Consider the following 65,066-nt stretch of genomic DNA (forward strand, 5'->3'; position numbering starts at 1 on the left):
ATACACTGTATATTTTGCCTACTGCAAAAGATTTCAATGGCGACGTGGGGGAGCGGACGACGAGATATGGAGGTGGCGATGATAAGAAGGGGGATTTTTTTAACTAGGGTTTAAATTATTATTTTTGCGGTTAGAGGATGATTAGGATTCGTGGGTTTGTAAAATTCGGTTTTGGGTTTTAGTTGGGGCTTCGGGTTTGGTTATGGGATTTGTTAATAGAAATAGGTTAATTTCAGTCCAATTATGATTAGAAGTCCCATCAATGAAGGTAATGGACCCCTTCATTTTTAAGGAGACCCAATAACGACGGTAGTAGGATCAAATCAACGAAGGGATTAGAAAACCGTTATCCCATATCATAATATTTCTCTATTATTTGTAATCACTCGATGAAGGGTTTAAAACCCGTCGTTATTATATGCACATTAATGACGGGCAACTGGTCCCTTTACTAATTTTGGTCGTTAAATAGAAGATTTCTTGTAGTGTGCATCTCCACAATTTTGAAATAAATGAGAGGAACTCTGGCCCTCCATATGTCGTGTCCCTCCATACAAATCAGCAGTAGACAAGGTAAGGTGTGTACGGTTGCCGCTCGAACTACAAAATAATCTATATATTAATAACTCTTTAAAATATTTTGGTAGCTTTAAACGAATTCAATTCAAATTCGATACCTGAAAATTTTTCAACCGGTCGACCTCCCTTCTGTAAAAATCTAACTGTCTTGTTGGGGTCTCATCATAGACTTTAGTGACATTTCATCTGCAAGTATGATATAAGGTAAGTTTTTGTTTAAAATTTTAAATTTTAAATTAAATTTAATGATTTTTACCTGCAACCTAGTGGAATCTGTCCATCTAACTCTCGGATCTCGCATAATCGTGGTCTCAAAACCAACCTCTCTCATGTCCAAACTTGTAATAATGTTAAACACCCCTTGAGCTCTTTATTTTGCATTAAAGCAACCTTTGACATTTCTCGATCGGTATGCTAAAACAGCACTACCCCATGATAATATGTCGCACATGTCAAAGTCCCCGAGAAGTAGTAACCACCTATCACATTTTCAAATGTGTTAGTCATATTTTATAAAAATAGTGAGCAAAAATCTCTCCTTATCAAATTCAATTGCATTTTCAAATGTGTTAGTCATATTTTATAAAAATAGTGAGCAAAAATCTCTCCTTATCAAATTCAATTGCATTATAACAATAATAAGTTGTCTTACCTCAAAATAGTGAGCAAAAATCTCTCCTTATCAAATTCAATTGCATTATAACAATAATAAGTTGTCTTACCTCAAATGCACTTTATGTTTACTTGAGTCGGGAAAAGAAGTGTCTTGATCATGTGCAAAATATATGCTCTAGTATGCTGTTGGATCATGACTTTTGATGCATCTTCTGGCAAAGGGTTTACAAAATTCTCCTTTAGCCACTTCAATCTAATATATCCTCTGGGCAAGGACTCTAGAGATAGTCCTAACAAATCGTCACATACACTTCTCCAAACATATCTATCAGTCCCAGTAACACAAGGGCCATCAATGCAGAGACCAATGATCACTGCTACGTTCTGAAGAGTAATAGTTGCCTCGCCTACACATAGATGGAAAGTGTTAGTCTTCGGCCTCCATCGATCCATCAACGCATTAAGCATGGCCCAATCGAGCTTCATCCATCGTAATTTTGAGCAAGTGAGAAAACCGGCTTGATGTACTAGAGCAATAATGCGAGGATCATCAAGTGGCCAGCGAGTATGTCCAACGCTATGATCAATCATAACCAGTTCTTGTCCTCTCTACAATAAAAATAAAAAAATAGTAGAATATAACAATGAATAATTAATATGTGTCTGTAAACTTATGAGAAAAAATAAAGAATTGTTACCGATGTAAACGATATGCTCTCTGAACGGTAGCATGACTGATCATAGAGGATTTCATCAGTAACTGGCTCGGGAAGCATCGTGTATATACCTGCACATATAATTGTTGACTTATTAGTTTCTGACAAATCAATAAGACTATAATAATAAAAAATAGAGATAGAAATAGAAAATATTTTACCAATTAATTGTATATAGTTATTTTTTCCATATCATATACCCTTGTAATTATTTGTCCTGGAGTAAGATCAAGTTCCCGCCTAACTTCGGGCATAATTAGCTTCATGATATAAGTAGAAGTTGCAGTCGTATGATCATTATTGACAGTTAGATTGTAACATGTATGAAGTCCGCAATAACTTGAGATTATAAATTGCCCATTATATTTTTTTCTAACAGCTGTATTAAGTTTCCATGGACACTTTGAATTTCTATCATCTGCAGCACTTGTATTCTCTCCTTGATCTTTCTCATTAAAGTAGCATTTTACATGGTAGCTAGTTGTATTGGTTTTAACCGGCTTGAATTTGACCGGTTCCTGATTGCCCATTCACGTATAACGAAAACTAAGCTTTCCTTATTCTCGAAAAGATCTCTTTTTTTTTAAATGAAGTTCTCGGGTCGATCGAAATTAGGACCAGTCTCAACAAACTCAGCTTGTGAGGCATTTATCCACTTGTCATTTTCAAACTCTTCTGGCATGACCCGGCATCTACATCCTCATCCTCTTCTATTATAGAACCAACCGATAAATTAACTAAAACATGACCTGACGTGTTGAGGAACATGTCACTTGACATTGCACCCGAGTTATTTTTTAAGTGCAAGGCACTTTGAGATAACAATATTTGATTTTCAAGTATACGGGAGAACTCTCCGTGAGCATATGAAATTTCGGCAATCCCAGACATTGGAATATTTTTGATGAACAACTCGATTGAGATTTGTTTTTCTACGAGTCCGGTCATGTCATTCAATTCTTCATCATTGGTGATCTCTAAGTAATTGTTCTAATTTTATTTATTGGACAATTACAGAAGATCTTAATGGCATTTTTAACATGATTAATTCTAGTAACTCTATATACTTGCTCCATCATTCTATTAAAATTGCAATTTCTAGATAACATGAACATTTTTCTAGAGCATCCACCGTATATAAGCATATTATTCATTCCAACACTCAGTTTTTCATTGAATAAGCAAATAATCGGTATTCCATTCGCCATTTTAACTGAAGAAATAAAATTCATCATATACAAATTAGATTTCTTTTCCATATTGATAATCATAATTAAAATATTTACTCTAGATATACAATATTAACTAAACAATATCGAGAAATTTATGAAAAAATAAGAAATTTATACCTTGATGAACTTTCGGACCCCGTCGGCGTCAGAGTGAATAGATGGCGTCAGAGAGAATAGACGGCATCGGCATCAGAGAGAATAGATGGCGTCGGCATCGGCGTCGAATTTGTGAGAGGAAGAGGTGAGTTGGGTTTGGGAGAAAGAGAGAGAGAGAGAGAGATCGGGTTTGGGAGAGAGGGAGATCAGGATTGATGGGTCGGGTTTGGGAGAGATGGAGATCGGGTTTGGGAGGGAGATCGGTTTGGAAGAGATGGAGTTCAGGTTTGGGAGAGAGGGAGAGAGGGAGAGATCAAGAGAGAGAGAGAGAGAGAGAGAGAGAGTATGAGAGAATGAACGGTTGTGCCCTAATTTGGGGCACAGCCGGGCTTTATATAGCCCGACAATTATACGGGACTACTAGTCCCGTAGAATTGTTGGGCAATCATTTGTTCTGCCCAGCAAACCCACGGGACTAGTAGTCCCGTGGGTTTGCTGGGCAGAACAAATTAGTCTATGCTTAACGTATGAGACTAGTAGTCCAGTATTTTTTCTGTGAGCACTAATCGGTGATTAGTTCACCTAAAACATACTAGACTAGTAGTCTCGTATGTTCTGAGCTTAGCGTTTTTTTTAAAAGCGACCTCTTTTTGGCCTGTTAACCAAAAAGATGTCGATTTTGCTAAATAATTAGCAAAATTGTCGATTTTTCTAATTAATAAGTAAAAATATCTTTTTTTTAAGAAAATTTCCCTTCCAAAAAGATTGCGATAAGGGTTGTTATAGTGATATACCTATATGAGGAGTCATGTATCAATCATGCATACAGTGTGAAAACACTCAATTGGAACCTGAACGCGCCCAAATCTCAATTAACGGTTTTAGCCTCTCAAAAGTTCTCCCAAAAGCTCATGTTCAGGTACCAATTGTGTCCAACATGACGACCGGCATATACTATGGTAAAGGATAAGGACAGGTCTACGGTGCTAAGTGAATCTAATGTACTTGTCAAATACTAAGTCATCTTACTTCTCATGAAGTACAGAGTAGGTAAAAGTATACGCCAAAAGACATTTCTTGGTTTTGCTTGACAACACGTTAGATGAGGGGTTAATGAGAGTTAATCCATGTCGAACACGCAAAATTTATAGTCTTTTACATGAAAAAAAAATCGAATTTTTAACTCTTCTTAGTTTGTCAAATGCAGAGAAGAATAACAAAATGGTTAAAATAATCCTTCCACACGTGGAGTTAAAGCCCTCAAATTTAAGGGTTCACTAATCTATATTTTTAGACATATTAATTAGAAAATAACTCACTTTTCGTACAGAGAGTATAAATTAATAATAATTTCATTTCAAATATGAAAGAAAAGCTAAGGGCAAACATAAATCTTATTGAACCGATTAACTACTTCAACAACCCTTTCCCGATTCTAAATGGGCTAATTAATTAGCCTTCTCCTTATTTCATCTTTCTTAAACCTTAAAATTAATTTTTTTTAAGGTAAGCTTCCTATCCTTTGAGTCGTGTTCGTTAGACGTCCGCTTAAGCTAGACCCGTACATTAAATATTCTGATGGATACTTAATATATTACTCATCCATCTTATTAAAAGGGTAGCATTAGGGACACACCCCCAACCACATCCCAAACCACACCTTCTCTCTCATATGTTACAGTACACCGGGCCCCACATGAGATTTTAAAATTTTAAAACCCTATGTGAGGCCCGGTGTACTGTAACATATGAGAGAATGGGTATGATTTGAGATGTGGATGGGGGTGTGCCCCTATCATTTTCCTATTAAAGTAAGCACCCGCAAAAAATAAAAGCACCGGGAAAAAGGAGAGGATAAATACAACAGCCCGTCAAACTCTTAAAAACCGACACCTACCCGCTTCAATATCATCATCATCAGATACCTCTAGATTTTTTTTTTTCCCCCAAATCTTGAATGCGAACTATGTGAGTCCACCACACCAATTAAAAACTTGTGGCCATAAATCGAATCCCATGAATTAAAAAAAAAGCGAAGGCAAAACACAACACTACACCAACTCGAACGCGTACAAAACACAAACCCAGAAACTCGGTCATACTTCTAGCTGAGATATCAAACATACATATATATATATATATATATATATATATAGAGAGAGAGAGAGAGAGAGTAGGTAGTGAAAATTTTCTTTTTTTTTTATTGTTTTTTTTAAGGGGAAATTTCAAGGTGTACGTACATAGATGATGAGGGTCTTGGTTTCGTATGTTTTGATGGTTTTTGCCCTTTTTTTTTTTTTTTTTGCTTTTTCTTGAATTGTTGCGGAATTAGAAGATTTTTGCCAATCTTTTTTGGTCTTTTAATTGGATGTTATGTGAGGGAGTTGGAATTGTTGTTTAATTTATTACTGAAATAAATGTTTAGACCTTTCATGGATCTAATTTGGGGAAGCTTTACAGAGACTAGGGAAGGGAGGGTCTTCTGTTGCAGAAGGGCGCAGGATGCAATTTTTAATTTCCTGGGGGGGTGTTAGCGTAAATTGGTACGGACAATTCTTTGCTGCCAAGTGCAAAGATAGTACTGGGAAGGAACCAATTCTTTTTTTTTTTTTTCCTTTTAACCTTGTGAAATAGAAACTGAGTTATTATCTTAATGCCAAAAAAAAAAAAAAAAATTGGCTGAAAACGAAGTCCCTGTCTTGTGGGTGTTAGCGTGATCTTTTTGGTGTTAGCGTAAATTTTAAAGAGAATTTTGTTGTTTGTATTTGGTTGTTTATGTAGATAAGTATATACTTGGTACTGCTGACTATTAAGAGGAGGTTGTTGAGTAGGCAAAACATAGAGGTCATAGTATCAAATTTTTAATGGCGTGTCCATTCAACATCATTTTCTTTCTTTTATTGTCAAGCCAACCCAAAGCAAATGTTGATGAATATCTGCGGCTAGTTGTGGTCTAGCAAAAGAACTTTTTTGTGCGTTACTAGTAGAAATGAGACATCTACATCCATGCCCTGTTTGGATGGAGGGTAGAGAGAGGGAGGGGAAGAGAAATGCGACTTTCATCTTGTTTGGGAGTTTTTTTAAGGATGGTAGAGAGGAGGAAGGAAGGGGAAAGGAGGGTAAAATTGCTTGGTTTTCTTTCCCCTCCGATTTGGACGGTAGAGGAGGGTAAAGGAGGGTAAATGAGTGTAATGACATTCTTACCCCATCAAAACAAATAAAATGACTGATGTGTTATTAGTATAAAGTCATTTATGTAAATTTACATATATTTACTTCCTTTCACCTTCATTTACCTTACTCAACTCCCAAACAACATATTACAATTCTCTTCTCTTCCCTTCCCTTCCCGTTGTTTACCTTTCCTTCCCTTCCCTTAGTAAACTCCCAAACACACCACCAGAGAAAACAAGATTTGTTTACCTTCTGCTCCAAAAGAAACTTTGTGTTGTCCACCTTCTAGTTATCTGGTCTGTATTCAAATAAAGTATTTTTGATGCGGCGCGCGCGTAAGCAAAAACTTCGGAATCCACCAACGGGTTTTTTGAATCCATGAATTTGAATTCACAGAGAAGATCTTAACCCCAAATCAGTGAATATTGATAAACAAGAAAAAAAAATGTTGATGGAAAATAATACCTCTAGGATTTCAGAGTGTTCTGCCTAAATAGAAGAGCCTACTAACTCCTAATAGGACAGCATTTGTCAAAATAGAAAGTATCAAAAACTAATTTAAAAGACTCTTCATGATTTAGATTTAGGAAACAAACTAATAAGTTCATATAAATATGGCCATTCGAGGTGGGTTTTTTTAAACCATTTGAAGGGGTCTGGTGAGTCTTATTTTTTTAGTTAGACTAGCTTTTAAAGTAGCTTTTCATATCTAATTTTCTGTGAATACCCAACGAACTAGTTTATAAGTTTCATTTATTAAAAGATTTGAATTCCCCACCTTTTGAAAAACAAGCTAATAAGTTCATGTATTTGAATAAACCAAATTTAACAAAGAATATAATTTTCTATAAAAAAATTTATCATAAAAACTAAAAGTCATTAACAAATGGCGCAGCCTTTCAAAAATAACAACTTAGGCTCCTCCCCAAAAACATATATTATATATCTCCAATATCCTTCCTGTTAGATAGCAGTATTCCTAATCTATTAGGATTCCTAATCTATTTTGGTAACATGAGGTTATTATGATTCCTAATCTATTTTGGTAACATGAGGTTATTAGGATTCCTAATTTGTTTTGGCTTTTGGTTTAGAATTCCTAGTATGTTTATGATTTTAGGATTTCTATATATATGGAACAATTGGAAGAGAGAATTGAGAAGCAAATTGGGGATATTTGGAGCACAGAAAAGAGGTATTTTCTGAGCTATTTGTTTAGGGTTTTGTTTGGAGAGATTAAGAGCTTGTTGGTGAGATTAGTTTGTTCCTTCAAGTGATTTGTAATCTCAGTTTGTACTTTTTCTCTATTAGTGAAAACCTCATCCCCTTCTTGCCCCGTTGACGTAGGCAACTTGCCGAACCACGTAAATCTCTTGTGTTATTTGGTGATTGTGCTTGTTTATTTGGTTGTGATCTCTCTTGTTTGGATTGTGTGATTCGACCATTTTCGCGCCGCGCACAACAATTGGTATCAGAGCTTCGGGTTCGGCTTGAGGCTTGTTTGAAGGATTCTCTGTAAGGATTCCTATTTGAAGAGTTAGATCGACAACATGGGTGAAGCAAGCACATCGGGATCGTCTCTTACGAAGACGATACATAGTTTAAGCATCAATAACATGAAGATCGATGTTCCGAAGTTTGATGGCAATATCAATTTCGATTTGTGGAGGTGCCAAGTGATGGATGCGTTGGATGCTCAAAACTTGGAAGAGACTCTTGAATTGCAAGAGAAACCTGCTGATATGGAAGAAAAGGTTTGGAAGAAGATGAATAGTAGGACGTGTGGAGTTATTCGGTCATGTTTGACGTCGGATCTTATTTATGATGTGATGAACGAGACGTCGGTAAAGAAGATATGGGAAACACTCGATGAAAAGTATCTTACTAAGAGCATTGAGAATCGGCTTCACTTGAAGAAGAGGTTTTACCAGTTCAAGATGAAGAGGGGAGTTTCCATCAGGGAGCATGTTAACAACTTCACGAAGCAACTTTCAGACATGACCAATGTGGATATTATGGTTGAGGATGAAAACAAAATGATGCTACTTTTGTGTTCGTTGCTCGAGGATGATTATGGTACCTTTGTTCTCACTATGATTAATGGAAAAACTACTGTTAGCTATAAGGAGGTGACTCAGCGTTGGTGAATTATGAGTTGATGAAGAGTGTTGATGAGTCATCCGAAAAGGTATCAGGAGATGCATTAGTAGTTCAAGGCCGTGGTTCAAACCGAAGCAGGAGGTCGCAGTCTAGAGGTGCACATCGTGGGATTCGTAGGAATCAGTGTGCTTTTTGTAAAGAGGATGAACATTGAAAAGCTGAATGCCCAAAGTTAGATCGAGCTGAGAAGAATAAGGGGAAAGTTGTACAAGCTTCAGATTCGGACTCTTCAGGCTATTTGTTATCCGCACTATCATCAGTTTGTGATGCCGACTCTACGGAGTGGATGTTGGATTCGGGTGTTTCTTATCACGTTTGCCCTAGGAGGGATTGGTTCTCCAGCTTTAAGAAGTTGGAAAGAGGGGATGTTATGCTCATGGGTAATAGACATGCATGCTCTATTGGTGGTATTGGTACTATTCGGATTAGGATGAGTGATGGGATGATGCGAGAGTTAGATGATGTGAGGTTCGTTCCGCAATTGAAGATGAACATCATTTCACTTGGAGCTTTGGAGGCAGCAAGTTATAGGGTGACATTGGTGGGCGCACGCTTGAAGGTCACATTGGGGTCCATGATTGTGATGAAGGGCATCAGAAGGAGCAATTTGTATTATTTTCTCGGATGCACGGCGATTGATAGGGAGCTGACGACTTCATCAGATTCGGCTAAACTGTGGCGTTGTTTGATGCCGGGTTATTTGATTGGTAATGTCGTGTATAGGTTGTTGATGAGTGCTTTGACCTGCAGTTTGAAGTCCTGTGAACCCATTGGTATGAGCAAGAAGACCGAGGTGGAGTTTGGCACTTCTATCCATCATTCGAGGGGTCTTCTGAGGGGTGTTCATTCAGGCATTCGGGGGCCTTTCAAGAGAGCATCATTGGGAGGCAATAGGTATGTGGTTTCCGTAGTTGGGGATTGTTCTAGGCATTGGTGGGTTGTAACCAAGTCCCGTTGGTGTGAAGTCCTAGAAGCCCGCAACAGATGGAGGAAGTGTGTTGGTAGAAAGGTAACTCGACGTTCTGATTATGGTAGGGGTTCTTTCTTGCGATTGTGCCGAGCTCACGGCAATAGGAGACACTTCATTGGTGTGGAAACTTTGAGGCGACGTGATGAGATGGCAGATTTGGGGAGCTGTTCCTTTCTGGAGGAGGATAAGCATTTGATGCTGAGCATTGGCATTGGTGTGCGGGCTACGACATGTTTGGGCTGTCTCATGTATAGGTTGCCGACTGCTGCATGTAGAGATATGGGATCTGATGGAGCTGCTTCAGATTTTGGGTTGCGTCGGATGTTTGGCTACCCAGTACTTGGTCACATCGTGGATGTGAGATTTGATCCGATAGCACATTTGGGATTCAGAGGCGTGTTTGATTATCAGGTATTGGCTTTTGACTTTGTTCTGAGCAGGTATGTCACGTTTGACTCTCGGTAGGTGGAGAGTGGTGATCAGATTTTTGGGACATCGCAGCGGGTGGAGAGTGATGCTACTCCACGTTGGGTTGAAACTCCAGATCATACTACATCATTTGGGATTCCAGCTGATGTGACACAGATTGGGAATCGTGTTGATTTGGATGCAGATGATAGGTTGATTGATTTGAGTACAGCTGATAGATATAATCTGGATATGGTCATTGGTTCATCTCAGATGGAGATGTTTGGATTATTTCAGTTTAGGACCATTGGAGGTGCTATCAGCCGTAGACTTGATCGTGATGTTGGAGAAGGGTTGCGAACTCTTCTAGTGGATTGAGGCCTTTGGAGGCCGTTTGGGTGAACTACGTGAAGGCTTGATTCCTTGGGCAAGAGGATACGTAAGCAGTCATTTATGATGCAGCTGATTTGGTGAGTAGATACCGACGTTTGGGTGAGTGTTCGCACTCCCGTTTGGGTCTCGACTTACTGTGGATTGAGTCCGTTGTTGTAGATCGTTTCACTTCGTACTGGACGCAACAAGTGAGGCATTTGGTTTGGTCGGTGTTGGCTCAGTTTTGAGAAAACTTCGCCGAGGTGGAGAATTGTTGGATAGCAGTATTCCTAATCTATTAGGATTCCTAATCTATTTTGGTAACATGAGGTTATTAGGATTCCTAATCTATTTTGGTAACATGAGGTTATTAGGATTCCTAATTTGTTTTGGCTTTTGGTTTAGAATTCCTAGTATGTTTATGATTTTAGGATTTCTATATATATGGAACAATTGGAAGAGAGAATTGAGAAGCAAATTGGGGATATTTGGAGCACAGAAAAGAGGTATTTTCTGAACTATTTGTTTAGAGTTTTGTTTGGAGAGATTAAGAGCTTGTTGGTGAGATTAGTTTGTTCCTTCGAGTGATTTGTAATCTTAATTTGTACTCTTTCTCTATTAGTGAAAACCTCATTCCCTTCTTGCCCCGTGGACGTAGGCAACTTGCCAAATCATGTAAATCTCTTGTGTTATTTGGTGATTGTGCTTGTTTATTTGGTTGTGATCTCTTTTGTTTGGATTGTGTGATTCGATCGTTTCCACACCGCGCACAACACTTCCAGATTGACAGATGCACTGGGCTCTCCTTTTGGACTTGCGACTGTCAAATTAACTTTCTCTTGAGCTCGTCAGCAACTCATTCACGTAAACTTTATTCACTTATTTTGAATCCATTAAATTAATATGTCTACTCAATAGACAAATGACGGTGAACGCATGCATGTATTACAGTATCGACGTATGGAAAATATTTGCTAGACTGTACGAGTACTACTTCTATACTATACATTTATGTCTTAACATTCTTATTTCTTACAATACAAGAATATATAGTGTAACTTTTAATGAATTGGTATAACTCAACTTTCATGTCTTTTAGTATGCATGTGGAGCTAAAAGCACTTCGGTTGAGTCAGTCTCGAATAGCTTGGGTTTTTAATAACAAGGAGAACATGAGGAGCAGCTTATGCTTCGCAGTTTATCTTAAAAAGAGAAAAAGAAAAAGGAAAAATATAAGAGGTCCGCTTACGAATCAAATAACGTCACCTCCATCATTAAACTGTGGGCATAATCTTTGAGTCTTAGGAAGTGTTTTTTGACGCCTCCACTTTAGTTTCACATGGACTATTGTGAAGAAATATTAGTGACATAAATAGAGAAGCCCAATCCTCAAGAACAACTAGTGCTAGCATTTTTACAGTGAGTTTTAGCGAACATCGAGTTGTTCTCGGTAGGTCGCACGGCTTGCACGCGCCAACAGGCCTGTGGGCCCAGGGCGTGACAAATGGTATCAGAGTAGTTGTCAACCGAAAGTGTGGAGCTAAATACTATACGGGACTAAGTGCTACATCATGTGGATGCGGTGGGAGCCACCTCTAGAGTCCACATCGTCTGGCAGTGATACTGGGATGTGCCAATTGTCATGTCGAGATGGCGAAGACGTCGTCTTTGTAAGGTGGGATGATTGTGACACCCCCATTTTAGTCCTACATGGACTAGTGTGAAAAAATATTAGTGACTTAAATAGAGAAGCTCAAGGCCCAAAAACAACTAGTGCTAGCATTTTGACAATTGGTTTTAGCCAACATCGAGTTGCTCTCGGTGGGTCTCACGGCTTGCACGCGCCAACAGGCTCGTGGGCCCGAGGCGTGACATGTTTGGGGGAGCTTATATTTGGATCAAACTAGCGTTTAAGCTAGCTAGTTTTTTCATATCTACGTATTTGGTAACATCTGAAATAAACTAACTTTAAAGCCTCATTTTAAAAAGTTGTGATTCTCTAACCTTTAAAAAATCAGCTTATAAACTCATCTAGATAAGCTAGATTTGACCAAACAAATGACTTTTTATGCCCATATAAGTTTTATCATATTTTTATTATAAAAGCCAAAAGCTGCCAAAAGTCAACATAGTTTATAAGATTTAAAACAGTAAGCTCTCTGAAACACCCTCTAATTAGTCTAATCAAAAAATCCCTTAACATTTCCGTTTTATTATGCAAGAAAGACTCAAATTTCTTGGATAGTGTAGGTTAGATTTACTCTTTATCTCAGAAACTACTGCCAAAATGTTTTCAAGATCTCTTTTGATAAAGCGTATAATTAAAGGGAAGGATCTATCCGTGATTAACGAAATAAAAAAAATAAAAAGTTTGCGTTAAAAATCTATTAGAGTACAAGGCGATTTTGCCTATTGTTGGAACCGATCCACAACCCACGATCATTGTACGAACGATCCAGGGGGGAAGATTCGGTGAACCAGTGTTTAATAAATATTTTAGGTTAATTACAGATAGACCCCTGTATTACCTTACAATTGCAAATGGACTCTCGTTTTGCAGATAAAAGAAACAATTTGATATTATCATCTGTTTAGCCTATCCGGAAAACACATATAATAACCTTAATTACTACGGACTGGACAACGAATACATTATTATTTGGTCGAAATTACCCAAAACCTAGTAGCAAGATATCTTCAAATTAAAAAAAAAATCAAAAAACTAATTAAATCGATCCAATTCCACATCATGTTCTATACAAACTAAAGAAATATCATTATTATCTCTTAACACTGGCAACCTTGAAATTATAATCTCGTAATTTTTTTTCCTTCCTATACTATATCTCTAAGCAACTGTATATATATATAACTAGCTCGATTATTTTCATTTTTCAAGCACTTGGAACCCTTCTTGCCTTGCATTTTCATCTGGGTTCTCTTCTCCTCTCTCTCTCTCTCTCTCTCTCTCCTCTCTCTCTCTCTCTCTCTCTGCCATGGCTTTTCCAAGAAAAAGCATCTGTAATTTTGTCTTTTTCGTGATGATGCTCTCATCTTTTGTGGGGAGCTCAGGAGAGTTTTATAAAGTTGGAGATAAAGTTGGATGGACACCAAATCATAATGTCAACTATAGTGCATGGGCATGTTCTAAAACATTCAGGACTGGAGATGTCCTTGGTGAGTTTATTATGTTAACTCTGTTTTTATTATAAAATAATTAAATAATTTTCTATGGCACAATCTGCAGTTGTAATCCAATTTCGAAAAAAAATTTGGCTTTCAAGCTAGAATTTTCTTTTTTTAATGGTTCAACTTCTAATCCTCTAATTTACATTCTTTTTCAATTTTGTTTCTATTTTTTAATCGTCATTACCACGAGTTTCACACTTATGAAGTTATCTAGAACTAAAAAAAACATTTCATCGATTTCTGTAGTTCATAGAACTTCATGATAATTATATTTTGTGTGATTTTTATTTCGGTTATATAGAAGAAAAAATATTGTAGATTATTTTTGTATCAATCTAATTTTAATTTTTTACGTGGACTTTTTATTGGAAAGATGGAGAAAAAGATTTACCCTCCATCAAAAATTAATAAAATAAAACAATATAGGAGCATCGAAGGATGATTTAGTTTGTTGAAATTTGCTTTTCATGAGATTTTATTTGGTACTTATGGAGTAAAATCATTTTGCAGTGATCATAATATAACTAAGATAAAGCTGATATTAGCAAATCATGATGAATATTTTTAGCGTATTCTATGCTTGTTAATGATCATAAACTTTTATATATGTTGATGTTTTGACGCATGAGGTGATCAGATTAATGACATTACTGTTATAACTAGAGAAATTTTTTTTAAAGAAATTGATTTCTGATAGAAAGGAAAGTTGTTATGTCATATCTATATCATTAGTTCATTACTAATAAATAATGAACTTAGCGAGGATAATGGAATATTAGATGGATGGAGGGATATTTTAATTGCGAGGGTAAAATCATAATTTTGTAAAAGAGATCCTTTTGCTTTCTTTTCTTTTTCTCTTATTTCTAAACCATTGTTGATTGTTGATATTTGAATTAATTTAAATAATTGAAATTATAAATTATTCTTTTTCGCTTTCTTTTCTTTTCTTTTTTTTTCTTATTTCTTTTTTCCTTTATTTTCTTTTTCTTTCTCATTTCTTATTTCTAGGATATTCTATATCATGATATGAAAATTGGATTTAAACTCGCAAAATTAAATTCCAATACTTTTTAGTTTCTTTTTTGTTTTAATTGCTTGTTCCAATTATATTATCCTTAAGAAGGACACTCTTCAACAAAATTGTACTAAGAAAATTTGTTGATTTAATTACTCTATAACAACATTACATAAATTAAATCATTGTCAAACTATTAGCATCTATATATAGGAGAGAATTAATTATATAACAAGTTAATATTTTTGCACATTCAAATGTGCTAGTATAATAATTTTCAAGTTTTGTGGGTGGAGCATTTATTAAGTGCAAGGCCCACATAATGTCAAGATCTGAGTGGAGGGAGCCTGCTCTTGAACATTCATGTCCGAGTCATGTACCCCCCATCCTACTTTTTAACATGCTCGCGATATCACTCACCGTCTTCTTTTTTTTTATTTTATTTTTTTTGGCCATTAATTTAATATCATCTTAGTTTGTGCGTTTAGTGACGGTTTAATTAACTATAATTATAATTGAAATGACGTTTAGTTGCTTGCTAATATTGTAAGAGCGCAAAAGAACGGTGACCTTTGGATCAGTGGTAGTAAATCATTAAATCTCTAATGTTATTGCATTGATTTCAAAGAGCTCTCCGTCCTTGCGCGCGCATAATATATATATATATATATATATATATATATATATATATATATATAGCTATATATTGAGAGAATTGAAGAAACTTGGTACCAAAGTTCCTTTAATTGAACTTGTAAGTGAGGTGGCCAAATCAGCCCCCTTACATCACGCTCTCAAAGATGGAGCACTATTTTTAAGAAGTAGGTGAAGGCCTCTCTCATCTTCGAGACGTGATGTGGGTGGGGCAATTTGGGGCCATCTCATACAAGTTCAAATGGAGAAACTTGATACCAAGTTTCTCTCTCTCTGCCTCTATATATATATATTATAATATATATAATATATATATAATATATATATATATATATATATATACTGAGAACTTATGTCAACTTAAGTTGACAAGAGCCCTTTTGCTCAGCTGACAAACTTTTATATACACTCATATATATATAATATATATATACAAAGTCACTTCATATCATATAAAGGAATCCCTAGGAAATATCTATGGTTAAGAAGTTTGGTGTGATATCAACTTAAGTTGACATAAGTTCTCTCCTCCTCTCTCTCTCTCTATATATATATATATTATATATATATAATATACTATATATATATATATATATATATATATATATTATATACAGAAGTTTCTCAGATCTCTCCTCTCTCTCTCTAATACTATACTATATATATATATATATATATACTATATAATATATACATATATATAATTATATCATATTCGGCTTGATAGCTTTTCTGACAGCTTGTTATTGTAGATGCTTAGTTAGGGGATGATTGGATTTCTAATTGGATTTATGACAGTAATAATTGTAATCCGAACCTTATTTACATCTTAAAAAAAGATTGCAGTTGTGACTTTCATCGATAGAAATTAATCTCTTTTCTGCAATTGTCTAGTTGAAATGAGACAAACAGCCAGAATTGACCCAAAAATGTCTCAGTTGCAAGCAACTTTCATTTTCTATCCATGATACGTTACTGCTCCCTCCCTTTCACGATGTGTGCAGGCTTTACATACAACAAGGAACACCACAATGTGATACAAGTGACCAGAGACGATTACCATTCATGCAACACATCCTCACCGCTCGCAACGTTCGCATCCGGCAACGATCATATTCCCATTATATGGAAAGGTCACTATTTCTACATATCTGCAGGCAAGAACGACTGTGCCCGTGGCCAGAAAGTCAATGTCAGGGTCGTCGTTGAAGGAGAAAGAGGAAATATTTACCAGGTTGGCGATGGAGAGGCATTGTTCGGTTCGAGCAATGTGAGCTACTCTGCATGGGTTTCTTCTAAGAACTTCAAGGTCGGAGACATACTAGGTGAGCTTACTTTTGCTACCTGTTAATTTTTGCATTGCTGTCGTCGTGGTTTACCTTCAACAACTATAAGAGAATAGGGATCTCCCTGCAACACAATGAAACGTCAAGGGAAATTTAGAGGTAATAAGTGGTGGTCTCTATAGCACAAGAGGCTTATTTGCAAATAGACAGAAGCAATACATCAATCCATGTTTTTAGGTGGTACGTCGAAGCCACAACAATTCAGACCCTCGACACTTTTTTCTTTCGTCGTAACTTTTGGCTCAAACAAGTGATATTGTACCAGTTACCATTACAAATCGTGTCACACGTTAATTTGTATTGATTGACATTTCCATACTAGTTTCTAATCACATTATGTAACTAAATACCGCAATTCTGCGATAAATAACATTACTATCTCCGTGATGTATAGTTTTCAGATACAACAATGAAGCCCAGAGCGTGATACAAGTGAGCAAAGAAGACTACCACAAATGTAACACTTCATCTCCAAGAGCAACCTTCAACTCTGGAAACGATCATATCCCCATCATGCACTATGGTCACTACTTCTATACCTCCAGCAACGCCACCCGCTGTGCCGCTGGCCAAAAAGTCGACATCAGGGTTCCATATCCTCCGGCTTTGATGTTGGGTCATGAGCCCCTTCCGGTATCTTTAGTTTCGGCTCCTGCGCCTGCACCAGCGAGGAGCGGAACGTACAAGAAGGGACTCAGTCTGGCTGTTGCTTTGGGTGCCATTGCAGCTGCAATTTGAAGTCTTATACGTTCTTAGGATATATTATCTCATAGTATTATGTGGAGAACAATTTAGAGTCATAGGTGCTATCTAGGAACAAGTAGGGTTGTTAGCGATTAAGATCTTTGTCTTTGTTTGAGTCCGTTATTTTTCATTACATTGCTTATATTGATTATTTATAGAAATTTAACCAAGGACACTGTTTTGATGCTTCTTTTGGCCTCCGATATTGCAGAGTATTAGGGTGTGCTTGGCAATTGCTTAAAACTGGGTCGCGCAGAATTGAACCTGACCCAATTTTTTCTTATTTTGTGTTTGGATAATAAAAAAGACCAAAATTGGCCCAGTTTTTTTAAGCCAAATTTTTGGCCTTTAAATGGGATCTTTTTCAAACCACCACCCCTATGGAATAACTCTAGCCCAGTATACGATAAAACCAGGCCAGGACCAATCTCCAGTTTTAAGGGTTTTGCCAAACTGGCCCTTAGTGTTATGACTAGTTGAGCATAAACAAATGATTTTGCGTCATGTCTATTCTGATATCATAACAAGAAACATTTTATCCAATTTTTTTTTAAGTTTTGGAATTATAAATTAAAGATTGTGAGAGATCAGAAAAACAAATGGTTTCTATAAATTTGTTCATACTCTTAATGGATTTTTTCACCAGATATTTTTACAGGAAGTTTGATCTTCTCATATATTGCCACTACGTTCAGCTTAACGACATTCATTCACGTCAAAGTTGGTTTTGTGCTGAAGACTGAAACTTGGTATCAGCCAAATAGTTTTTTTTAAGTCCAATATCCTAACTTTATTTCACTCATATATGGTAATTCATAGAGACTTTTAGCAGGACTACTGCTTTGATGTATAAACATCATTTTAGTCCTTTTTTGCTCCCATTTGCAAGGTTTTAATATTAGATATTGGGGAAATATCAGATATATGTGGGAAATATAAGGGTGCAATATTGGATGATGTGAATATATATGTTCTAAAATGTAATCTAAATATACATAATGAAATCTAAGCATACAAAATGAAAATAATATATGTTTAGGGTCACTAATTTACCTTTTAAAACACATAAAATTCTAACTCGGCATTGCAACATTTTGTCCAATTTTTTTTTGAGACCAAACGTCACGTGATATATTTGGAAAATCATCATTCACCCTAAAATTGCCAAAAGCGGTATATTGTTTACGACAAGGCATATAAAAAGGGCATATCGGCCAACATATTGGCGAAAATATTAGCCATGTTGGGGATATATCACCCATAATTGTCAAAAACAATGAATGATATCTAGACCATACCGTTTTGTTGCAAACCTTGTAAAAGGATGTATCAGCCGATATATTGGGCAATATCGGGGATATTTAAAACAAGCCCGTTTGATATTGCAAATTTGAACTTCTCAATCATAAAGATTCCAATTCATAAATGCTTATGACTACAAGTTTGATTCTTTATTATGATATCAACCTATCCAATTTGCAAGCCTATCATCGATCACATTAATAGCACTTTGGTACAATGAATAACTTAACTCCATATATTACCATATAGCATCAATCTTAACAGTAGAGGGACTAAAAGGACCTGGTTGTCACTGATGCGGTTTCCATAACTCTTCCAATGCACTGAAAATTTCTCACTCCACACAATTGGCTGCTTTCGGGGGTTCCAATGCAGAACCTCTAGGGACTGCAAATTTTATCACTTTTATTAACTACAGAATATCTGATAGTGGATCTTGTGGCTATTGCAGATCATAAGCTCTTCAATATTTTTTTCTTCATGAATATGCATTGTATTTCATCCTAATCACAGAAGAATTCCTGAATCCATATAAGTTCTAGTAAAATAGACTGCAAAGAAATATGTACATACAGGACAAAGCACTAAAAACTACATAAATTGTATTTAGTTAATGAGAAAAACAAACCTAGTTGTCAGTAGTAACAGAAATACCCAAAGGATCAATGTGCAGTTCTGTGCTATCTTTTGCAGTCAGCAGTTTCCTGATTGAATATTCTCACAGGTTTTCCTAGCTTTGATTTGTCTTGCAGTTGTGCAATCTCTAGAGCTTTTGCACAGATGGGAAAGCTCTTATCATCCCAAGAGTCCAAAATTACACCTGAACCAATGCAGCTATCACCATCATAGAAAGCTGCAAATTGACCTGCAGCTAAGCCCTGATCATCTTCCGATAGATCTACAGTCACGACCTCCCCATAGCCAGTGTCATCAGACTCCATAGTTATGCTGCAGTTATGAAAACTAGGACCATGTCGAACCTGAAACACATTAAGAAAAAGATAAAAAAAAATTCTGGCAGCTAATACTTCTGCTTTGCAATAAGATAGACATCTAAAAGGCAAAAAAAAGCAGATTTTACCTTGCACCGAAGTTGACTCTTCTTAGGTGGTGAGCCACTGATCCATTTCAATGTTCCCACACGGAACTTGCGCCTCTTTTTATCCAGTGAATAGTAGTTTCTTGAAACAAAGACTACGTTATTTTGCACATCCTTTTCAACAACATACCTGCATGTATATGGAACTCAACCATCAACGAACAATGTCACCTTTGCCATATGAGAGGGTAAGCCTTTTTAGAAAATCAATCTGGTTATCAGCACGATAAAGAAACTGAAACAATAATCAGAAAGATCTATACTCCCACAAATGAAGTTATACAAATTAACACATCAGATAGTATATACCATGGTCCTCCAGGAAGGCGCAGACCCTGGCGCTGGCCAACAGTATAAAACCAAAAACCCCTATGATCCCCAAGGTAATCTCCTGTCTCAGCTTCAAGAATTATACCCTCTTGCTCCCCAATATGCTTTGCAACAAATTCACTGAACTTCACCTACAAGTAAGAAGGTCCAATAAAAGGAAACAAGAATAAAAAAATTGCAATTAATATTTAAAAGAAATGCTCAAGAAAGTGTTGATTTAGATCGTAATCAATAAACAGCATCTGTTATCGAGTACTTTTAGATATTACGCTAAGAACTGACAGCATCTATCGGGAGAGAACTGCTCCCATGGCCTCTTCAAAATGGGGGCCTGCTTCTTGGAAATTGTTCAGGAGTTGACTATAGCAGCAAGCCCTGATGCACCTTGTCAAGGTGTTTATCCTGTCTCTGTAGGGCTCCCCAGTCAATAAACAAGGTAAATTGAGAGGTAAGGAGCAGTTTAAGCCGCAACAATGATATGTATCAGTATCGTGTCCAACGTGCCCCTAATACACACTACTTCAGTGACCACCAGAATAAACTTCAGGGAATTTGTCACATGCCTGTCCAAATCAACAATACTATGAAGCTTCTCCTGGTACTAATCTGATTGTCTTGCTCATCTTAGCAAAAGCACAGTTACAATTTGTTTCTTATTTTCCAGCCTACACCAAAACTGATTCTCAGCGGTGTTTTAAATATTAGCCGATAAACTAATATTATCAGCGATTTATCGGTTTTGGGGGCCTCCCGCTATGCTAAGTTTGATTTTAAATCGGTTATTGTTTTTAGATGTTTATTGGCTATAATGCAGCGATAAATTGAGTTTATTAGCCGATATTGTCAGCTCAAAATATTGGAATTACTGGCCTTTGGTTTGGTTTTTGGCTTGCTCTTTGGATGTTTAAGAAAAACTATGTGTTGCATTTGGAACATGGTTGTTTGGTGATTGATTAGATTATGTTTGTTTATGAATATTGACATGGCTCATAACCATAAAGTCTCAGCTTATTAAGTTCGTTTATAATCTCGTGATTACACAATAATTATGTTGATGACACAATAATTATGTTGATGATTCTTCATTCTTTATGTTATCTTGCTTTATGTTATCTTGCTATTTGAGTGTATGTTATTCCATTTTTACTAACTATGCACTCGAATGGTTTCATCGTGCGATAAAGAAGCAAGTTTCTACTATTGGTTAGTGATCTAAAACATGATTACTTACATTTTGGTATTTTTATGTTTCATTAAGTATGATTAGATTACATTTTAGGAAATTATATTATATATATAGACCATCCGGCAATATCACTCCAATAAATAATATAGCTCCGATATCCGCTGTCTGATATGGTTTTTGACCGTCCGATAAATCCCAGATAACCGATATCTAAAATCTTGATTCTCAGTATTGAATGTCTTTCCTTGAAGTATGGCTAGTTGAAGTGACATTAGACCAGATGTGAGTGATACTTCCACCCGTTATACAAGAGGACATGGAAGAAATGAATTTATAACATCCACTAATTTTTTAATAACGGTAAACAAAACAATGTTCAGGGAATACCATACTCAAACTGAACAGAATAAGAGTTTACCTTTCCAAGAAAACATATTCCTTGTGAATCCTTCCTGTCTTTATTTGGAAGATCCATCAGAGTTGCAAGCCTACGAACTTCGTCCTGTAGAAGGTTGTGCTATAAATAAAAATTATCTCATACATGTTTCACGCTAGCAAAGTGCACAAACTTACTGCCTTCTACTGAAGGGAAAAATAAAAACCATACAATAAACTAAGTCTCTGATTTGGCACGCTAAATACCATGTAAAGTAATAATCATTGCCTATAATTTTGCCTAACCTTTGAGATACAACCAAGCGGTAAAAGAAGCCGTTTAAGCTGCTTCTGTGATAGATGTGAGAGAAAATACGTCTGATCCTTAACCTGCAAACATTGGGCCGCAAAGGTCAAAAGACTTTATAGTATTTCGACTGCAGCAACTGAGGCGATTTACAGAAAGAACAAAACAATAATAAATTGGTTGATGACTTTAAAATTTCCAGGCCTCATCTCAGCTCTAGAAAGAATATTTTTTAAGATAATTTACCACGCAAGCATTTTAAAGCTTCAGGCTAAAAGGGCAATTTAGTCCCAGTACTAGGGCCTCCTACTCAAATTGGTCCTTGTACATTTTCCCCCCAACTTAGTCCCCGTAACCCTTATTAGATCTAAAGCTAGTTCTATTTTAACACTCCCTTGAAACTTCTGTTAAATAAAACCTCAAAGGACAAAACTACTCTGTTCTAAAATTTATGTATTTCTTCTAATTTTATTTCTTCCAGAATTATGATCAGCTTCTTGGCATAATAGGAGGTATTAAACTGCGGACTCGGTGGAAACATGCAGAGGATTTGCGCTTGTGGAGAATGCCATTGAGGACATTTTTTTGCCTTGAGAAGGTCACATTCAGTGAGTTGAAGAGCCCGACGAGATTCTTCACTTCGCCAGGAGAAGGTTGAAGGATCTGTGCTTTATGGAAACAAGTGAAGAAGAGGGAGAATAAGAACGGTTTCTTCATCTTGACGAGGGATTTGAACATTGGGATCAGTGAAGGATCTCACCTCGTTGGTAGAAGGGAGAGGGTTTATGCTTGTCAAGAAATTGCCGAAGACGAGGCAAGAAAAGACAAGATTCTTCATCTTGATCAGGGAGAGGAAGGGTCTCGTCACTGAGGTGCATCACATAGGAAGAAGGGTGAAGATCTGTGCTTGTGGAAGCAAGCGATGAAGAGGAGGGGACAAGGAAAATTTCCTTGATATTTGCAAATGGATGATCTAGATCAACAACATGCATCTTCAAAATGGATCTTAGGCTTTGTTGGTAGAAGGTCATCCAACTCTCGGCAGTTTCCTCCTTCAAAAATGGCTCAAATAAAAAAATCATTGGGTCGGTAACTGCAAGAGCCCACTCACATAAAATTAAGAGAAATATGTAAATGGGAAGATTGACATAAAAGAGAGAATACTCAAGGATGGAGGGAGAGAGACAAGTTGTTCCCTCAACAGATGCAATGACATATTGTAGCCTGCATTTCTTGACTTCAAGATCATTATTCCGGAAGAAATAAAATTAGAGAAATACATAAACTTTAGAATAGGGTAATTTTTTCCTTTGAGGTTTTATTTAATGAAAGTTTTAATGGAGTGTTAAAATAGGACTCACTCTAGATCTGATAAGGAGTAAAGAGGCTATGTTGAGAAAAAGAAAAAGTACGATGATTAATTTGAGTATGAGACCCTAGTATGGGGACCAATTGATCTTTTAGCCAAAGCTTAATAGATTCTAGTCTAAAGTTCATAATTTAGAACTTACTGAGGGAATTAATCCAGATAATAAACTATAAACTGAATTCAGTTCTTCCTCCCACAAATGATATCTTCTTGTCTGCATAGCACTTGGTCACAATAATGACAGTAACATAATGCCCTCTTTTACAATTAACTACAACAGAGCCAACAAACAGACCTTCTGTCCGAACTATTTGAGTGAGCTTCATAAAACTTTTCCTCAAGTCATCTTAGTTAAAGGATTATTTGTTAGTTACCTATATCTTTTTTAAAACTTCATCACTCCTTTCTTTTTTTCTTTTTATTATTATTATTTTATTTTATTTTTATTTTTTTATTTTTTTTTTTGGGGGGGGGGTGGCAGGGCAGGGGTCAGCCATAGTCCTAGTTGCTCCTTCAATTATGGTCATATGCTTTCTAACTGTTACACTTATCGGTCAGCATTAGCACCTCTACAACATGTCAAGTGGAGCTACTTCTCACTGTTAACAGTGGCATCCAATTTTATCCAATCTTTAATGATATTACTGCTCATCCAGCACATGTTCCCTAATACCCAATTCTTATCTGACCTTTCATGAGATTTTCCTTTCAAATTGATAGTGTGCCATTTGGCAAATGGTGCTTTATAAGCACTTATCTGTTATAGCCATACTGCTCAGATTCTATGTGAAGTCATAAAAAATGTGCAATATGTCAAAATTTATTAGCAACTGCACGCTTCACACTTCTCATGACTAAGTTGCCAAACAAGGCTGAATACAAAAAACCAAGCACTTACAGTTATGAAAAATGAAGTGATAAGAGAGTAGCAAGATATGTAATATTTTAGGTACCATGTCCTTAGACAATGATAGAATAGAAGGCATGTCATTTCCATCAAGGGATGAGTGAGTAACACGTGCATAATGTCCTGAAGCAACATAATCAAACTTCATGCTCTCAACTGCTTCCAGAAAAGCACCTAAACAAAAAAACAGACAGAAAATTATGGTCTAAATTGTATCCAAAAAAATTTGAACCCCTAAATTATCCATCAAGATGAAAAAATACCCACCAAACTTAATTCTTGTATTGCAAAGGACATCAGGATTTGGAGTACGACCAGAACGATACTCGCTGATTATGTGAGATACCTGAGAAATCAAGATATTAAATTCCAAACTAGAAACAGCTTAGCAAAGTAAGACGTGCTCTTCAAAAGAACTGATTTACCTAGATTTAACAACTATATAATACATATAGATAAACTACCAATCACTTTTATGAATAATTTAACTTTAAGAACATTCTCATGAATATTGAACATAATAAGTGGGTCCACTTTTCCCATCGTTGTCTGAGTATATACAAAATAAATATGTATGAGTAAAATGACTTAGAAATAATGCTAGATACACGATTCATGTTGTTACCACATTATTCCAGTACTCATCTGTCAAATGGGCAACTTCCAGAGGAACGTCAACCTACATCACAAATAAGTGAAACATGGTTCGTAAAATCATGCAAAAAAGAAAACAAAATGGTTATACACTTTAATAAAACACATAATTCATTAATAATAATAAAACAATAAACGGAAAATGGAAGAACACAGCTTCTTTTTCCATATACTTCCAACAGTGTGAATTCTAGCACAGAAGAAAAAGAGTGCATGTTAGAACTCTGTCACAACATTTGCACTTTCCATAATCTTCTAGGAAATCAATAAATTGGGGAAGATAGCATTTACAAGCACATTCATTGGCAATCTCTCGAAAGATTGCAGAAACAGACAACATTAAGGTATAATTCTGGAAGGAAGAAGAGGCAGAAGAGGGAGGGTGGGAGGGTGGGAACCTTTAAAACAAAATCAGAGAACATTTAGGTGTTATTTGGAAGCATTTGATAATCTTTCTTATGCAGCTGGACCAAGATTCACAAAATTGTCTGTTAATCTTCTGCAGCTAATTCAGTTTATGGATGTGTTTATGCCCATATCCAGATCAGAGAGCTTAATGATATGCAACATAAAGAAAGGTTGGAGGTCAACTACGGTCTGCAGTGCTATTGATGATTAAGTTTGTCTTAATTATTTTATTTAGATGCTTAGAAGGGTTTTCTTTTCGCCATAATTTTATTAGAGATGGCATATTTTTCTTGAATATTGAGTAAAGTACAAATATAATCTCAGCTTCCCTACATAAAGTGGAGGCCAAGACAGTTTACTACAAACATAACTTTTAATTAGCATTATAAGAACCTTTTATGATAGAATATGTGTGACTTGTTAAATACTATTTTGCATCGGTGTGCAATGGTGTTGCATAGATTAAGTTGGACCTCCAAGGCCTATATGTTGCTTAAGATTACGTTGGAGAACAGATATATATGATTGATCAAAGTATTCAGTCGCTCCAAATGTGTCTTGTATAAGATTAAGCTGATGCAAGGTGGTTTAGGTCATATAAAGAGATATTGGCCCAGCATCTTTCAAACAGAGATGTGCATCTTCAATATCTGTTGCTATGAAGGAAAAATCAATGGTGTCCTCATCAATCTCAGTATTTGTATGATTTATGATATTCTTAATTGCTCACCAAATTAACATGATAGTCTCTTGACTAACAACCATTGGAAACTAGAGATCACTACATCCACTCTTTCAACTAACTCAAGTTGTTAAAATAGATGTCCAGCAAGTTGTTAGCATCCAACATAGCTAGTACCCGGTATCCCTTTAAAGACTAAGAATAATAATTGCAAAAAGTAGCCCCGTAACCTGACACCAAGTTTGTGAAAGGTTAGATTGCTTGTTAATTGTAGTCCGAGTATTAGTTAAACTAGAATTATGCTGTAATGGACAATTTCAAGTTGTGCAACTTGGTTTCCCTTCAGAAGAAAATAAAATAGCAGAGACAACATCTGACCTTTTCGCAGACAGCTCTTGCGTACCTTAGATCGTCATCCCATGGGCACTCAGACCAGAAATTTTCAAAGTCTTCCTACGAAAAAATAAAGTATTAGTTACAGTTTAAGCAACTCCATTGAATCTTCATAATTTGAAATTAGAAAATTTAAGAAATATGAGAAGCATATGTCCAGTGGAACAAAAGATGCATGCCTTGTTATACCAAGATTGTGCAACTCAATATGACTTGCACAACATCATAATGGAGGTTTAATTCAAAGATCAAGATTATAGTTACTTTTAAAAAGGAAAAAAAAACAAACAAATATGAAAGGGCTACTACTGTTGGTTAGTTGCTCTATCACTTGATAGTTGATACACATTGCTAGCCAACACATTCATCAAGTTGAGCTCGTAAGCAAGGTGATGAGTCACATGGTATTAGAAAATATTATTTCAGAAAGCCCGCAATTGAGATCTCATTAATATATATATATATATACATATATATATATATACACACACACACAGACACACACTAGATTTTATGCACGTGCAATGCACGTGGTTAAATAGTGTGATTATATATTTTTGGTTTATTTTCTTACTATAATTTGTTCCTCGATTACACTTTGATTATTTATTTATTTGATGTTTGTTTGAATAGGCTACACCTAGTTTAAATTTTATGTTGATAGTTGAATTGTCATGAGATAAATATAATCTAAAGCCATTTAAATTTTCATTTCATTTAGATCGGCATGAAACCGAGCTTGACCTGAGGAAGTATAGTATTATGAAAGTGAAAACACTTGAAAAAATAACATTATAAAAAGAAGATGAATAATAAAGCCAACAAGCCAAGATGATTAATTTAAAGTAGGCTAAAATGACAGAAAATAGTTAATGCAAAAAATCATAAACTAAAGATTAATGCTAACTCTAGTACACTTTTATATGATAAAAGCATCCACATATGCATATGAAAGCACTAAAAATAGTTTTTGAAAATCCCTTCTAAAGATTCCTAATTTTACTAAAAAATAAAACTATTCTATAACAATTCACAAAACATTATCTTTTATTGCTTCTATTTTATTTTATTTTTTTGAGTCGAAATCAACCCTTCTTCGTCTTTATCTTTTTCCTGGGAATTCTAGAGTAGTGTCTTCATTGTCTACATCGATTGTGATATGAGACTGGAGCATGTTATCTTTTCTTGGGCTCATTCATCTTTAGTCTTCTCGTCTAAATTCACAAAGAAATTAAATATATTTCTTATGTTCAACACAAACTTATGACAATATGGACTTTGATTTTTTCCTGTTTTAATAAGAATAAATGTTAATTTCATATATATATAATTTTTTGTGCTTTTAATTTATTACTTAAATAAGGTTAGGAGCTACCTCTTTTTTCTCTGTAATAAATTCTTTTGTTGTGCATTCAATAAGAATTTCTGCTATGTCAGAATGTTACATTTGCTCTGTCTGTGTCATTTTCCATGATGATCTAAACTAAATACATTATATTTTTCATTGTCAATTTGTTTTAAATTATAATATTAATATTTAATTTTGATATATTTATTTCATGAAGAAGGGATATCACTTAACCTTGGTACTACATTATCGACGATTCTACAACATTTATTATTCAGACACTTATTATTAACATCTCTATCCACTTTCTTGTTGCAGCCTTTACAAACATAGAACCACTGCTCAACTCTATTATAAATGGTAGTTATCATTACCTTTAAGGTGTGATGGTGTGTCTGTATATTGGTAAATTATTCTTAAGTTTAATTATATGAATTTTAGAGTAGGTTTTCTAAGATCATACCTCTTTCGAATGTTATAATTGTTGTATATATTAGTAATTTAAATTTCTGCTGCATTTATAAAGAGTCTTAATGGAGATGTTTTTGTCTTGGTAACTTACTCTAAAAGAGCAATACATTTAGCTTTAAAATGTAATATTTTTTCTTTACGGTGTTATATGGATGTTTGCTTGGTTTACTTACTATTCTCTTATTTCTTTAGTAAGTTGTATCTTTGGATTGATATATATTATTGACGTAATTTACAATGATATGCATATCTCCTCTATAAATTTGAGATAGATATAAGGTGAATTTTATATTTAGTTATCTTTAATAAGAATTTTAGTAATAAAATATACTACCTTCATATTTAGAGATCTTGAATTCTAATAGTGCTATTACATCATTATCTTTGTTCGTGTCTTTAAGAATTGATCATTCGTTAGTAGTCATGCCTCTTAATAAAGTCACACGCAATGTCATGATATTATATAAGGAAAAGCATCGTCTTCTTGTGTGGTCTCACTGATCATCTGAACTGAACCATTGGTCCTCTTAGTCACGAAAGCTCTTCTTTTCCTCAAGAGAGGGGGCACGGGTCTTCGTCAGAGATCGATAGTTGACATTCGCTTTAGGAAGCGTCAGATAGAGATCGATCAAAAAAAGGAAAGGGCATTGAGGGCTCGGAAACTAAAAGAGCGTAGGCCAGTCAGGGATAGGAAAGCAATAGCTGAAGCTCGTCCTAATAGGGAAAAGGGAGCCCTTTCCAAGACCAACCTGCCATGCACCCACACTGAATCATTCCTTTTCTTCGATCTCGGCAATCCTACAATGAAGTCCATAGAAATATCTGTCCACTTCCATTCCGGAATGGGTAAAGGCTGTAGGGTTCCTAGATATGATAAAAGGAATGATTCTGTGTGGGTAACTTTATATTTTTTGCTTACGCAGAATCATGACATAGTAATTTTTATTTTATCTTCTATGAAGAATGTTTCTTTCATTAGAACAAAGTTGTTCAATATATTCTTCAGGAGGTATTCAGTCGATGTTTCTTTGATAAATATAACTTACGTTAGTGTCAATTAAAGTGATTCATGGACGTTCTGAATTCCATTTAAAATAAAAACTGCTTGATTCTTTTAAAGGATATCTTAAAATTTTCTAATAGTTTTCTATACATAAATTAGATGAGGGCATGGGAATGCCTAACAAGGTATCACAACCGCTAAGAATTAGAACACCTAAGTAACCCTTCAGAACGCCTAGTTAACACATCGGGCAAGTGGGTTCCCTCCTCCATCATGCATCATTCAAGTAGTAACTACAATCATTCTGTATATGTTAAAAAATCTAGAATTTTTGCATGTCGCTATCTGCCAAATGGCATTCAATTCATAGAATGTCATAAGCTGAATAGTCAATCCTTGAAGAAGCTAATGCCAATTCATAGAATGTCATAAGCTGAATAGTCAATCCTTGAAGAAGCTCAACGTTATTCATTACGAATAAAAGTGTTTGAAATGAATTATACTTCTAACACTACCTATATCCAACCAACTTCGTCAGTTCACATCAAAATGGAAACAAAATGCTCACAATTATGGTTTATTTGCACTTCCATAACCCAAAGTTTCACCCTTCCCAAACTTTGATACTCTGAATTTCTATTTTGACAATTTGACACCCCAAAGTTTTCAAATTGATGTTAATCTGACAATTGGATATCCCAACCACCCTAATTCCTCACTTTAAAAAACTGGAACCTGGAGAGTATCAAATGTCAAAATACAACTTCTATCAAAGTTTAAAAAAAGGGCGAAACTTTGGGGTATCAAAGAGCAAACCACCCATTTCTAGTCATACAAACCTATCAAAATCTCAACTTTCTCCGTTTCCCTGAGCTATTTCCCTCACCTGAAACCAAATCTTAAGGTAGAACGCGGTGCAAGAATGACCAGCAGCGTGGAGAAGGCGAAGAGCAACGCTGCTGTCCACGCCGCCGCTGAGGAGAACGGCGACCTTCAGCCGCCCTCCGGGCATCGAGCACCTGAGATAGGGATCGAGCTCGAGAGAGTTCGGGGAGATCGAAGGGATCAAAGGTGGGGTTTTTAGGGTTTCAGAGGAGAGGGGACCTGTAGCGAGAGGTCTTCTGGGGGTTTTGAGAGAGAGTTTAGCTAGGGTTTGGCGAGAGGGAGTGAAGATGGTGAGGTTTGGTTTGAAGAGAGAGGGGAAGGGAGAGAGACGTACTGCTGCCATTGCTCTCAGCATGAGATGATGGTTTTTTTTAGCGCTGGAGTCGGCTTTTTGGCGATCAGAAGGGGGAGAAGAGAAGGGATAGAATCATGTTTGCAGGGGAGAACAATTTTTCAAAACAGACCCCTTTAGAGTTTTATTTTTCAAAATCGACCGGTTTTTTTTTATTTATTAAAACCGACCCGATTTTGTGATTAGCAGCCTAATCACCATCCTAAATAGTCGGGGTTGCACCATCCTAAATAGTCGGGGTTGCCAACCCCGACTATTTAGGAGGGTATTAAACCCTAATTAGAAACCTTAAACACTAAAAATTAAGGTCCTAAATAGTCGGGGTTGCCAACCCCGACTATTTAGGAAGGTGATTAGCCGGTTAATCACAAAATCGGGTCGGTTTTGATAAATAAAAAAACCGGTCGATTTTAAAAAAAAAACTCTAAATGGGGCTGTTTTGAAAATTTGGTTCAATCAAGGGACAATACTAAGAACAAATTTTAAAAACAGCCTCAAATCGGTTTTTAATTTTCAAAACCGACCCAATTTTTTTTATTACCAAAATCGACTCACTTTTTATCACGTCAGCTTAATCTTATTTTCTAATTAGTCATGGTTGTTAACACTGACTATTTAGGACATAAAAAATCGGGTTTAAGACTTCTAATTGGGATTTAACAACCTCCTAAACAGTCGGGCTTGCCAACCCCGACTGTTTACTAAACAGTCGGGGTTGCCAACCCCGACTGTTTAGGAATGGGATTACGCTGACGTGGCAAAAAGTGGGTCGATTTTGGTAATAAAAAAAAAGTGGGTCGGTTTTGAAAATTAAAAACTGGTATAAGGCTGTTTTGAAAATTTGTTCCCAATACTAAACATATGCTATCGGCGAAAGTACCAAATTGGTATCTTTTGTTGATCATACATAACAAGTGTTGTATTATTTTTATTTTTTTTACTCCGGGTATGATATGATATATTTTGGGGTTGTTTGGTTCTTTTCCTAGATATAGGGAAATGCATTTCCATGTATAAAAACACAAGTTTTTAGTTTTTCAAACTTTTCTAAGAAATGGATTGTTTCGTTTTGGTTCGTACAAAAAAATGATGGGAAACCAATGTATTTATTTTTCTTGTGTTTGGTTTGCATGGAAAAAAAAGAAAAACTTTTGTTGATATTACATTTCTCACTTTTCTTGTGTTTGGTTGGTTTTGAAGTTTGTAGTGAAAAGTGTTTATGGTCACCATGGTAAGATTACCCCCACTATATTAAACAACATTTGTGCTCGTTATGTGATGTAATCTTAATTATATAAAAGTTCGAATGTAACATGAACAAATAATAACATCCCAAATGAATTATAATCTGACTTGTAATATACATGTTTCAGATTGAAAAATTCACACGAATCATGTACTAACCTGATTATTCATAAATTTATGTAGTTAAGTTGCATGAATTATCAAAAAAAACCGCTGAAACCTATAAAAACATATAAACAACATGAATAGACAAGCATATGTATATAACCTAGCAAATCGCACAAAACCATGCTTGAAAATAATTCCACAACACAAAACCAAGCTCATATGTATATAACCTAGCAAATCGCACAAAACCATGCTTGAAAATAATTCCACAACACAAAACCAAGCTCCACAAAGATCAGAACTGCACGAATAGAACTATGAAAACTTATAATTTATGAACTGTTACAATCCTTTATACGAGATTTTATCTGCATACAAAGTTTTAAAATTAACACGACTATGGCGTGATCTGCATTGAAGAATGAGGTTTGACATGAACTTCACCACTTGACCAGGTAGCACGACTATGGCGTGATCTGCTCTCCCCTCTCTCTTAGAGCACCTGACACATAAAAATAGACATAAACATGCAAACCAGTTTCTTACAGGTGATGAGCCTAAACGTGAAACAAGAATTTTAATTCCATATGATCGTAGCCTAAAATATAAATATTAGCCAATGTAAACTCGTTTCATGAAAACTTACTTCACAAAATACCCAGAGCAATAGTCATCCAGTATAATGTGTGCACATTGTAGGTTGTTTGCATCTTAGTAAATTGTATGGTGACTTATAAATATCCTGCAGTCACAAGTTTAATTTAAAGGTTAGTACACCATAATATTCACACTACGATATGTAATATTACAAAATAGAAGCAAATAACTATTTACTACAATAAAAATATAATATTACCTATTATCATACTATTCGACAACCACAAAAATAAACATAATCTCATAAAAGTAGTGTCTCTAAACCAAACAATATTAGTCTTTAACCATAATTAAAAAAGTTTCAAACATAAATGTGCTTAAGTGATAATCATAAAATACCACAAACACCCTTAATGTAACTACCTTCAATCCTCTTTGTTGAGAAATGACTCAATCATCTCCTTCTGACCAAAAAATGATATGCCCATAAATAGTCTAGATTCATGCTCATTCATAAAGAGGTGACGATAGTATCTATCTAACTTGGCAACATCAAAGTCATGTGAATGATCATATATGACCATGGATAACTTCTCGGTCCAATGCATATTTACACACTTCATGTTAGTGCTAAATACATCTATCTTATCCACCATTTTTAGCATGATCTCACTATTTAAGTTGGTCTTACGAGCCTTTACCTTGACGGAGGATGACTTAGCCTTAGAACTTGATGTGTTGAGTGCTTCCTTAGGAGGAGTGTGCTCATCATCTAAAATGTGTACTTGAGTAGATTGGGGAGAATGAGTTGGTGAGTTCGCCTCATCTCTAAGATTTATGGTCTCACTACGTCTAAACTTTTTCCAAATATCACTAGCAAATTGACCTGTAGCTTGATCATCCCCGATGATAAGGACGAGATCATCATAATGCCTCAAGGGTTTATTGACATATTGTCTAAGCTTAGCATTCTTAAAGCTCTTGTCCTGAGAAAAATAAATTTTAATTAATTCAATGATAACAACAAAAGAAATAAAAAAATAAATCTATTCTTTAACCAAAGTTTTTTTACCTCAATCCACCTATCCAAACATTCAGGATCCATGATGACAGTCTTCGTACTATCATCCCATCCGGCACCACTAAGATTACGATAAGTTTCCATATCACGAAATCTTGTTCGTAGAGTTTTTATGCGGTGCATAACATTATCCCACTTAAAAACTATGTTAAACATCTCTTTAATGTGTTGAGAAGCCATATGAAAAGCGGTTCTCTTAAGGTTTTTGTCAGGTTTGTAACCCTTTCTTACTAAGTCGGTAAGAAATGGAATGAGCTCATCATCATAACGGGAATCACAAAACAAATGTTTGGTCCCTTGAGAACCACCAGCTTCAGCATTATTTTTGGGTGTGGTGTTTTTCTTCTTCTTCTTTGGATTTGACGACGTTTCTACCCCTTCTTCTATGAGGTCCCGTTTGGAACCTGATCTGGAGTTGAACCATTACCACTAGTGGGAAAAAGCTGCACCCTACTAAGATTAGGACTGTGAAAGTATGGAGGCAAAGTTGGATTATTCAGCATGTTTGTATATGACCTCAGATGATGGTGCATTGGAAAGTAGTTGCTATCATGGAATGGCATATTCGGGTATGCTTGAGGTGGTTGAACAAAGTACAACTGCTGCAATGGAAAATACCCACCATCACCTTGATGCACCGACTGAGGGGGTTGAGGTGGTTGGGAAGGTGATGGAACTATCCCCTTGCCTTTTTTATTCTCTCTCCTACTCAATGATGTATTATCAGCCATTACTAATTAAATAGATAAAGTCAGATAACTGAAAGAATAACGATATGAATTCATAGATTTAAAGTAGAATGTAAATACTGGAAATAGAGTTATTTAGTACATATATGAGCATAAATAGAACATAAATAAAAATCAAGTCTCTATGGTTACACCATGATTATACTTATCACAGTAGTCCACCCATATCGCCCAAGCAATGTCATCCCTAAAAGTCTTCCACTCATTTCTTGATTCAGTTTGCTCTCTTTGGGTTTGATTTTGAGTAAAATCAACTAAATTTGTGTCATTCTCGAAGGCCACCTCACCATCAATGTCTTTATTAAATTGATCATCGTTGAGTAGTTCATCACTTAGATCCACAATTGTAATGAAATTATGGAGTACCGAGCATGCCAATACGATATCTACTTGTATAGGAAAAGGAAAATGCGGCTTAGCACACAAAATCTTAAAACGATTATTCAATGTGCCAAACACAGATTCAATCTTAGACCTCAATGAAGAATGTCTTAGATTGAATAATTTCCTTCTATTCTTTGGTGTTTTACCCGAATGTTCTTTCAAATGATATCGAACACCTTGGTATGGAGAGATGAAACCTTGCATGGTTGGGTACCCAGCATCACACAGATAGTATTTGCCTACAATTTTATTATAAGAAAATTGTTAAGTCAAGTTTGAATATTAAACTTATAAAATTTTAAGTTAAGTCTTTATTTAATTACCATCATAGACTCTCAATCCATGTGGTTATGGTCTAGACAATGCATCCTGAAGAATCCTATAATCATTTGCAGACCCCTCCCAACCTGCTAGAACATATGTGAACAACTTGTTTGGGGTGCAAGCTGCAAGCACATTTTGTGTAACACCTTTGTGGCCTCGAAATCGTGCAACAAGATTAATGGGAAGCATTGCATCAACATGAGTCCCATCTATCATTCCAATGCAATCCTATAATACGTGTATCACACATCTAAATTAAAATTTATTTACATTGATTATACTAACAAATGTGTTTAAAGTGTATATTTACCTTGAAATAAGGGTAGTATAGCGGGTTGTTAACGATCTCCTGGGGAATGTCATTGGGAGCTTATCTCATGTACCATCCACGCAGGCAAATAATTGCTTGTAATACCTTATTGAAATATCTACTAACTGTCTCCCCTGATCTTATAAAATGAGATCTGACACAACGATTTTTAGATTTATGACCCAGAATGTTCAGTGTCATGATAAGTTGTTCTTTCACTGTTACATTCCTTGAGTCTTTTAGCAGGCTATTGTTCCTCATTATACTCGCTAGTTTAACAAAAGCACCACTCCCCATTCTAATATAATTTACGCAACTATCACTAAAACCATTATAAATTCGCTCTATGTACTCAATTCTAGCTCTCTCGTCTTTTTTTCCCCTTATTTGGACCATTACGAATTGATTTAAATTTAGCTTGCATTCTCCTTATGACAGTAATTATTATAATTAAAACGGATAGGACATCACCTTGTACCATATTAACAACACTTTGTTCATCAGAACAATCACCATCATTATCCATCTACGATGCAAAAAATCATTACCTAGTTAGAAACTAAGTCGAATTCTAACAAAATCAGAACGAAACCGTAATTACAAAAGACTAACATGGATTACTACAATATCTAAGCAACAAATATTACAGTGACATAACTTACATTTAAAAATCTCAAATATATGAACTTTTAGCTCCTAAATTGAAAAAACTTATTAACAACACGCTAAAAAACATTTTAAAACTATCTAATAATCATATAATTAAAAAATTGATTTTTTTGTCTTCAGGTGGAAGGTCTATGTACAAATTTGGTTTCTTAGCTATAAAATCCACTTTTTCATTCTAAGTTCTTCACTTCTGTCAGTCTGGTATCGCTTTTCTTCAAGATTTATATAGACCATAAAGTTTTTGATGAATATTCTACACTGAAGCACTAATAATTTGTTAAATGGTACCAGAGTAGTTAATTTTGGATGATGTGATTACTATACAAGAGCTATAGTTGAAAAAATGATTAAAGGATGGATGACAAAAGGTAGCAGATCAAAAAATTCATTAGAATGGGTTAATGTTTAGAGAAACTTTATAAGAAATTAGAAATATCCGCATGTATAATAGTTATGTTCAGAGAAACATTACAATTTAGTCAAAAACTCATATTGGGTATTAGCATAAACTAATTTTAAAAACTAATTCTAAATTAACAAACGTTAAATTTGTAACCATTATTGGGACAAAACTTATTCTAAAATTACAAGTTTATAGGAAATTTCAGTCATAAATAATCAAAGCGAACCATTACTCATATTTTAAAAAAACATCAATCAGAACTTCTTTAACCAGTATATCTTCAACCAACAAGAAGTAAAATTACAATATTTATCAGTCATAAAAGGTGAATTTCATAAATAAACCAACGTGTTCAGATCTCAAAATCGACAACCATAAAGTAATTTTCAACCCCTCTGTGTGTGAAAAAACCTACAACCAAAAAGTAATTTTTCTCAAAATCAACTTTTTAAAGAACACAAAACCAATGTGTTCAGATCTGTTTAAACAATTTCCACACAAAACCAACTTTTTTAAGAACAAGCATAAACTAATTTTTCTGAAAATCCAAAATCCTACTCTAGGAAGATAAATTTTTTTACCAGATCTCAAATTTGGCATGAACTACTTCTTATCAAATATTAACCCTAGTCTCAGATCTGAATAGACAATTTTTACCATAATCTCAGATCTGAATAGGGACCGAAGAAAAAAATTAAAATAATAATCCGAATAGGGCACCAATTTCTCTGCTAAATTGATCTAAATTAAACTAATAATCCGAAAAATAAAAAAGATAGACAATTTTTACCTTCGTTTTGGAGGCAACAATGTCGACAAAGATCAGATCTGATAAATTGGTGGCACAAGATCAAATCTCACTCCCCCAATTTATTCGATTATAGGGGCAAAGAAGAGAGTGGGAGTTTATGGTGGGAGGAGAGAGGTACCTATTAGGGGCTGAAGGAAATCAATGACGAAGCCAGAAATCCGATGTGGCAAAGTTTTCGTCGATTTCACTCGGATGGGGAGGGAATCGGGAACGAAGAAAAAAACTGAGGTGGCGGCGATTTGCGGCTTCGTTTCCCTCTTCAGCCCTAGCGAAACAAAGCTGGGAAAAAAATAGCATGGAAATGAAAAATCTAAGGTGGAAGGGAAAAAGCTGATGTGGAGGGGTTGTTAAAGTTTTTCACAGGCCTTAAATGCGAACCAAACAGCCCATTTGTGTAAAAATACGACAAGTATTTTCTTTTCTTTTCTTTTTTTTGGATTTTTTCGATATTGGTCCCTTAAATCATAGTGAATTTGATATTAGTCCCTCAAATCTTCATATTTTGATACTAGTCTCTCAATTACACTTTAGCTATTGATATTGGCCCTTCTGTTAAGATCATGGTTAAAAATGATGACCTGTGGTTAGGTTAGTGCTACCTCTATGTGGGTAATTACCAAACTAACCCCCGCTCATTGAATTTGGATACTTTCAATCTTTTTCTTTATCGACACTTTCCCAATTGAGCAAAATCTCCCTCTTTCCCATAATTGTTTAAAATTAAAGGGGTGAAAGGAAGAAGATAAGCGTTTAAATGGGTTTGGGTTTGTAATTAATGGGTTTGAGGGTTGTAAATGGGTATGAGTTAAATAGATAATAGGTTTTGGTTTATAATCAGAGGGCTATAATGGTCAATCCACCAAAAAATGTTAGAGTTAACAGAATATTCCATTAAAGTTATAACATCAACTAACTACAGGACTAATATCAACACGCTAATAATTTTTAAGAGACTAATATCAAAATATAAAGATTTGAGGGGCTGATATCAAATTGCTAATGATTTAGGGGACTAATATTGAAAAGCCCTTTTTTGCGTGAGATGAAACACCCATGAGTTCAGTCACGTGATCACTCACGGGCGACCTAGGTGTTTGCCAATTTTGCGGGTAGCTCGGGTCATTTATATGAAGTAATAGGGTTTCTTTTTACAAATTAGGCTTAAAAAAGTTAGGGTTCGGTTTAGGGTTTTTTTTTCTTCCTCTTGGGTTTAAATTGTGCTAGGGCATCTGTAATTTTTGTTTAGAAATATTTCAATCTCCAATTTCAGTTGTTCTTATACAATTTAACCCTTAGAGAAAGAAGAACACCACCAAATAAAACCATAACTGTTTTGAGCCCTAACTTGTAAAAAAAAACCCTTTCAGCTCACATAAATGCCCAACTACCTGCCAAGTTAATAGTCACAGAGGACATGCATGGGTGGTCACATGACTGAACTCATCGGAATTTTGGCTCCGGTGAAATAATAGGAGTAGTTATTACCGTTTTGCACAAAAATATTTCATATTATCACCGAAGTAAGAAAATATATTTGTTGGCCTCTTTGTTTTGATGATGTTTAACAAATAATTTAACACTAATGTTGTTTGTCTAGTATTCGTGTTTTCTTATTTATTATAGACAAATAATATGTTGGAGGATGGATAGATTGTACCATAACGATCATATCAAATGGAGGTTGGCGGATATAGTGGTTGAAGCAATGCAATTCAAGTTTAAGATCCAAGTTCAAGCTTCATCCGTAAGATTACCAAGTAAAGCTATTGAAGATCAAGATCAAGTTTGGGTAATTTAATTTAGGTTTTATATTATGTGTGTTAGTACCTTAAGCTCAATCATATATACACACACATTTTAGTTTTGGTTTCTATGTATATATATAGTTATATATATACATACATGATTTTATAGTTTTCATGTTTATAAATATGAAATTACATTTTTCATATTTATTATTGTGTTTTGGTTTAGCTACATAGATATCAAACAACAAACAAATTTATTTACATTTTTATTTGTTTCATATTCTATTATGTTTCAGAATATATTGCATAGAATATGTAATTTTGTAAAAATATTATATTCTCAGGTTTTAGACTTAACAATAATCATATACATCTTTTATTAAGTCCACAAAATCATTTTATAATGTTTCAAAACATGGTTAAGCTAAAGTGTCAAAACTCATGTGTTTACATTTTCATGTTTTGGACTATTTTGCAAAATGATGATATTTTTTACTTGGGAGGTCCTTTCTAAAAACCAGTTTTTGTAGCATGTGTATTATCATATCTACAATCATTTTCCAAAGTTTTATATTTTTTTAGAATTTATTTGATATTTTTAAACAGTATTTTAAAATCAGAAAACTATTTATAAACTTGTATTTTCATATATCAGTCTGTGGTCGACCGCCACGGTCGACCGCGCCTATGTTTTTCCCTGAGGAGCCAGCAGAGACTTTCGCGATCGATTGTGACGGTCGACCGTCAGCCTGTAAGTTCCCACAGTCGACCGCCACGGTCGACCGTAGCTTTCTCTGTAGTTTTCTCATGCTTGTATATGCCTCGCGGTCGACCGCGAGAATTTCACGGTGGACCGCCGCACTGTCTTTTCTTTCCCAACGGCTATTTCATGCAGCTATTGTTTGGGGCTTTTTGGTCTTTTGTTTGGGGTTTTTTGGCTGAGGTTTTGGGAGGCTATAAATACCCCATTGATCTCAGTTCTCAAGATAACTAAGAGAGTATTTTAAAACAAGTTTAAAGAGTTTTAAACAAGGGTTTAAGTTTGTTTAAGAAGCTTTTAAGCATTTGGAAGTTTGTTTTGTGAAAACAATTTCACAAGAGCTTGAGAAAGATCATCTACATTGTTTGAGCATCCAACTCTTCTACCTCTCCTTCTTAATCTATTGAGAAGTTTTCTAAACTCTATTTCTAGCTTTACATCTATTTGTTTGATTATCATTTTATTAAAGCTAGTTTTATGTTGAGTTTAGTTGATTTGATTTCACTCATTGTTTACACACACCCACTTGAGCTTATTGTATTTGCATACATTGTATATTTGGGTTGGTGAGAGTTGTAACAATTAAGTGTAAGCTTTCATTGTGTTCTCATCCATATTAGAGAACAATCATTTATTGTAATTGTGTGCTTTTTGTGAGAATCACTTTGTAATACACTTGTACACCGAGAGAAGTATGTGGCGAGAGTCGGGGATCGTCCCAAGAGGAGTGGCGTCGGTTGACGAACCTAGGGAGAGGTTGTATCCGAGCACTTGAGGAAGACACGTCTAGTTCCAACATTTGAGAGGGTGTAGAGTGGGATTGCAAGAGTGTTGATTGTAAAGTTTTCAGTTAACTAGAAAACCGAGTGTGAGGTGTAAACGTTATTCGGGTGAACGTAGAAAACCCGATTATGATAGTGGATTTCTCCCCGGGAGTGGGGAGTGGAGACGTAGGATGGAAGGTCCGAACTCTGTGATCATTTGATTGTGTTTGAGTATGCTTTGGTGTTTATTCTTATTTGTGCTCATTGCTCATATCGCCATTGTCTTATTATTTAGTTTGCCCACTATCAAGTTTCAAATTGTTTACCCTTGTGTTAGTTTCATATCCTTGCATATATATCTCATAGTATATCTCATTGCTAGGATATATCCATTTGTTCATATTTCATATTCTTGCTCATAATTAGTTGTATATCTATCTTGCAAGAATATATTTGTTAATAAGTTTTAATTGGTATATAATCGGATTAGATTAGCATAAGACCCTAATCACCCCCCTCTAGGGTCTAACAATATCTAGTTGGTACAGAGGGTCAACAAAATATACAATATGGTAATTTTTTCATATGTTATTCTTTTTTGGGTTAATTTCATACAAATCCTCATTGAACTTTGGAGGTTTTGCCCATAAACCCCTTGAACTTTAATCACATAACCGCCTGAACTTTGATATGTCGTACAAAACTCCCCAAACTTTCAACTTGTATTGCCAAATTCACTTGTAATTGATAAAAAAAGTAAAACTTCCTTGAGAAAAAACCCGTCGATTTAGTTATTTGTCATCAAAATCTTGGATTTTTCTCTTAAATACTTGGTTATTTGTTGATTACAGATAGGAGATCTGGTGAGAAAAATTTTAAAGTTCCGAGGGTTTATTAGACACTCCAAATTTCTAGAGTTAGTGGAGTTACTACTAGAATAAAAAAACTCAAGGGGGTAATCTACAACAACCCAAAGTTCAGAGAAATTTTCTTAAATTAACACTAAAAGTTCAGAGGGCACTCATGAAAAAACCAATATGCCCCAATCTTAAACCCTAGCATATACATCCACTCTATGAATCATTCTCTCTAATTTATGGAAAATATACACATAAGACATCAACAAAATGTTCAGCGCATCTAGAACACCCCACATAAGCCTAAGCATGCGTTTGGACCTCATTAAGGACGGAGGAAGTCAGGGAAAAGAGGAGAGAGATGAGAAGGGAAGTTAAAACCCCTCGTCTCGATTTCTTTCCAATTTTAAGAGGGACATACAAAGTTTATATTGTTGGGAAATGAACTTATGAGAATTGGGGGAATACTTTACCCTTTAGTAACTGTTCAAACAGGGTAAATGATCTCCCCGCCCTTAGCATGAGATGATGTTCTTTTTAGCATTGGGATTTGGTTTTTGGTAATACGAAGGGAGAAGAGAATGGATAAAAACATGGATCAATATTACACATGTTCCTCTTTCTTAGTTCTTCTTCGTGTTAATTTCACAGAAAACCCTATTGAGGATTTTGCACATAAAATCATGAGTCAATCTTAAACGTGTTTTTCTTCCTTGGTTCTCTTTTGGGGTTATTGGGTATTTGATATCTTATAAGCTAAGATTTCATGTGATCATGTGAAACCAATTATCATCTGTTCCATGACTTCTCAATTAAAATGAGAAGAGCATCTAGAGGAGCATCATTATCAATCAGCAGTTGACATCAATCTGAAAACAAAAGAATAAAAGTTCTCTCGTAAAGCCTTTTTGTTATTCTTTTCAGCTTTCTATTTGTTCTTTTTTTCGAGAGAGATTGAAGTAGGCTAGTGTGATTTGGGATTAGTGTTTGAGAGCTTTTCACATTATATTCTTCATAATTAAATAAATCTATTCTCTTCATTGAACCATGAGCGTAGGTTATAAGCGGAATCACGTATTCCGTGTGTTATTTGTGTTTTCAATATTTTCTGTGTTTCCGTGTGATTGATATTTATTTGTTACTAGTATAGTACACATGCATTGCACGTGGACATATTTGTTTTATGTTCTAATACTTTACACAATTCATTATTTTATTAATGGAAGAGTTTCATTTTGAATGTAATTTAACAACATTTGAGGACTTATTTGTAATTCTCTTACAATTTAGATCATATACTTCTTTCAATCTTCTTAAGGTTTAAGTTTTGAACTATATAAGGGTTTATCTGTAAAAAATTTTGAAGTTTCAATATTTTTCTATAAATATATGAAAATTTAATTGTCTTTGTGAAAATTATGAAGATCCATGGTTGTTTGTGAAAAATTTTAGGGTTATTTTGTGAACATTGGCAAATCATGGAATACCCAAAGATACAATTTTTTTTAATCTTAAAATTAAGACATAGTTCTATTTACTTTATAATTTAAGATAATGAATGGCATTTAATAATTATTGGTAGTTTTATGTGCGAATTTAGAATATAGTTTAAATATTAGGGAGGTTATAATATACTTATTATATAAAAAATTTACTCAAAAGACAAAAATTCTAAGTTTGTTCTTTACTTTTATGTTAATTGTGTCATGCTATTCCAGTTTATATTAATTATCTTTATTTTTGCTAATCCATTATAACAAAATAAAATTCACACTTTCACCTTCTCTCTCTTCTATTATCATATAATTAGTAACATGCTACAAAAAAATATATCTACTAAGTTCATGGATAATACAATATTTCTCTCAAATCACAATTAAATACATACCCCCCCCCCCCCCAAAAAAAAGACCTCAAACTTTAGCCTCAATCCGAATTCTCTATATTTTCTTGTATCAATTGTATCCTCAATCTGCATATAGCCGTCAGTCTAACAATCACATCAGTATAAAGTATAATCCGAGTAAACCTCAGTACTTCCTCAGCACAACTTCAATCGTCTTCACCCCCCTTTGTCGCTATCTCTTCTGAAGGGATAATGTTTTCACTTGCGAGCTTGTATCATCCAAATAATATCATAGTAAATCCATGGGGTGAGTATAGGACGCTATTAGGGTTGTAAGAGGTGAGTGTAAATCTAAATCATCAAATGAGTGAATTTATATAGGTTGCAAGTAAGGGCTATTATGATAAATAAAAAAAAGCAGGCTTTTTTGATTCCGTAACAGTCAAATGTAATTGCCTGTTAAATAAAAATTACAATTAAAAATATAACTCTCATTTCAAGTATGCATGAATGCATGCACTAATGGCATTTTAAGTTGACACTTTGTTTGCAAATTGAAACGTATATTATTAGTTTGTCATATGTGCATTTTAAGTGGATGAGTTACAAAAAATAGAAGTTAATATTAGTGGACAATTAATAGGAGAGTTATGCCATTATTAAGAATGTATGCATGTAAGTATTTTAAGTTGACACTTTGTTTGCAAATTGAAACATATATTATTAGTTTGTCATATGTGTGTGCATTCAATTCTCAGCTATTATGTCAAATACAACTTACAATCTTAAAATTTTTTTATGATAACATTAATATTGGATTAGTGGAGGGGTTATAAAAAATAGAAGTTAATATTAGTGGACAATTAATAGGAGAGTTATGCTATTATTAAGAATATATACATGTATATGAATGTGTTTATATGTATGCAAAATTTTTTATGATAACATTAATATTGGATTGGTGGAGGGGTTACAAAAAATAGAAGTTAATATTGGTGGATAATTAATAGGAGAGTTATGCCATTATTAAGAATGTATGTATGTATATGTATGTGTTTATATGTATGCAAGTATGTGTTTTACGGATGCATGTATGTGATTTAGAGGGTATTTTTGGAAATGTTTAACAGGAGAGTTATGCCATTATTAAGAATGTATGTATGTATATGTATGTGTTTATATGTATGCAAGTATGTGTTTTACAGATGCATGTATGTGATTTAGAGGGTATTTTTGGAAGAAATGTTTTAACAAACAAACCCACTTTTTTTAGCTGAATTTTTTTTGACTTTTATAATAGTATTAGATTAGATTGGGAATATATATTGCTATTAAAAAACATGGGGAGTGAGAGAAGTTATAACTTATAAGTATTGGATAATAGTAAGGATGTTTTTAGATCTTTTCAATATTGTCCTTCTGATTTAGGTTCAATTTATAATAAATTATTAGAGACAGATGTTAAAATTTTAAAAATCTTGTCACGCGAAAGGGTTTTGTTAGAAACAATAGAAATAGAGAGCTTAGGGGGTTATCTCGATACCCCAAAATTCAGAGTTTTGACCGAAATTAACCCAATACATGCCCCCAGTTCTCAAACCCCTAGCACATACATCCACTCTGTGAAGCATTTTCCTTCTACGGGCTTGTTTGGATTGAGGGGAATGAGGGTGAAGAGCAAGGTTATTGATAGCGGATCGCGTCGCGTCGCGGCGAGGTACCGCTAAGGCTATTGCGCGCTATTGCGGCGAAATAGCGACAAATAGCACACAGTCAAATAGCGGACAAATTTAAATATATTTAAATATCCTAAATAATAAGAAAATTCATTAAAAAATCTAAAAATTCTACAAATGCATACTTAATGCCTAAACATGAAGTAGATGTGTACAAGAACAAGAACAAATAACAAGAACAAATAAATAAACAATAACAATATAAGTACTATAACGGTAGAACTTTATTTCTTCACTCTTTATTCATACAATAACAATATAAAGTACTATAACAGTAGAACTTTATTTCTTCAACTCTTTATTCATACAATAAATAAACATGTTATATTTCTTCATTCATTCAATAACTCAATAAGTTATAAATTTATAATGATTTGATTGATTTCAAATGTTGATTATACAGGTTTTCTGGAAGTTGGAAATCTCAAGGGCACTAATCATTTCGGTGCAGCTGCTGGTTATGAAGATCAACCCGTTTATCGCATACATATTAATTTGTTGTAAATTTCTTGTATTATTAGTAAATAACAATTGATAAGCTTGTTGTATGAGTATGAATGAAACTATGAAAAAAATCAAGAAATATAGCATCATTGATTCTCGAAATACTGCAGTCCTGAACGTGATGGAAACACCATTTATGGAATACATATTAATTTGTTGTAAATTATTTCACGTATATTTTCATGTAATCATGTGATTAAAGGTTAAACATCTGTAAATATCAAACAAGAGTCCAAGACAGGTGTGCTAACGTGCCATGTCTAATAAAGATGGAAACACCATTTATTATTGACCTTCTTCAGAGTTATTCTTGTTTATTATCTAATATAGGTAAAGGAACAGAAAAATTAGTTATGCAACTATGCAAGTTGGAGAAAGCAATTCAGGCACAAAAGGAATGTGAGATGAGGTAGGAATTCCCAAAATTTGGACCTAGTCCCATAATTTTATACATTTTCCTCTGTGGCAGATCTAGCCAACAGAGATGGACGCCGGAGCCTGGAGCCTGGAGTGGAGATGATGACGTCGATGGACTCCGGAGCCTGGAGCCTGTAGCGGAGATGATGATGTCGCTGGAGCCTGGAGCCTACAGCGAAGATGATGATGTCGAAGGAGCCTAGAGCGGAGAAGATGGGAGCGGAGCTGCGGAGTGCGAAGATGATGAAGTCGAACCGTCGAAGGAGCCTGGAGCGGAGAAGATGGGAGCGGAGCTGCGGAGTGCGGAGATGATGAAGTCGAACTGTCGAAGGAGCTGGAGCGGAGAAGATGAAAGGCGGCTAGGGTTCGGGAGTGAACTGAGGGATTCGTCGCTTTTTTAGCCTCTTTTAACAAGCGGGTTCGGGTTCGGGTCGGGTTTGGGGCAAAAAAATCAAAACACATTTGATAGCGGGTTAGCGGTTTTAGCGGGTTTGGCCGCTTTTATCCGCTTTTGGCCGCTTTTATCCGCTATTGAGCGCTTTTACGCGCTATTCGAGCGCTTCGCGGTTTTTTCCGCTAAATCCCGCCGCGAACCCCCTACGCGTAGCGCTGAGGGGCCGCGATCCGCTATAGCCCCGCTATTGCCCCGCTATTGGCCGCTATTTACAACACTGGTGAAGAGAAGTTAGGGGGAACCATTCACCTCCATTCACCTTGTTTGGAAACACTTAGGAGGTGAAGTTAACTCACCCTAGTTCCCATTGGTTCACCCCCTAATAGTATAAAATTTATTACCCCCAAATTCGGGTGTAACCAAGGAGAAGGGAACTCCCTTCCATTCATTTCCCTTAGGGCTTGTTTGGATTGAGGGGAATGAGGGTGAAGGGAAGTTAGGGGAACCATTCACCTTGTTTGGGAACACTTAGAAGGTGAAGTTAATTCACCTCCATTCACCTTGGTTCACCCCCTAATAGTATAAAAATTGTTACCCCCAAATTGGGGTGTAACCAAGGGGAAGGGAATTCCCTTCCCTTCCCTTCCTTTCCCTTCCCTTCCATTCACTCAGTTTCCCTTAACTTCCCTTCACCCCCTACGAATCCAAACAGGCCCTTAACTTCCTTCAGTCAGTTTCCCTTAACTTCCCTTCCCCCTACAAATCAACCCTTCAAATCCAAACATGCCCTACGGAAATACATACACCATAATTAGGCACCTAACAAGGTTCAACGTATCCAAAAGCGGGCACAAGCCCGAGGAATCAAAAAACTTCGGTTCAAAGAACTTATTCCATTTTTTTTAAAAAATTTCTCATACTGAACTTATTCCTTTTCTTCCCCTTTTCCAATCCCCTCAAAAAAAACTTTTTTTTCCAGGCTTCGCGCCATGAGCACCATACTCGCCTCCAACCTGACGCTTGCTCCTCTCTCCTTCCACCGCGTACCGCCGCTTTTCAAATGGCGGCGGCGGCGCGTGCGCGGCGGGCGATTCAAAGCGTTGGTGAACTTCCCGTTGCCTCTAGAATGTATCAAAGCGTTTGGCAGTGCTTCGGCGACGATGGGCGGCGCCCCGGTGACGGATAGGGCGATGGTTTGGAATCGCGGATTGGATCGTTGAGCTCAGGTATCCGAAAGTGCTGGGATCGCAGTGGGGAGACGAAGGGAAAGGGAAATTGGTCGATGTTTTGGCTGAGCAATTTGATATCGTTGCTCGTTGTCAGGTAAAAATGGCAACTTTTGAAGATTTTTCCATCTGTTTTGGTGCTGAATGTTCTATTACTGGTTGAAAGTTTTGGTTTTTCTGGTGGATGATGTTGTCTTGATTGATGGGTATTGGTCAAAATTTGATCTTGTAGATGTTATTACTTCTCATTTGTTTGATTAAGTGTAGTGAACATATTTTTAGTGGCACTTTTATGTAGATTGGTTGCCCTGGGCTCTTACCTATGTGTGGCAAGGGGTGTTATCTGAAGAGTTATGCAGCTTATGTTATTGTCATTAACTCTTGTCAATCAAATGCTCTTAGATACCCAAAGAATTGGAAGTGTAGATATGAGATTGAAGTTATGTATAAATCATCCAATACCATCTTTCTTATAGTTACTCCTACTCCCTAACTATTGCCACCATTCATCACAAGAAACGCATAATTCCAATTCCCTGACTATATCAATCAAATACGGCCTTATCGACATTCTTTCTACTGTTGCACCCTTTTCCAGTATCAAGTAGAACATTTTCCAGCCTGCATATTTCTGAATATTTACTCATTAGAGGTTGCATATTTGTTCGTTTCAATTTGCCTTATGTTTCTATAAATTTAATTTTTCTAGACTTAATTTTGTTTTCTTTTGCGTTCTTCTTGGCTTGCTCCTATTTGTACTCCAATAAGCTGATAGCACTGATAGTGATAATTATATAGGCAATTCAGGATTGGGGAATAAGAGATGTCCTGTAGCCTGACTGGAGTCCCATGCTGATTTAATACTTTGGTTAATATATGGGCAAGTTTTAGGGTTCAAAGACTCTCCAGCCCACACTTTACTGGAAAATCTCATCTTCTACTAACACATATCAATCCACAAGTTTAACACCAACTCTCTTAGTACACATTTATCAATCCATAATCAATTTCAAACACAAATAAACACATATCTTTATATAATTATTACATCTATAACAAGTCTTTAACAAAAACGTAACATTCAATTCACTTACTAAAAATCCAACCATAATCAAGTCACGGTAGCATTTCAAACATAAACATCATATCATTTCAAACATAAACATCGTATGAAGTATATCAAAATTTAACAAATATTTAGAACTCCTTTTCCTCTCCTTCTCCCTCTCCCTCTTCTTCCTCTCCCCCTTCCCCGTTCACCTTCAACATGAGCTCGGATGATCTCAACGTCCGGTTGTGTGTGAACTTATGAGCGCATGACATCCTCATCGACTTGAACCTCTCATGAACATCCGGCTTGAGCTTGCTACGAGCCTCCAGCTTCATCATGTGCACGACTTGAGCCTGCTCTCGTGTGTCCTCGGACCCATCGACGCTCATATCCTATGAGTCGTTCCTCACGTCCATCACGATTCGCATTACGCGTCCTTCTAAAAGTAGACCGAATCTTTCCTATGATGCGAACAAACGCGTTCCTCGCCCTTAGCTCGATAGTCGTTCTCAATGCATCATGTGCAATAGAAGCAACCTCATCGAGTTCTTGTACCTATAAGATAAAAAGCGAAAGAGGATTATTAGCAAGTGAATGGTAATAAAATAATAATTACAAAATAATTGTATATTTTGCCTATACACTTATCAACTCTATCTTAACTGGACCTCTCGGTATGTACTCCTTAGGTGCTTTGTTCTCTTGAAATATCTATTGGTGAGTAATCCCTCAATACCATCGTAAGTACACATCTAGGTCAGGTGCGTCAACCCTCTTCATCACTACAACATCCTCCCTCAACTCTCAATTCTCAATGTAAGCATGACGAATTATCTCTCAATTTGCATGATATACTTCTTTTCGGGAATTTCGCTCTATTCTTTGTACAAGATATGGAATATGTTATTTTAATCTAAATTGTCGGAGCACACGGTCAAACACGTGCATTTTGACGATTTTAAAACATATAATCGGTACTCGAGCACGTCATATATCTTCATCTTCTCCGCAAATATCTGATAGTGAAGCTAAAACCAGTTCATAGGGCATTCACTTGACCTATAAAGAAGATTATGTAAATTTACATATTAGTAACAAATGATGTATTCATTGAATATATTTAGATATTATGATTTTATACCTGTTCATCCTCCATTTGATCAAGCTCGTTCTTGTAAAAGTTTCGTGACCCTTTGGGAAGGTTTGCCAAGATCTGGAAACATTCCATTAATTTGATATATTAAGGGTTAGTGTAGATTGAAATAATTATATAAAATTATATGTATTCATATCTATTACAAACTAATATACCTGCATCCTAACGGAAGGTCATTGAGAGCGCGAGTCTCCTTGAAATCTGGTTTTCCCAAATGCCATCGCTCTCATGATCATATTTGCAACAAAGTGGGGCAACCATTGAATTCTTTATTTTACACGAGTGCCACTTTTATCATCTCCCTATAAAGATAAGCTAACACCGCACTCCCTCATGATAACTCTCCACACCTCAAGATTCTCAAGAAGTGACAACCATCTCATATACACCGAATACTTAATGGAATCCGGAAATAGAATAATATCGATCATATTAAGTATATACGCACAGGCATAGCTCTTGACGATCTCATCAGTTGCATCGATTGGTACATTCATATAATTATTTTGTAACCACTCGAGCTTGATCTTATCGCCCTTCATAGTAGGAGCTTGACCCAGCAATCGTTCACACATTCCTATCCAGTTGAAGTCATCAGTACTCGTAGCAGTATTTCCATCCATTTTGAGACCAAGTAAAACCCTAACATCCTGCAGAGTAATTGTCAACTCTCCTTGACGCATGTGAAATGTATTTGTGTCAGACCTCCATCGTTCAATCAATGCCGTTAAGAGAGGCCAATCAAGTCTTACCCATTTTATTTGTGAACATTCAAAAAAGCCTGCTTGACGAACATAATATTAGACTTGTGGTTCAGTCTAATCCCAACTCGAATGTGCACGAGTATGATCAACAATAGTAATACTCAGGGCCTGCATATATTAAATAGTGTAAATATTCAGTAACAATAAGAACATTGAAAATTTGAAATGGTTGAAAATAATAAAAATGTAATTTACCTCCCCAAAGTCTATCTTCACGGATCGGTGTCGATCTTGGTCATAAAAGACCTCATATGTCAATAGACCCGTCTCCATACTGTAAATATCTGCACATATGATGATAAAATGTGTCAGTATTATGACGTATGATAAATTAGAATTAGAAGTAAATTACAAAATTTATATATACGCATTGACTTACAAAGGAAGTAGAATAAAATTATAAATTAAATAAATTGTACCCATTAATTGCTATATATTTGGATTGGTAGGACAATGAGATCTATTATGGCCTGATTGTCTGCAATATCCACACCTATTTTTTGGAGCTCCTTCCCGTCATTCATCCATCTTACATTTTATGCGTACTGATCGCGGACGTCCAGCTTGTCTCTTATATTCAGGAGGTAACACATGCGACTCGTTATAGGGTGGCCAGTAACGACTATCGACAATGTGATGAAAACACTGCTTAAATGAATCTCTGTAGTGGCTTGATTGATACCACTCAGAAGCGTATGTGTAATACAAAGTATTTGCACCCCAAATTGCTTGAACGTAACCACTATAAGATATGAACATGGCAATTTTTACAATTGTGATATGTTACAAGTGCATGCACATTGTCCCTCGTAAATTGATGGTGTAATTATGACTGTGTTTGTTTGTAACCTGCCATTCATCTACAACAAATCTAACAATCTTCATTGATCTCGCCTGCTTAACACGAGACCCTGCAATCTCTTTATTTTTTGGTATCAATAACATCATCCACTTTGCTCCATCCTCTCACCGCTTAACAAAATAGTGTTTGAGTCTGTAAAATATCTTCGTAACCAACGCCTGTATGGGCATTGCTCGAGCTCCCTTAAGTACCCCGTTGAAGCTTTCAAAATAATTAGTTATGCAAAACCGATTCCCTCCATCTTTACTTAGTGCCCATCGGTCGACATATTCACTTTCCAAACTACACTCAATATAGTCATGTGCATCTTGAGATGTTACCTTGATTTGATCCCGTATCCGATCATACACATATGTTTTGGGTGTATAACCTGCTTGCCAAAGAAGACTTTGTAAATGTATCTGATCAAAGCTTTTTTTTTAAAATTAGTTCTAATGTGTCTTAAGCAATAGCGGTGATGGTGATGAGAACCAAATCTCCTGTACAATGCTTTAGGAATACATTTTATCCTATTAGATATAAAAGTAATTTTCCTAGAAGGTAACGCATTAAAAATATATAATTGAATGCATAAAAAAATCACTCTTAATTTTCATTGTTCTCGACCTCCACAACTACGAAGGCCAAAGGAAATAAGCTACCATCTACATCTACTCCTATAGCAACAAACAATACACCATTATATTTACCATAAGTGTGTGCCATCAATGCTAAGAACCGGCCAACAAAATTTAAATCCCTCGATCGAAGGACCAAATGCCCAAAATACAGAGGTGAATTGATGAACTTCTTTGGTTATGAGTTTGTATTTAGATCCATGATTGCTTCTTTTGATCGCATCAAAATATTGAGAAAATATCGCGTAAGACTTCTCCTAATCACCAAATATTTTTATCATCGCAATTCTCCTTGCATTCCATGCTTAAAATATCATCGCAATTCTCCTTGCATTCCATGCTTTACTATATGATATTTCAATGAACTTTGTATTTAGCACTCTCTCAATTATATTACCGGAAGTTAGTTGAAGCTTCCTTTTTAATTTTGGCATAGTCAACCGCGTTATGTAAGGCAGATGCACCACTATGATCTTGTTCTAATATCGGATAACTACATGTGTGAACATCGTAGTATTCTGTGATCCTAAAATGCCCATTATATTTTTTTCTGGCAAATGCATATAAGTTCCAAGGACATGCGTAATCAGCTTCATTTCCATCACCCTTACCTTTCCTTTGTGTATTCATAAAACAGATGACATCGTAACTTATGTGATTGCTTTTAACTTGCTTGAATTCGACATTCTTTTTGATTGGATAATCACGAATAACATCAACCAATTGGTCCTTAGCCTCAAATAAATCTCCAACTCTGAAAGGAACATCATCATCTCTTCTCTAAGTTGAACTTTGGCCAATGCACATATCTTGTACTGTGAAAGAACGAATCCATTCATCATCTTCAAACTCATCGGGGGGTGATTCTTCGTACTCAACATATTCATTATTAGCATAAGCCTCATCAGGCAAATCCGGATTCTCTTCAATATTTTCAGTCACAAATTACATGCTATCAATTGGTGCACTATCTTGCTCTTCACCTTCAGAGTCGTTGCTTTTTTCATCTTCTTTAATTGTTGCCCCTCTTAACGACCTCATATTTTTATAAGGGGCGTCATTGTTCATGACATTCGACGTTCTCCCGAATGAAGGTGCAGTCAGATATTGAAATTGAGTCCGCTCCATTTCACTCGAAGACGAAAAAAAACCATCAGACTCAATTCCCAAATCTAACATGCGTGAGAATTCTCCTGGAGGTTTGAATATTTGACACGAACTATATGACAACTTTTTAATAAACAATTTTACCGTTGGTTGCTACTTGCTCAAATTAAACATAATACTCATATGATGATCGTTTGAGATCTTAATTGCAGACGTTCTATCAAAAGTTATGGGCCAATTGCATATTATTTTTAGTCGGTACTCTCGTGGGCCAATTTCCGTAACTCGGTGTGATTTCTTAATCAAGTCACGATAACTATATGATTCCGAGATCATTAACGACGTCGTTACCCCTCCGACGTACATTGACATATTATTAATTTCATAATTAATTTTTTCACCATAAGAGCAAACAATAAAAATCATATTGTTCAACATATACAAAAGAAGATTATATTTAAATGCAAAAAAATTGAAAAAATTTATTAGGGCATTGAATAAGAGAGGAAAACCCAAGATGCAAATAATCTCATATAATTTTGATAAAAAACCCTAAACTCCAAATTGAAAATCCTAAACCTTAGAGTTGAGCATTCTATGCCAAGTTTAATTTCAATTACAACAATCAACACAAAACATTCGAACCATCACAAATAGAATGGTTGATAATAAATTTTAAACCCTAATAATTGGATTTTGATAGAAAACCCTAGATTTTTACATGTTAAAAGAGGAGAGAAGGAAGAGAAATTACCCTAGAGATCTTAAGCAAACTTTCACGATGAATTTCGGCCGCAAAATGGGGTTGGCGGCTGAATGAGAAAGAGACCGGAGTTGGAGAGGAGAGAAATCAGGATTTTAGGGAGAATGTTTCGGTCAGTATATATCGGGGGCGGGACCCACCACAAATAGTCGAGGTTGGCAACCCCGACTATTCCATCACTTAGCCCCTTCTCGATTTTTCGGCTGGGGAGTCTCTGCTGAATTGCCGATGTTGGCAACCCCCGACTATTCCATTATGTTGGTTCCACTCTGCTAAATGATCGGGGTTGGGAACTCCGACCATTTCGCGTTGACATTTCGAAATGGTCGTGGGTTCCTAACCCCGGCCATTTTGTTCAAGATATTTAGTCAACTAACCGCGAGAGCGGTGGGGGGGAGGTCCTAATTAGTCGGGGTTAGCAACCCCGACTAATTAGGATCACGATTTTTTTAAAACAACCCACTTTTTGGCCACGAAGCTGACGTGTCGAGAAAGTGAGTCGATTTTGGTAAAAAAGTTAGGAATGTGTCGATTTTGGGGGTTAAAATTGGGAATGTGTTCATTTCAAAAATTTCTTCTTTGAATTTATATTTGCAGTGTTGGATTTCAGCACCTGTGTTAGGACTTGATCTAATTCCATAGTAGCTACATAGGAATCTAGTTTTGAATGCAGAAATGACTCGAGCAAGGGACCTAAGGTGCACGTCTGGAGCATAATGGACTTCATAGACTGTCAAGATATTCGTTTTAAAAATTTCAGTTTAATTAAATCACGTAAGCATGAAGCTTGATCTTGACTGTTTGGACCCCTAAGTTACTGTTTGATGGTGTGCTTCCCCATTAGGAGATGGGCATCTTCTTCTTTCTATTGTTTTTCCCCCTATGATTTTAGGCGCATGTTTTCTAGTGTGTGATGTGCACGTAGCTTATTTCAACTGGTCTATTCCTGTACATTATGTGTGTCTGTTCTCTTATATGTAGTGCGTCATGCAACAACCCTGATGCAGTGATGCTAGTCTACATCCACTTTTAAATGCTATTCTCAATCTCGATTCCCGTGATAATTAGTGTACAATAAGAGCATGGAATTTCGGATCAATGTGCATCCACTACCTAGATATCTGTCAGTAATCACTTACATCCGAAAACTAATGGGTTATGGCTCTTGTGGACTAACAATGTGCTATCCAATGAAATCACTGATGAACTATTCGAAAAATGACTTAACAGCAAGACATTTTCCTCTAACCGTCACGAACTGAATGCCTGCAGATAAACGTGACCCGTTAGTAAGAGGGCAAACAAGCATCTGTACTTCTGATTTCTACAGAAACTTGTGGGAACGCTGCGAACTTGAACGGTAGCATTCAGGTTAATAGTGCATGTTCTGTTCTTTAGTTAAATGGTACAGTTTCTTGATTGTATAAAATATAGCCTAGAACCTTTGCATTTTCTTTTCTTTATTTGTTTTACGCTGAGGAAGTCATTGTTTTTTATGTTGGTAGCTTAGTGTATCTTCCACAGAAGGTATGTAGAAGTCCTAAACTTGAATCTTACAGCTATGCGACAGGTATAGTTATCAAAAGATATGATCATGCCATTTTTTGTGCCATTTTTTAGATAAGGTATATCTTTGCTGGTTCATGAATAGAGTATAGGGTACATTTTCAACTAATGAACTCAATTGAAAATTAGAATTGTGGTGTATGTTGCCTCATCAAAATAGCACTGTACTAAAAGCATATTTCCTGAGTTTTTAAAATTTAATCTTATTATTGTTATTATTTCTTTTCATTTGCATCAGGGGGGAGCAAATGCTGGACATACAATCTACAACTCTGAGGGAAAGAAGTTCGCTCTCCATCTTGTTCCATCGGGAATCCTTAATGAGGGAACCTTGTGTGTGATTGGTAATGGCGTAGTAGTACATCTTCCTGGTTTATTTAAAGAAATTGATGGCCTGGAATCTAATGGTGTCAGTTGCAAGGGCAGAATACTGGTGTCTGATCGTGCACATTTGCTATTTGATTTCCATCAGATCATTGATGGGCTACGAGAAACTGAACTTGCAAATTCCTTCATTGGGACTACCAAGAGAGGGATCGGGCCTTGTTATTCTAGCAAAGCTATCCGGAATGGAATTAGGGTTTGTGATCTGAGGCATATGGATACTTTTCGCGAGAAGCTCGAGATTCTGTTAAAAGACGCAGCTTCACGGTTCAAAGGTTTTGAATACAGCATCGCGATGCTAAATGAGGAGGTTGAGAAATACAAGAAGTTTGCGGAGCGACTGGAGCCCTATATTGCAGATACTGTTTATATTATGAACGAATCGATCACTCAGAAGAAGAAAATATTGGTAGAAGGTGGTCAAGCTACTATGTTGGATATTGATTTTGGAACTTATCCATTTGTGACCTCTTCTAGTCCTTCAGCGGGTGGGATTTGCACAGGACTTGGGATTGCTCCTAGACGCCTTGGTGACCTTATAGGAGTTGTAAGCAAATTCAAACTGCAACATTTACCTTGTCCTATATTAGTTATAAACTTAATCTTTGTCAGTCTTCTTTGTTTTCGGTGTAGGTAAAAGCTTATACGACTCGAGTTGGCTCAGGTCCTTTTCCAACCGAACTCTTGGGCAAAGGGGGTGACATTCTTCGGACTGCTGGAATGGAATTTGGAACAACCACTGGTCGCCCTCGACGTTGTGGCTGGCTCGATATAGTTGCCCTTAAATACTGCTGTCAGGTCAATGGGTTTTCATCTCTCAATCTCACGAAGCTTGATGTCCTTTCGTATCTTCAGGAAATTAAGCTGGGTGTTTCATACAAACAACTTGGTGGAAAGAAACTTGAATCATTCCCTGCTGATCTTTCAGTTTTGGAACAAGTACAGGCAAGTTTGTGCATAGCTTCTTGAATCTCTTTGTTATGTTTTGATGAGTATATTTGGATAGTTGTGCTTATAATTGAGGGCTTTGTATTATGTAGGTTGATTATGAAGTATTGCCTGGCTGGAATACTGATATCTCTTCCATAAGGAGCTACAAAGATCTTCCTGAAGCAGCTCGCCGATATGTGGAGAGGATAGAAGAGCTTGTTGGTGTGCCCATTCACTACATCGGCATTGGACCAGGTCGTGATGCCCTTATATTCAAATAAACTGTTAACTTGATATTGGTCATGGTGAGCAAATAATTGCCAGGGGAGAAAATGATTCATGTCATATTTATCAAACAATAGTTTTCTCCTGATTGTGGTTTTTCTCATTAGTGCCATGCTAATAACGAGAAAAGATATGGTGTTGAAACTTCATATTGTTTTAACAAAATTTTGGCAGTGAATTCTATATAATATGATAGTGTCAGATTATTTGGTATCTTATGATATGTTTTACCTCAAAGTCCTCTGTCCTCGTTATTCCTTTTTAGGGTAAACCCCTTGCGCGCCGTATGGTGAAGGTTTAAATTGTCGCGCGCCTATGCGGAAGCGTTGCACGCACACACAACGAACTTGAGATCACGGAAGAAGAAAGCCACACACTTGCACAAACCAAGCCAATTACGACAAATCAAACCAAACACAGAGATATATGTGGTTCGGCAATTGCCTACGTCCACGGGGAGAGGATGGGGAGATTTTACTATATGGAGGAGAAATACAACGGGTTACAACTCACAAAATCACTCAAATATAACTCTAACCAAAGCTCTCAACTCCGTCACAATATCTCCCTCTCAAAGTGCTCAAAACAATGCTAATTCTCTCCTTTTTTTTTCTCCTTAAGAAACCCTAAAAAACGTGGTCCTATTTATAATAAAACACAATCCCAAACAAAGGAGGATTCCCAAACAAAGAAGGATTCTAAAAACGAGTCTGCCACACCCTGCACCATGGGTGTGGCAGAGGGTGTGGTGCAGGAGTGGTGCAGGACAGATTCTGCCACACCCTGCACCGTGGGTGTGGCAGAGGGTGTGGTGCAGGACAGACTCTACCACACCCATGGCAGACACATGGGTGTGGCAGTGGGTGTGGTGCAGGACAGATTCTGCCACACCCTGCACCGTGGGTGTGACAGAGGGTGTGGTGCAGGACAGATTCTACCACACCCATGGCAGACACCACACCAGTGTATGGTGGAGTCTGTTTTGGATTATTCTTCACATTTTTCACAATTCCTTCGCCGTTTTCACAATTCTCCACCTCGGCGAAGTGTTCCCAACACTGAGCCGACACCAACATGAGCATCAATGTGTCGTCTCTCTAAACTCGGCTGCACCAATGTGGTTGCCTACGTACCCCCTTTCCTAAGGGATCAAGCCGCCCGTAGTTCATCCAAATGGCCGTCAACGGCCTCAACAATCACGAATGTGCAACAAGTTTCGACAATGATCAAACTTGTTGCTCGGAACCACCTTAGTGAGCATATCCGTCGGATTATCCTTTGTGTGGACTTTCACAATCTCCACATCGCCATCTTCAAGAACATTCCGAACGAAGTAATAACGAACGTCAATGTGCTTCGTCCTCGCATGAAAAACCTGATTCTTCGCCAAATCGATAGCACTCATATAACGAACGTCAATGTGCTTCGTCCTCGCATGAAAAACCTGATTCTTCGCCAAATCGATAGCACTCATGCTATCACAATGAATGGTGACGGACCGCTGCGATATACCAAGTTCCTCCAAAAGTCCTCGAAGCCAAATAGCCTCCTTCACAGCCTCCGTAACTGCCATATACTCTGCCTCCGTCGTAGACAAAGCCACCGTCGACTGTAAGGTGCATCTCCAACACACCGGCGCACGGGTCAAAGTAAACACATATCCCGTAGTAGACCGACGCTTATCCAAATCCCCGGCATAATCCGAATCAACATATCCAATGCACAACTGCCCACCTGTAGTGTCCCGCTCATAAACCAAACCAACATTGAGCGTACCTCGAATGTACCTCAAAATCCATCTCACGGCGTCCCAATGACCCACTCCTGGATCGTGCATGTATGTCGACACCATGCTCACCGTCTGTGACAAATCCGGCCTCGTACATACCATCGCGTACATCAAGCTCCCAACTGCGCTCGCATATGGAGTCTTAATCATCAACTCACGGTCTTCAACTGACTTCGGTGAAAGGCCAGCTGAAAGCTTCAAATGGGCTCCCAAAGGTACACCAACTGGTTTCGTATCCATGCTAACATGGAATCGCTGTAGAACCTTCTTCAAATAAGGCACCTGTGTCAAACAAATCTTGCCATTCTTCTTGTCTCTGTCGATCTCCATCCCTAAAATGCGCTTCGCCTCGCCCAAGTCCCTCATCTCAAACTCATTTGAAAGCTGAACTTTCAACTCATCTATAGCTGAGCTGGAACTAGAGGCAACCAACATGTCATCGACATAAAGCAACAAATAAATGTACGCACCTCCTCTTAACTTGCGAAAATACACGTAAGGATCAAACTGGCTCCGAGTGTACGAATGACCAAGCATAAAACCATCGAATCGCCTATACCACTATCGAGGAGACTGCTTCAAACCGTATAGCGATTTCTTTAGCCTGCAAACCAACTTATCTTTCCCTGCAGCTTGGAATCCCAATGGCTGAGTCATATATATTTCTTCATCAAGATCACCATGAAGAAATGTCGTCTTCACATCCAACTGATCTAACTCCAAACCATACTGTGCCACCAAAGCTAGCAAAATCCGAATCGAAGAGTGCTTCACCACCGGAGAGAAAACCTCATTGTAATCAATACATTCCTCCTGTGCATAGCCCTTTGCAACCAACCTAGCCTTGAATCTCACTGGAGTGTCCTCAATGCCCTCTTTCTTCGTGTACACCCACTTGCACCCAATCGCCTTCCGCCCCTTTGGAAGCTCAACAAGCTCCCATGTATCGTTCTTATGAAGGGACTCCATCTCCTCCTGCATAGCCACCTGCCACGAATCAGCCTCCGAACTCTGCCCGGCCTCTCTGAATGTAGTAGGCACCATCTCATCGATACTTTCCACCGGAAGTGCATATGCAACTGTGTCGGCATACCGTGCTGGCACCCGTATGTCTCTCCTCTGTCTCCGTGCCGCAATAGAATCCTGAACCTGAGCCGTCGGTCCCTGATCCTGCTCATGAGTACCCGTATCCTCCGCATCACCGTCGTGCTCGCCTGGCGTCACCTCAGTCGGCACTCTCATGGATACTGCACTATCTGGACTCTGTGGAGCTGCATCAATCTCCACCACCTGCGAAATCTCCTCTGTCGGGTTGCTCTCCACCTGATGAGAGCTGGGAAGCTTCAAGATAGAAGCCTCATCGAATGTGACGTCCCTACTCAGCACAATCTTCTTATCAACTGGATCCCAAAGCTTGTATCCCTTGACACCACGCTTGAATCCTACAAATATGGCCTTCCTAGCTCGAGGTTCCAACTTATCAGTTCTAACATGATAATATGCAGGGCAACCAAATACCTTAAGCTGGTCATAGTCATGTGCTGTCTCTTCCAACCACATCTCCATAGGGGTCTTCCCCTCAATCGCAGATGAAGACATCCTATTAATGAGGTGGCTCGCATAAGAAAGTGCCTCAGCCCAAAAGATCTTCTCCAAACCACTATGCGCCAATAAACATTGAATCTTCTTCAGCAAAGACCGATTTAACCTCTCTGCCACCCCATTCTGCTGCGGTGTATGACTAACTGTGAAGTGCCTCTCTATGCCCTCATCTCGACATAGCTGCTGAAAGGGGTCTGAAGTATACTCGCCGCCGTTGTCGGATCATAACGTCTTGATCTTTCTCCCAGTCTGCAGTTCCAATCTCTTCTTCCACTCCACAAACAAATCTAGGACTTCACTCTTATGCTTCATGGTGTACACCCAACAACGCCTAGAATAGTCATCAACAAATGTGACGAACCAATGTCGACCACCAAGTGATGCCGTCTTGGTGGGATCCCAAATATCTGTGTGCACGTAGTCCAAGATGCCCCTCGTCCTATGAATGGCCGTCCCGAACTTCACCTTCGTCTTCTTGCCAAGAACACAGTGCTCACAGAACTCAATCTTTCCACTCTTGGCTCCCTTCAATAGCCCCTGCTTGCACAAAGCCTGCAGTGAACCCCATTCTGCTGCGGTGTATGACTAACTGTGAAGTGCCTCTCTATGCCCTCGTCTCGACATAGCTACCGAAAGGGGTCTGAAGTATACTCGCCGCCGTTGTCGGATCACAACGTCTTGATCTTTCTCCCAGTCTGCAGTTCCAATCTCTTCTTCCACTCCACAAACAAATCTAGGACTTCACTCTTATGCTTCATGGTGTACACCCAACAACGCCTAGAATAGTCATCAACAAATGTGACGAACCAATGTCGACCACCAAATGATGCCGTCTTGGTGGGACCCCAAACATCTGTGTGATGACCACAACACCCCCATCGAGTCTCTCAAATGATGAAAATCAATCTCGCCTAGGAGTCACATGATAAGTAGCGCCAGAATCAAGCATCCACTCCGATGCATCCAAATGGTTCACCTCCGGAGTAATCAAAATATAAAAGCTCGAATCATCGGAATCATCGCCTTTCGCAACATTCACCTCATTGGCTTTCGGGCCCTTATTCTTGCTATTCTCCTTTTCTTTGACTTTCGGGCAGTCTCTCTTCCAATGTCCCTGCTGCCCACCATCGTCCACAACCACGCTCGTACGCCATCAATCAATCCTCCCTCAACCTGCAGGCTACGGCTTGGATTCCCGACATACAGTTGATCATAGCCGAACTGGTGAGCAAAGCGGCAAGGGAGATAAGGCTCTATGTGGCATTGGTTCTTCACCCGGAGAACAAAATACCCAACGCGGATGTTCACTAGCCACCGGAAGCAACCAGCGTCGAGAACGGTCCGATCACTTCTAGGTGCACATTGGTTCTTTCCAAGCTGGTGACGACCTCTTGACTTTGACATCCCTCTATTTCCACCTTTCTGAAATGAGCTTCTACCTCTCGTCGACAAGGCCTTTCCTGAAGTACTAGCGCGGGAAGTCTCCTTATCCTTCCTCCTCAAATCATAGTTCGTCAATGCGTTAGTCACTTCACTATAAGTGATAGAAGATCTCCCGTTCAGCAACGTAAGCACGAAGGTATCACTCCAACAGCTGCATGAAGGGGACGGGGATGTCAACAACACTGGGTGCTGACATCAAGTCGGGACGGTGAAGAACGAACCACGCCATCAGATAAGCGTAAGGAAGCTCGACCTTCGGACAAGTAAGCTCACTCGATGGTTCAAAACCCATATGTGTGAAACTGCTGACTAGACTCCTGAGCCCGCAATGGATGCCAGCAACCATTGCTGGGAGCAGGGAAAGCTCTCTCCCGTAGGCTAGCTGAACTGCAGGGAAGAGCACCTCGATGGGTAGAGCATCTGAAGGCTGGTGCGGGACAACACACTTCTTCAACCAAAGGGCAAGGTAGACTGCTAATAGAGTCCGGGGCCCAATGGACTTCTGGGCACCCGCGGGAAAAGCTCCCTCAGCACTGGCGATGGTGTAAGATTGAGCCTCAGCCTTTTCCAGCAACTCATTAACGGCGGAAGGGGTCAACACGTCTAATTCACGAATGGGCGCACTGGAATCACCCTCCAAGTTCTGGAACAAATAGCAGGCAAACTGCTTCAAGCTGACCTGCCTCTTCTTCTTCGCTTGAGGAGAAGTCTGAACCAAAGAGGTATGATAATGACAGGTAAGATCCCAGAGAGTGTCATACGTGTCGGGAGTATCTTTCTTCATGCACTCCAGCTGCTGGTTCGAAGGAAAGTACTCCTGATACGGACAATATAATCACAAATTCCAAATTGTAGAGAAAGATCCAAACTTTGAAAAGAATAAGAAATTACCCAACTGAACACTAGATTGGATTCCAAATAGAACTCCTAACCACACGAGGAAAGCGAGATCTTCAACGGCTACTTCAAACCCTAACTCCACCAAAGCCTAGAACTCCAAGAACCAAGCTTCCAACTGAATCTTCCTCCACCTAATCCAAAACCCCAGATCTGAAATCTGAGCTCTGATACCACTTGTCGCGCGCCTATGCGGAAGCGTTGCACGCACACACAACGAACTTGAGATCACGGAAGAAGAAAGCCACACACTTGCACAAACCAAGCCAATTACGACAAATCAAACCAAACACAGAGATATACGAGGTTCGGCAATTGCCTACGTCCACGGAGAGAGGATGAGGAGATTTTACTATATGGAGGAGAAATACAACGGGTTACAACTCACAAAATTACTCAAATATAACCCTAACCAAAGCTTTCAACTCCCTCACAATATCTCCCTCTCAAAGTGCTCAAAACAATGCTAATTCTCTCCTTTTTTTTCTCCTTAAGAAACCCTAAAAAACGTGGTCCTATTTATAATAAAACACAATCCCAAACAAAGGAGGATTCCCAAACAAAGGAGGATTCTAAAAAACGAGTCTGCCACACCCTGCACCATGGGTGTGGCAGAGGATGTGGTGCATGACAGATTCTGCCACACCCTGCACCGTGAGTGTGGCAGAGGGTGTGGTGCAGGACAGATTCTACCACACCCATGGCAGACACCACACCAAGGTGTGGTGGAGTCTGTTTTGAATTATTCTTCACATTTTTCACAATTCCTTCGCCGTTTTCACATAAATTAGGGGATAAAGGGTTAACCCAGTTAACTCTTTTTTTTTGTTAGGCCAGAGGATTAAATTGGTTAACCCATTGCTCAAGATTTAGTTTAACCCTCATAAATCTTTTTTAGTGGTTGGGAATAGGGAGGATAACTACTTTCGTTATAAATGCACTAAACTCACTTTATCCCTGCACTAACCCTTCACTTTACCCGGCTGCCAAGCAGCACTCAGTTCACAGTAAACCTTCTACTCTTGACTTTAGTTCCTTCATTGCTGCCTGCCTCACAGTAACCCCCTAGCTGCGCCATTGGAGGCTAGAGCTTGGACCGATGCCATACTCGCTAGTCAAGTAGTATCGCCTTTTCTTCTTGCTGCTTTCATAAACGAGCTCGTTTTCTCGACGCAACCAAGTTCAAGGAACTGATATATATATATATATACTATGTTGGTAGATGTATCTAACAGTCAATATTTGTGTGAAGATTCTACTACTACTTATCGAGATCAAATCATCGGCGTTACTAGTTGCTGCAAAGGTAACCACCCTTTTTTTCTCTGCCCTTTGAAAATCTTAGAGCTGCAGTCTGCACTCGTCGTGCTGCTGCATTTGCCGTGTGTTCTGCTTCATCTGTTCGTTTATGGCTCGAGCCAGTGCGTTCTCTGTGTTCCTTCACTTAATTTTGCAGTTCATTTTAGTTGGTAGTATTCTTCATCAAACAAAATTTGCTAGATCCTGATACTAGAATAATCACGGGTGCACGCACACACAAAAAAGGAAAAGAAAAAAATAAAGTAAAAACTCAATGCATGAATGTTGATTGCTTCACAAACGAGTCCTATAGCTTATAGGACAGTAGGAAAACATGTTATCCATCATTCTACAACAAAACTCCACATACTAATAAAAGATAAAAAGTAAGTAAAAATGAACCCAACTAACAATTATGACGTATAAATCAACCAATTAGAGAAGAAAAGGAGGATGCACAACTAAGTTATCCTCGGGTCTCATCCATACAGTCGCTAATAAAATCCCACCCATCTTTCACTACAAAACTACTGATTAGGCGAAAAAAAAGGTGAAAAAGCTAAGTTATTTGATAAATTTCAACCTGTCAACTGAAAGAGCAGGTACTTAAACATGTATATTTTGCAATAAGGGCTCATACATCTTTCACCTTAAACTTACTGGCTGAAAGAGGAAAACAAAGAGTCTAGCTCGAAAGTACTAATTTAAGTGTTTTTTTCCCTAATTGCAGCAAAGAATATCTGAATCCATAAGCATTACAGATCCCATAATGAAACAGGCAAGCTGAGCTCATCATCGTCAACCTCCAAACTGCCACCATTTCCACCTACGACAGCCGAGCAATCCTCCAACGCACGCATCTCTTCCAGAGTATCCCAATTAAACCCATCATTCTCATCAAACACCATCCCCTGTTCAGTCACCACACTGCTCTCCTGTTTCTGATCATTCTGATCAGTTTGCAACTCAGGTATAAATCCCTGCGCATTCTCCTCGGTCCTGTCCTCTTTCAGCACCCCCAGTTGCTGCAAAAACTCCTTTAAGTCAATCTGAGGCTTCTCGATAGGATCAGAACTAGACTTAGAAGAGGAAGCAGTTTTGGATGAGTTCTTGATCTCTTGTAACCTCTGATGTATAACATGCACATTATGCTGCGCATTGAGATTGAGGATCGATGTGAAGTTGCTTCGCCACTTGAATCTGTGGCTCGCCTTGATGGCGGCCGACGAGGAGGAGGAGGAGATGAGATGGGGGAGGTTGAGGTATGCGTCGGG

The 65,066-nt window shown here is 37.1% G+C and overlaps 5 protein-coding genes across 10 annotated transcripts in view; 2 read left to right on the forward strand and 3 right to left on the reverse strand.

Annotated features, from left to right (window-relative positions):
- Positions 13,230 to 17,552, forward strand: LOC109851310 (early nodulin-like protein 3). The gene is made up of 3 exons (XM_020421370.1): positions 13,230 to 13,499; positions 16,188 to 16,508; positions 16,924 to 17,552. The coding sequence occupies exons 1-3, from the start codon at positions 13,319 to 13,321 to the stop codon at positions 17,265 to 17,267; spliced, it is 846 nt and encodes a 281-aa protein (XP_020276959.1). The 5' UTR covers positions 13,230 to 13,318; the 3' UTR covers positions 17,268 to 17,552.
- Positions 16,470 to 30,418, reverse strand: LOC109851309 (tRNA-specific 2-thiouridylase MnmA). Of its 6 annotated transcripts, XR_002249762.1 has the most exons (12): positions 29,994 to 30,418; positions 26,271 to 26,345; positions 24,774 to 24,827; positions 24,416 to 24,494; positions 24,195 to 24,322; positions 21,872 to 21,955; positions 21,609 to 21,692; positions 19,984 to 20,135; positions 19,657 to 19,804; positions 19,204 to 19,555; positions 18,858 to 19,096; positions 17,069 to 17,256 (listed from the first exon to the last, which is right to left on the reverse strand). XR_002249762.1 is itself a non-coding variant. In XM_020421369.1 (10 exons), the coding sequence occupies exons 1-10, from the start codon at positions 30,345 to 30,347 to the stop codon at positions 19,256 to 19,258; spliced, it is 1,458 nt and encodes a 485-aa protein (XP_020276958.1). In that variant the 5' UTR covers positions 30,348 to 30,418; the 3' UTR covers positions 19,102 to 19,255. The 6 variants fall into 6 exon arrangements, 1 of the variants encoding a protein (XP_020276958.1); XR_002249764.1 differs by lacking the exons at positions 17,069 to 17,256; positions 18,858 to 19,096 and adding an exon at positions 16,470 to 16,593; XR_002249765.1 differs by lacking the exon at positions 18,858 to 19,096.
- Positions 34,239 to 35,538, reverse strand: LOC109820976. The gene is made up of 3 exons (XM_020387171.1): positions 35,248 to 35,538; positions 34,916 to 35,060; positions 34,239 to 34,747 (listed from the first exon to the last, which is right to left on the reverse strand). The coding sequence occupies exons 1-3, from the start codon at positions 35,536 to 35,538 to the stop codon at positions 34,239 to 34,241; spliced, it is 945 nt and encodes a 314-aa protein (XP_020242760.1).
- LOC109820977 (adenylosuccinate synthetase, chloroplastic-like) lies at positions 47,112 to 56,968 on the forward strand. Its single transcript, XM_020387172.1, has 5 exons — positions 47,112 to 47,127; positions 47,238 to 47,374; positions 55,402 to 56,094; positions 56,181 to 56,492; positions 56,588 to 56,968. Exons 1-5 carry the CDS (start codon positions 47,112 to 47,114, stop codon positions 56,756 to 56,758), a joined length of 1,329 nt encoding a protein of 442 aa, XP_020242761.1. The 3' UTR covers positions 56,759 to 56,968.
- The window catches only part of LOC109820978 (dehydration-responsive element-binding protein 2F), a 1,230-nt gene continuing 402 nt past the window's right edge, over positions 64,239 to 65,066 (reverse strand). The window contains exon 2 of the mRNA XM_020387173.1: positions 64,239 to 65,057. Coding sequence (XP_020242762.1) covers positions 64,548 to 65,057 — 510 coding nt within the window. The 3' untranslated portion in view covers positions 64,239 to 64,547. The remainder of the gene's footprint in view (positions 65,058 to 65,066) is intronic.

Source organism: Asparagus officinalis, chromosome 8 (genome assembly GCF_001876935.1).
Source record: "Asparagus officinalis chromosome 8, Aspof.V1, whole genome shotgun sequence".
NCBI lineage: Eukaryota > Viridiplantae > Streptophyta > Magnoliopsida > Asparagales > Asparagaceae > Asparagus > Asparagus officinalis.

Coding starts and splice junctions, on each gene's coding strand:
- LOC109851310 (XM_020421370.1), top strand. CDS start 13,319: ATGGCTTTTCCAAGAAAAAGCATCTGTAATTTTGTCTTTTTCGTGATG. Junction 13,500..16,187: donor CAGGACTGGAGATGTCCTTG/GTGAGTTTATTA, acceptor CGATGTGTGCAG/GCTTTACATACAACAAGGAA. Junction 16,509..16,923: donor CAAGGTCGGAGACATACTAG/GTGAGCTTACTT, acceptor CGTGATGTATAG/TTTTCAGATACAACAATGAA.
- LOC109851309 (XM_020421369.1), bottom strand. CDS start 30,347: ATGCTGAGAGCAATGGCAGCAGTACGTCTCTCTCCCTTCCCCTCTCTC. Junction 24,495..24,773: donor ATGAGTACTGGAATAATGTG/GTAACAACATGA, acceptor TTGATTTCTCAG/GTATCTCACATAATCAGCGA. Junction 20,136..21,608: donor GAATATGTTTTCTTGGAAAG/GTAAACTCTTAT, acceptor TCTTACTTGTAG/GTGAAGTTCAGTGAATTTGT.
- LOC109820976 (XM_020387171.1), bottom strand. CDS start 35,538: ATGGTCCAAATAAGGGGAAAAAAAGACGAGAGAGCTAGAATTGAGTAC. Junction 35,061..35,247: donor TTAGTAGATATTTCAATAAG/GTATTACAAGCA, acceptor CACGTATTATAG/GATTGCATTGGAATGATAGA. Junction 34,748..34,915: donor GTTCACATATGTTCTAGCAG/GTTGGGAGGGGT, acceptor ATAAAATTGTAG/GCAAATACTATCTGTGTGAT.
- LOC109820977 (XM_020387172.1), top strand. Junction 47,375..55,401: donor ATATCGTTGCTCGTTGTCAG/GTAAAAATGGCA, acceptor CATTTGCATCAG/GGGGGAGCAAATGCTGGACA. Junction 56,493..56,587: donor CAGTTTTGGAACAAGTACAG/GCAAGTTTGTGC, acceptor TGTATTATGTAG/GTTGATTATGAAGTATTGCC.